We start from the raw sequence: 52,838 nt of genomic DNA, 5'->3' as shown, positions 1-52,838 counted from the left end.
CTGAAGGACTCTTGGGGAGTTCTTGCACAGCCAAGGTTGGCTGGTCCTTCCCAGAGGACACCACACATGGGTGACAGACATCGGTGCCTGTGGTCAGAGCGCTGATTCGGCTCAGCAGCTTCCTGACCCTCGGCCCCACGAGCCACACACAGGCAGCCCTGTGGCCACTTCCTCCACAGAACAGCTTCATCTCAGCCCTGCTGTGCTTTGGTCCTCCCCACCCAGATCCATCAGAGCTCGGGCTCTGCCTTGCTCATCATTCCAGCGAGGGCAAGAAGCGGAGCACTCGGGTGGTGGGGACAGCTTGGGATAAACTGTCTGAGCTACATGATGGTGCCACAGACATCTTTTATGAAAAATCTTTTCCTTAGGATTTTTCCTCCTGAGAAGCTGGGAGGCCTCAGGAAAAAATGTAAACAATGGTTATCTGCTGCTGTGGAATGCAACAGGTGCATCTGGGATTGGTCTCATGTTGGTTTGTTTGTAATTAATGGCCAATCACAGTCAGCTGGCTTGGGCAGAGAGTCTGAGACACAAGCCTTTGTTATAATTCTTTCTTTTTCTATTCTTAGCTAGCCTTCTGATGAAATCCTTTCTTCTATTCTTTTAGTATAGTTTTAATGTAATATATATCATAAAATAATAAATCAAGCCTTCTGAAACATGGAGTCAGATCCTCATCTCTTCCCTCATCCTCAGATCCATGTGAACGCCATCACACGATGGTGTGCCTCCCGTTGGCACACCTCAGACAGACAGACAGACAGACAGGCACATGGCAGGACTGAGGCCAAGCTCCTCATTCCTCTGGAGGAATGCGGAATGGCATTCTACAGTGCCTTGGGGAAAGGCAAGTGTGAAAAATGCATATTTTATGATTGGCTTTTCGCAAATATTCAAATGAATATTTTATGTGTTATGTTAGAAAGTTATGCTGTATTAATTTTCTTAAGTAGTGTGTTAAATATAGCTTTAGGTTGTAACAAAATGTTAAAATAGAAACTGTGCCATGTAGGATATTTCTTTTTTAAAGAAAGGACTCGCTGTGAGATAGCAGCCACAGGACACCTGAATCTTTCAGAGAAAGAGAATTTATTGCTCTCTTATCAGAAGAAATGAACTTTTTCCTGCCTTGCTCTGCCATGAAAACACCATCAGGATTCAGAGGAAGAAGCTGACACTGCCCAGACAGAATCCTGTGTTTGAATGGAATTTATGCATCATGTATGAGGTGTGTGAATATGCAACAGGCCATTGCTTTTAAGAGTTAATCCTCTGTTAGAGTGGGTCCTTTTTCAAGCTTGTGCTGCCCAGAAAAAGTACCTGGACTGTCTGTAACTCTTTGTTTTTATTGTCTCATATTGTCCTAATCCAAATTGTCCAAATTACTATTATTCTAATTATACTGCTATTTTATAACTATTTTATTATCATTAAACTTCTAAAACTTAAAAAACCAAGTGATTGGTGTTTTTCACAGCGAGCTTTGAGCCTGCTTTGCCTTTCTGCTGCTCCTGCCTCCCAGCATGAAATGAGTGCTCAGGTGATGAGCCCATACCGAACTCACTGCGCTCATTGAAAAATCTCAAATTAACCAACCCAAACTGCTACACTCCTGTGCCACAAGATGGAGCAACTCAGTTGCAAACAGCTCTGCAGAGCCACCAGATGAAGGCGATGGGACATTTCACCCCACCTCTGGCTCACCCAGAGGCTGCAGGCAGCTGTGCATCACAACAGTGGATGCTCTCTCTTCTCAAGCAGGGCAAATGCTTTTCTCACTGGTTAGGCTATGATTTAAATCGAGATAAAACCTCACCGTGTCTTCACTGTGCAGCCCTGTGTGGTTACTGACTTGTCATATAAGCTGGAAGGCTGACAGCAGCATCAGCCCCATGCTGCCACTTCCCAAGAGCCAGGACCGACAGCAGGAGAGCCAGGAGGAGCTTGGCTGGCACAGCCCAGCGCTGCAAGGAGAAGGCTGGCATTAAGGACAAGCACAGGGAAGCAACAGAACTTCTCTGGCTGCCACTGAGGGACGTGTGTGTGTCCTGAAGGTGAGGTCTGTGTGTCCTGAAGGTGAGGTATGTGTGTGTCCTGAAGGTGAGGTCTGTGTGTGTCCTGAAACGGAGATATGTGTGTGTCCTGAAGATGAAATATGTGAGGCCTGAAGATGAGGTCTGTGTGTCCTGAAGGTGAGGTATGTGTGTGTCCTAAAGATGAAATATGTGAGGCCTAAAGATGAGGTCTGTGTGTCCTGAAGGTGAGGTCTGTGTATCCTGAAACTGAGATATGTGTGTGTCCTGAAGATGAGATATGTGTGTGTCCTGAAGATGAGGTCTGTGTGTCCTGAAGGTGAGATATGTGTGTGTCCTAAAGATGAAATATGTGAGGCCTGAAGATGAGGTCTGTGTGTCCTGAAGATGAGGTCTGTGTGTCCTGAAGGTGAGGTATGTGTGTGTCCTGAAACTGAGATATATGTGTGCTCTGAAGGTGAGGTCTGTGTGTCCTGAAGGTGAGATATGTGTGGCCTGAAGATGAGGTCTGTGTGGCAGCAGTGATAGAGCAAAGTCCTCAATACCAACAAAAAAGTGCATGTGAAGCAGCTCCTTCATGAGGAAAAAGGCACAAGATGATGCGTTCAGCATCAGGAATCATGTGAAACAGGAGAACAGGAGGAGCTTCACACACTGGTGGCACTGATGACACACACAGATGTGTCAAGGACAGAGGAGAAGGTGCAGAGGTGGCCCTCTTCTCCCACATCTCCACGAAAAGAGACCCACACTTGGACTTGGGGACTTTGTGAAGAGAGGCATCCCCTTAGCACAGAGCAGAGCCTGAGCTGAGATCACAAAGGTTCCTTGCTGCCCACTGCTTTCCCCCTGCAGCCCAAGTAATGAACACTGTGGGAGTCCTTCAGGGCTGTCCCAGCCTTTCCACTGTCCTGCTCACTGGGATTCATGTTACCTCCCCAGCAACCCTCAGCATCACACCTTTTCATCCATTCCATTTGAAGGGAGAAGAGCCTTCACACCCTATCCCAGGTGCATTTGTACCCCTGCCTGTGCCTTCCTGGCCCTTTCTTCCCTGAAGAACTCACAAGGATATGTCACAGACACATTTTATGAAAAATCCTTTCCTTAGGATTTTTCCTCCTGAGAAGCTGGGAGGCCTCAGGAACAAAATGTAAACAATGGTTATCTGCTGCTGTGGAATGCAACAGGTGCATCTGGGATTGGTCTCATGTGGTTGTTCCTAATTAATGGCAAATCACAGTCAGCTGGCTCAGACTCTGTCCCAGACACAAGCCTTTGTTATCATTCATTCCTTTCTATTCTTAGCTAGCCTTCTGATGAAATCCTTTCTTCTACTCCTTTAGTATAGTTTTAATAGAATATATATCATAAAACAGTAAATCAAGCCTTCTGAAACATGGAGTCAGATCCTCCTCTCTTCCCTCACCCTCAAACCCCTGTGAACACCATCACAAGGATTCTGCTGGGACAAAAGCAGATCCCTCACTGGAGGTGGCTGAACCCCCCCTGCCGCTGCTGCTTCCTGATCCCGCCTTTCCCACAGCATCTGTCTCCAGATGTGGAGTCTCACAGAGCTCTGTGCAGCCAGGGCACACCTGGCTGGGGACACCTGGCTGGGGACAGCCTCCAGCAAGGTGGGCAATGCTCAGAGCACGAGGGTCACAGAGGAAATGAGACAGAGGGAAAAGCCCCGATTGCGTGTGAGGGAGGGGAAAACCTCGAGTGGGAGGAGAGAGCCCCCTGTGAACGTCAGTGGCACTTTCAGAAGTGGCATCTGCACAGCCCAGGGCAGCACCAGGCTAAAAATGAACACTTTGGTCTCGCTGATGATGAGGAACAAGAAGCAACACGTACTGAAGAAACTCCACCACAAAATTAATCAGAAAGGCTGAAAGATTCAAATTAGTTAGGTGATTAATTAGACCTCATCCAAACTACGCTAAAAAAACCCCCAAAATCTCCAAAACATCTACAATATATCAACATATCTACATACAATATATCAACACCTACAATATATCAATAACGTCATTGTGGGAAAAACCACAACAATGGAAGTATTTAAAAAAAAATCATCCAAATTCTCCTAGAAACCAATTTCACCATCAAAAAAATCCCCACCAAAATTAAAAAACCTACCCAACAAATCCAATTCCTAAAAATAAAATAACAAAAAAACAACATCAAATTCCCTCATCGTCAACAAAATTACAACCATATCTCCCGCAACCAACAAAAAAAACCCCACAAACGTTCCTAAACATCATAAATTTTTTAAAAATACACATTCCCAAATTTAACCAAATTATAAAACCTCTCTACCTAATCACCCACAAAAAAACCACTTTCCAATAAAACCCTAAATAACAACAAATAAAAAATTTAGCTAACACAATACACGTATCAAAACATAACACAAATATCCTCCCACAAACACAAAAAAAAACCCCAAAAACCTCCCACAAAACAAACAAAAAAAAAATCAACCAAAAGCTCACTTAATTTTCAATGCAGATACAAACCATAAAAAGAAAACCTCACAATCCTAAATTTTTTTTAATTTTAAACAAGAGATACCAAAAAAATTTCCACCAAAATAACTAACTTATAACAATATCACCTTTTAATCCTTCCATATCAACTCTTCCTATGATTATGGAACAGAATTCTCCAGGTGTTGGATTTTGGTGTTTGTGGTGCCAAATGAGCCCATCTGAGCTGAGGGTGCTGGCCCAGCCCCAGCCTTCCCTTCATGGTGCTGGGTTTTGTTCACACCCAGAATGCAGCCACGCTCACAAGGCCACCACAGGATACACAGAAGTGTAACCCAGCTGAGAAATGAGGTAAGGTTCTGTTCATTTGAACTTTTATGGGTTTTTTCCTTTGGTGGTGTTGCTTTTTTTATTTCCTTAAATAGAGTCATTTCAACTAAAATACCCTGGGGAAACCCCAAGGGACTGTTTCTTCTCTCATCTCCTATCCCTTATCTCTTTCACAGATTTAATTTAGCCAATATAATCTTCAGTTTTGAAATGTAAGGGGTATGCAGAAGACCAAGCAAAACTTCATCTGTGGCCTTTATTTTCCTTTTTGGAAAGAGCACTGCAAACATGCATACAACAGCCAAAAATGTTCACTTTTTTCCCCTTTCTACCTGAACAAAATCATCACCTGACACTCTCCATGGGTATATTCCCTGCTCCCTAGGAGTATAAACAGATGTAAGAGTAACCCTTGACTCTTTTGAAACACCAAGCTGAACACACGAGATCACCACTGAAAATCAGCGGTCTCTTTTTCCTTTCTGATATCGTGAAAAGTGAAGGGAACAATGATAGGATTTAGCTCAAAGCACATTTTGACAACTAACACTCTACCCATGGATGCTATGTACAATCAATAAAATCCTGTATAGGAGAAAAAATTTAAAAAAATACCAACAAAAAAACCAACTAACTAACCGAGAAAAAAATACCACCAAAAAAAAAATCAAAAAAAGCCACACAAAAGAGGAAAAAAACACAAACAAAGAAAAAAACAAAGAAAGGTCTGTAGAGCCAGATTTCTTTCCGCGTTTTAAAGGGTGACTCACAGAGGTGTGAGTCCCACAGATTTACATCCTCAAATGAGCTGTGTGACTGCCTGTGCACGATGCAGACGCGGCTGGGGAGCCCCACGCTGCCATGGAAATCTGTGATGGAACAAAAAGCAGCAGCACTTGGTGCTCCCTGACATTCTGAGCAGCAGCTGCTCTGCATGCAGCTCACTCTGCTGCCTTAAAAGAAAACACAAGGCTGCAGGATTCTACAAGCTGAGAAGGAGAAAAACGAGCAGAGCACGAGGCAACCCAAAGGTAAGATGACAAGAGATATTTCACTATAGCAAAAAGTGCCTTGCCTTAAAAGCTTTCCTCTTGTCACAAGAGCCAAAAACTAATTATATTTTACATAACTTGCATTGCTTACAGCATAGCTAACTTTTTTAATGACTGAACAAAACTTCCCTTTGGATTTATTCTTTATATAATATTTTTTTTCTGTTTATTTTTTAATAAATCTGCACAACAGGTCCTAGTCTGAAACATCTTTTAATCATATTGAGAATTTTCTTAGTTAAACGTCTTGGTGAGAAGCTGAAATTCTGTTTCCCTAGACCCAGAACTTCTTAGTCACACTATCAAACAAATTAGAAACAAGACTGAAGAAAGAGGAAGGTAGTAATGAAATCTCCTACAGAGGCATTGAAGTAAAGAACTTTGTTAGTATTTATTACTTTTCAGAAATTCCTTAATTAACTTTTCCTTCCCTTGGCTCTCAGTAATGGGCTCCCTCCCAGCATCAAGCCCACAGTGCTTCATGCTGCTTTTCTTACTCCTGTCTAAGCCAGGAATTTACAGAATCTCACTTACCTGCCATTACTGTGGCTCTAAGGAGCAAAGAACTAAATTTCCTTTTTTGCTGATCTGAATCTCACTCAAAGAGATCTTAATCTCTCAAACCACAGCAAGGGAGAGTTTACCTGTGAAATACTCACGGGGGTGACTTGATCTGCAGGACAGAAACTTTGACTGCTCAGCTGACAAATCTAAAATGGAACAGCACCAAAATCAGCAACTCATTTAGGAAAGACACTGGTTTGAAGTAAAAACTAGAGAATAGCAGGAGAAATTAATTTCTGGCTGCTGACAGAAAGATCTCTGGCATACTTTATTTACAGGTTCCATTTGCTGTCATGGAACTGGCTGGAGGAAAAGATCTGGTATTCCTGGCCATTTGCATTTTTAAGTGATTACAGCACTGCAGAAACCAATGAGCACCTTCCTGGTCCTTATCAGGAGAGTCTGAGGGCAGGATCAAGGCAGAACCCTTCCTCTAAAGAAGGCAATTACTTTGTGACCCCAGCTCAGCTCAGAGAGTGCCTGCCTGACTGCTTCAGTCCCTTCCTGCAGAGGTGAATCCAGCTGCATGTTTCCTGTAAGCCCTGTCTCTGCTCTGGTAAGTCTGGCTGATTTAGACAAAATCCCATCCTCCTACCAAAGATTAACCTCTGCCAGAAATATTCTGTTGGAAGATTCCTGCCTGCAGCTTTCAGACAGCCTTTAGAAGGGCCAGAGGTACTCGCAGTCCCTCTTTGCCCAGGGGAGGTGGGAGAGGGTGCAGGCTGGCAGTGATTGTATGGGATCTTCACATGAATAAATGTGGGGGACCCTTCTGTTCTTGGCTCCCCGAGATCTCACATGATAGCTTGATGCAGGAAACAGGATCCACAGAATTGTTCCACCCTCGTGATCCAAGAAACCCTAAAATCAGGGTCTGCTACCTGGGTTCAAGGGGATGGTTCAGCCATACTCTGCCCAGCCAGAATACAGGACAGCACAGTCCGGGGTTACAGCTAACAGTGCGAGTGGGGTGGGCACCACAAAGCCCCATCCTCCCCTTGAGGTACAGCCTTGCCCCAAAATCACCGGCACTGAGCAGCTCCATGTCCCAGGAGCTGCAATTCAGCACACAGCAGGGGAACAGTGTTTCCAAGGCTGTGGAGATATAGAGACCTCATCAGCCTTTGTTCTATGTTTTCTATGTGATCTTCATCCTTCCTTGTGATTTTCTTCTCTTCCAGCACACCTGGAGATATGAATGACACCCATGGCAAAGGGAATATCAGTGCTTCTGTGGAACTGTTCCAGCTCATCATATACACCCCCACTTTTATCCTGGGATTGCTGTTCAACATAATGGCTCTGTCATTCCTGTTTTTTAAGGTTAAAAAGCTGTCAGAATCTACAGTCTACATGATAGCCCTTATATTCCTGGATACTTTGCTGTTGTTTACCCTTCCTTTCAAAATCATTTCCTACCACCTTCAGGACCACTGGAACTTGGGGTCTGTGTTTTGCTCCACCTTGGAGAGTCTGTACTTTGTGAACATGTACGGCAGCATCCTCATCTCCCTGTGCATCTGCGTGGATCGCTACATCGCCATCTGCTACCCCTTCGTGGCCCTCACCCTCAGGTCCATCAGGAAAGCTGCCATGGTCTGTGCTCTCATCTGCCTGGGCACCTCTGCAGGGACACTCTCTACCTTCCAACTGCATGGAAAGGGCCACAACATCTCTTCCTGCTTCCACAACTTCTCCAAGAGCACGTGGGAGAACGCAGGGCTGCTCAGCACCCTGGAGATCATTTTCTTCGGCAGCATGGCCGCCATGACTTTCTGCACTGCCCAAACCGTCCGGTGCCTGAGGAGGCACAGAAAGCCAGACAACCCCCAGACACACAGCACCAGAGCAGAGAGGATCGTGGTGACAAACCTGGCTGCCTTTCTGGTGTGTTTCACACCTTACCACGTGGCGTACTTGATGTACTTTTTGGTGAAGAACAACGTCATCCACATCAGTTTTCAACAAGTGCTACGAGACCTTGTTCAGGTCACCCTTTGCTGGGCCAACCTGAACTGCTGTCTTGATGGGGTGTGTTATTATTTTGTTTTAAAGGAGTCCTTGGAAAACCCACTGCAAAACAGTGAAAAAAGAGCCATGCAGAAGCCTTGATTTATGCACTGAATGTTCATTACTTGGGATGATGTGTGGAGAGGTTTTGTGGAAAGTACAGGGTTCTGAACTTCTTGCCTAAGCAGTTTGCTTTAAATATTCACAGCTGAAAATATTTCCTAAAAACCAGAACTAAGTCAATTTCCAAGAGGCTCTTCCTAACTTTTTTATTTCTTTCCATAATGTTTCCTGTTATTATTTATGTGTAAAAATATATTTAATTATTCACATGAACAGTGATGCATATCTCTTTGGATATGACTCTTCTTCACTTTGAAAAGAAAGAAATGTTCACTTATATGTGGTAGCATATTTCAGCTTCCCTGTCCACAATGTACCTGCAAAACTTTAGTCACTACAGACTTGGTCTGGTGAGAAACAAAGCATTGAAGTTCATGGTAAAAAGCTTCTGTTGCCTCTCCTGTCCTGCTCACCTACGCTTGTCCTCACACACACATGCCTGTCAGGTTTAGACTTGCACATGCTATTTAAAAAAGAAATTAATGATTGTAACTCTAAATGCAAAGGCAGCTTTAGGTTCACATGGGTATAGCAAGATCTCCATATCATTCCTCCACTGCTGGACTTCAAGGTGCAGCCCATGTTTTAGTGACAGCTGTTGTGACAGCTCATCACACATCTAACTAATGCTGCCACTGGCTCCAATCCCCCACAGCACACAGTAATGGACTCCCCCAGTTCCAGGTTTCCTCATCAGCTCCTGTCCTACTTGCAGGATTTTCACGTCTGTTACTTCCTCCTTGGTTACAAACATAGTTTCATGAACAGAGCCAAACCAAACAAGAGCATGAAATAAATTCCCCGTGTCCAATGCAATGGCAAACACATGAACCTGAAAGAACCACCCCCACCTTATGGGGAAATAAGATAAGAGCAGCCCTGATCCCTGAAGCAGTAGCCAGAAGCACACAGATCCCTGGGGGAAAGCAACCTTTTGGACCTCAGAGCACTCCCATTCCCCAAGCAAACAAGGCAATAAAAAATAATCAAGCAGCAAGAGCCTAACATGCCAGTCAGTTCTTATCAGCACTCACAGGCACAGATAAGCCCAAAGACAAGGAGAATGCAGCCTGCAGAGGGGCACCCCACTGCTCTGGGCCAGCCCCACTGCTGCCTGCAGCCCTGTCCCAGCCATCAGCTGCCACCTTCCTGAGGGATGAGGCTGACTTAGCAATCAAAGCTAAGAGTTCTCATATTCATGCAGAGCTGGATCCTTGCAGCACCTCTCTGAGGCAGGGACACTAATCCCAGCCTTTGAACTGTCTCTTTTCCTCATACTTTTGACAAGACTAATGCACAAAGTGTGTATTGATTTCTCCCCTGAGTTGGAGATTTACATGTAGGGGCTATAATCTGTCACAGGGAATGTTTTTTAAGTGAATCTGTGTATGAGATTGTACCAAAGAAGCCCAGTTCCAGTTGAGAACACTGACCCAACACCGACCTAAGCATGTGCTGATGTTGACAGAGTCCTTTTGGTGCTCAGGTGATGAACTGTGCATCTGAGAAGACATGGACTGTGTATTTACCTTATGCCCTGGTTATGAAAAAATGCCTGAAAATAAAATTCACCAGGATATTCCAGCAAGAATTCCCTCCCCATAGCAATGGCCATTTCTATTGATTCCTTCAGTACCTTCAGAATATCTGACTCAATATCCCTGCCAGCAGACAAGGAATCCTCATCACATCCTTGCTCATAACTTACCTTTTAACTAACTACCCTTCAGTAGACACAAAGATTTTACCACTGTGACTTCAGGCTCCTTTTGGAAAAAGAGTTAACAAATCATAGAAGAAAATAGTACTGAAGCAAAAGAGTTATTTTCCATCTCAAAACAGTGGGCCATGCCAAGAGGGCCTCCAGCTCAACTGACAATGCCTGAGCAGAGGGAACAGAGATTGCATCAGTACCTGGGGAGGCAGAAAATGCCAAAGTGTATGAGAAAACTGATCTCAATTGCTCTTCTGTAGCCTGAGGCAGTTCCATTAGTTTCACTGACATGATTTTGGGCTTACACTTCAATAACTGGGAGTAACTAGAAGCTCACCTGTAGTTTTATGCTTCCTCTGTTGCTCAGCTTTTTTCTGAGCACGCCTGTTCTTTGGTTTTTTACCCTGCTATCCTTGATCCCACAGATCATAAAGTAACTTGCACTGTAATTTAATTTAGAGTGCTGGTAGACAGCAGGGAGATGAACATTAAATTTAGGAATTTTTGGCTTCTAGGCTACCTTCCTCAGCAATAACATACTGCTTAGAAAGGGCTGGGATGTTGACCAGATCAAGCATTGAACAAAGGAAAGTTAAAAATGCTTGAGGCATTTCTTCTTCACCTGAGCATCTCCTCTGTGTTTCTCCAGTGAACACAGCCACTGAATTTTCTAGAAACCAACAGGCTGAGTTGTGGAAAAGCAAGTAGCTGTCCATGACAGGACCCACAGTGCCTCTGCCTGCTATGAGAGCACCACTGATCAGGGCACAGCAATGACTCATTCTGCATTCCTGGGAGAAATTAGAATTTTGAAAAGGCAACACTTTCTACTAAAAAGTTCCCTGCTGGATTTTACTGTTTCTTGGCCTCTGAATATTGACTCTCCAGGTCAAATATGGTGTTGTCTGATCTGTTCTTTGCTCAGATGGGTGACTGCAGCAACTTGCTCATTGGCAGGCATTTGTATCTAAATCATGACACGGGGTGTCACCAAGAGAATATTAAAAGATGCAGAGTGCTAAGAAATAAAAGAAGAAAAAAATCTGAAAACCTGAAATTCATAAAAAAAAAAAAAAAAAAAAAAAAAAAAAAAAAAAGAATTTTGTTTGGAAACCATTTGCCCCCAAGAACCAAGGACTGATTCCTAACACATACAATTCTTACCTTAAAATCATCAGTTTATTCTAAAAAAAGGCAGTGAGGGCTAGAGAGCTGCCATAGAGCATGTTTTCTACTAGCACTTGGCTTTGCATTTGGATAGTGAAAGGCAAAGGATTTGAATCAGCACTGAAAGCACAGCAGGTCATGGGAGCTGATGAAGCTGCTCTGCTGGGGAACTTCACCCTTTGGGCCAAGCAAGGCATTTCAATTGAGAGGCCTTTCAAAAACGCGCCCTGAGGCTGCCAGATTTCCTGCCAAGTGTTGCAGAAGTTCAAGCCTGTATCCTGTTCACATAAGCAATTTTCTCACTCACTTCTTTGCAGGTTTCACTGAGAGACTGGGCATGTGCTTCAGCAGCAAGTGCTCTATTCCCTGCAGCTTCACTCACCTGGGAAAGCAGTGAGGCTCAGATTTAGATTAACTCCGCACATCTGTCCTTTGCTTTCCAAATTTCTTCTCTTCTAGAAAACTATTATCTTATGTGTCAGGCTCAGCAAGTATCTGTTTGGCTTGGGAAAGAATAAAAGGTTTAAAAGAAAAACATCACCAATGATATTTACAAATAATCACAGAAATCCCAAAGAAAGCATTCATCTCCCAAAATGGAAAGAATCAACACAGGTACCAGGCATGCAGAAAATTCTACAGAGTTTTCACTATTTTGGAAATAAAAAATGAAAAAGTAAAAAAAGAACTCACTTTATATATTTTTTCAAAGATGTTCACATACAATGAACGGAGAAAAGTATTTACCATGAACAATATCACATCTGTGATCAGCAGTAATGAGAAAAAGCTTCAGAAAATTAATTCTCAACAGAAATAAAAAGGGTTTCATAGAGATTTTCTTATGCTTCACTTCTCTAAAAATGTTTTAGCATTTTTACTGCTGCTTGCCCTTTGTTCTCTCTGCAGAAAGACAGCAACATGATCTGAAGATTAATTTTTAGAGCTAGGCAGAAGCCCTCTGAGAAGTGAAATAGTTAATTTTGCTGTGAAAGTGAAGTGCTGCAGATAGGCAGAGGCAGAAATCACACCCCAGCTCCCTTCACAGCTATTTCCCCACAGAGCAAAGCTGTTTGCATGCTCTTTCCATCTGCTGCATTTACTGGTGGAAGCCTCACAAAGAAGTAAAATGTCCTAAGTGGGACCACAAAGCAGTGGACAATTCCCACAGGTGACCCTGGAGTGCCAGGGACACTCCACATGTCTCCGGTTTTGGCGTGGGACACTGATCCCACACATGAGGAGAATTTGCTCCTCAATCTGCAGCTGGCCAGTGCAAAGCCACAATTCAATCAGAGGCTCCAGCTTGCCTTATTCATCCCTGTCCTCATCCTTCCTTCTCTTTCACAAGGCTCTGCCTTCAGCTTTTGGAGGCACTGAACCCTTTAGCAGAGCTGAGATTTCTCCCTCCACTGGGTTTCTTGCTACTGAGAAAGGTCTACCATAGCAACAAACTAAGGAATCAGTGTCTTTAGCTGCTGGGAAATGCAAAGGACGCCTACAGCCTCCTTCATTTTGTTTATTCTTATTATTCTGATTTTATGCACTGTCACTTTGTAAGAATGGCATTTATCACGTTTTCTAATGTTGCTGTGGGACAGTGTTAACATGAAAAATCTACAAGGAATCAGAAATGTGTCCCTGGAAGAAGAGCTGAATCAGTGCCATGTGCAGACATCAAACGATGTAAAACCTCACATCTGCTGTATGCTACAGATTCATATTAATCCTTCTCTCTATTCCAAGACAAATAGGGCATTACACTGGGACTATGTTTGAGAGCAAGCATGAGCAGTTTAGAGCTATAAACACTGCTGGGCAATTGTTAATCCAAAACTAAGCATTACAAACCCAGGAAAGCCAGTTTAGATTACACTTTGGAGTACCCCACAAGAATCCCAACTGTTCCTGGCTAAGTATTAACTTTGTGACTCCAAGCAAAGCCACCTCCCAGAGCCCAGCACTAAACCTGGGCCTACTTGGCCTGCCATCACTATTGAGAGTGAAGGACTGTCTGACACAGATTTTATCAGTTTAAAGAAGAGCTCAGGAAAGAAAACACAAGAAGTTGCAGACAGCAGAGACCTGACTGACTTCATTCATACTGATAGGAAGTGGTGTGGTTTGAAAAAGTTGCAGCTGGAAGGGGGCAGAAACAAAGGACTGTGACTTTTGCCAGACCCAGCTTGGCACAGCAGTAAAAGCCCTGCATGTGGGTTTGTTTCCTTCATGCAGAGCAAAATAACTTGGTGTTCATAATAAACATGTATTTAGACCTTTTTGTTAGGGCAGTGACTGAGGTATAAAACGCTCTGGTTTGCTCTGAGCTCAGCTCTGGCTTCTGCTCCTGCCTGTGACTGCACAGAGACCTTGGGGTGGGATTGTGTCACGAGGGGTGTTTGCTCCCTTCTGAGCTGCCCTGTGGTATCCCACCCAGCCCCCAGTGTGCAATCCAGCAGGGATGGGGTATTCCTGCTCCATCTCACTTCTGCCCATCTCTCACGGCAAAAAACACACAAAAGGAGCCAGATTACCCTTAACAAACCCACAGCCTGACACACATTGCCTGATGATTGCTCAGAAAAACCACATGTAGGCTATCAGGAAAGGGAGGAGGTAAAGCAATGCCATGGCCATATTTGTATTTGTAACCCACTGCATGAGTAAGAAAAAGCCCAACACACTCAGCAGCAACAGTGAGACCTTTAATGCCCCTCTCCTTTGGAACACAAAATACTGAGGCTGGAATAATATGTTACCTTGGTTTGGAGCAACAGGGCACAAGCCAAGCAGTACCAGTGACTCTTATCCCAGCTTTCATTTCTGCACATAATCACACCATTCAGATATTTTTTTATGCTCTACACTATTATGGGTTATTGCTCTCTCAAATTAGCCTGTGTCATTTGCCTTGGGGTGCCCACATACACCTGTCACAAAACGTCTTTAGAAGATGTCCCAAATCTCTCTCCCACATTTTGCCAATCAAAAATCCAATCCTGTGGGTAAATACACCCATTCTAACTCTCAGGCAATCAGATTGTTTAACTTGAACACCACAGCAGCCAGACTCCTGTACTGAAAACTATTTTGCTTGCATTAGATGAAGCATTTGTTTTTCTAGAACTCTCCTGCATGTACCCAAGAATTTTATTCCTACCATTCTCCCTAGTCACATTACAGGTTTACAATCCAGCTCCCACCTCACGTCCACAAAACACAGATGCAAAGAGAACCACATAGGGAACAATCTCTCTCATCAAAGTTTTGGCAAAATTGCTCAGGATACAAAATACTATTTTCTTGGTTGTATATAGAATGTCAAAACAGCAAAGCTTGAATGTCTTTCTGTCAGGGAGCCAAGAAGAAGGAAGGACTTTTCTTTCCAGCTCAAGGACAGCTGGAAGTCTGGTGATGTTTTGAGGGCGAATGAAGACAGCACAAAGAACCACCAGGCAAGTTTCTCCAATCAAACAAGATGAAGCAGCAGCACAAGCCAATTGCAAGTGACAAGGCAGCCATGGATTGCAGGTGGCCCAGTGGAACAAAGGGGCAGCAGATCAGGGCCTGCAGCTCCAGGATTGTCAGCCCCCAGGGAAAGAGTGGGGTTTCAAACACACCTGGAAACAACACATGAAAATTTCATTTCTTTACCGGCTACATTTGGCCCTTGAAGGACTCTGGGGAAATTCCTGCCAGAAGGGTGTAACTTCCACTGATGGAACTTGCACTTGTGGTATTGCTGCACCCCACTCTCCATTACAGCCACGTTCACTCAGCCTCTGCTGCATACTTAATCCACCTGAAGTGAAAAACCCTTTCTAGCACAGCCAGAGGCTGTGGAAGTGAGCCCAGTGTCCCAGAGGATTACAGTCTAGAGAATCTGAGTTAATTGCACTCTGGGCAGACTCAGGCTCTGATGGTCAGTGTCCAAATGAGGAATAAGTAGCAGGGATGGATCAGAAACAAAAGGTCCCGTTTTCATGCAAATAGCATTCACTAGGAAGAACAATGAAGGACAAGTAAAGAAAAATCAGACAAAGCAACAGAATCCTTAAGGTCTGAAGATCTTTAGGGGGTATCAGCTGCTCCCTAAACTATTAACAAGATTTCAGAGGGGTTTTGTATTTCCTTTTGCATCCCTGGGTGGGAGTTCATAGATGCAACCAAAAGCAAGTGTCCAATGTGCTTTAACTCTGTTTTTGTCACCTAGAGCCTATTCACACCCTCAGATGGGAACACATTTCAACATCTATTACCCAACTTCTGAAGGAGGAAGAAAGAATAAGGAAAAAAAAAGGAGGAAAGAAAAATGCCATAAAAAGCAGAAGGGTGTCAATGCCAACAGCTCTCCTTGGCAGGCTCTGGCTGTGAAAGGGGATCCTTTGGAAGATCTTGGCAGCAGCACCCTGGGCCCAAGGTGAGTGAGTGCCAGGAAAGGGGTGGTGGGAGACAAGGGAGGGCTGAGGGAGCCCCCAGGCACAGAGAGCTGGCAACAGTGGGACAGCAAGGGCTGACATCTGCAGCACTGCTTCATCCCTGGGGAAAACTCCTGTCCTCAACTGTCACAGAGGGAAAGTGTTAGGAAAATGTATATGCAGTGATAGTTCTTAGAATAAATCACAATAATTCATGTATTGCTTTGCAAATTTTTCCATGCTAATCCTTGGTGACAGAAGACTTCTTTTTGTTTGTTTGTTTGTTTGCATTTTGGTTTGGCTTGTTGTTGTTTTCTTGCTCCACTGACACCAGAGCACACCACATCACATCCAACACATGAAGAGCTCACTGCTGCCCAGCATTTGACTCCAACCATGCCAGTCACTTTTCACACATTTTTTGAAGTGACAAAGCAATTACAAGGCCACTCTTCATGGTGTCACACATCCCTGAGTGCAATCTGCAGCCTCAGCCCTTTCTCCTCCTGCTCTGACACCCCATCCTAAAAGTGCACCTTCCTTAAGGGTGGGTCATCACAAACAGCTGTTTGTTTGGTTTGAAAAACAAACCAAAACAACATTTTAAAAACGAAACAAAACCCAACCAAACAAAACAAACCACCCTCAAATACTTTCCTAAATGCACCACCACATGCAGGATTCTGCCTCCACAAGGTGTCCCAGGGTCTTGTTTTGCAATGAGCCAAGCACTGGGCACTCCCAGCTACTGGCAGACTGAGCCTCAATGCAGCAGCACCAGAGTCTATTTTAAACATGGACAGCAAAGGATATTTAACTTCTTTCTCCTCAAAGCCATGCGCCAAATTCAGGAACAGTTTTGGTCAGAAAAGCAGTGTTACTTTTAAACACCCTCTGTGCCCAGGGAGGATTTTGCACAGAAACACTCACAGCTCTGGAGACAAATTGCAGCCTCTGGTGCCTCATCTCTGTGAGGGAATACCATGGGTTTGGACATTAAAATATTAATTTAAGCTTTTGACATTTCCTGTGTGTTTGGGTGAGTGCCAGGACACGGCCACAAGTGAGGGCAAGGCCTGTGTGAGGGAGGGAGGACATGCAGGTCACCCTCAGCCACCACCCATGGGGCCACAAAACCTGCCATGAGGGGTCCCTTGAAGAGATAGCACCATGGTAATTCCAGCAGGACCACAAAACCTGCCATGAGGGGGTGCCTTGATGAGATTACACCATGGTAATGCCAGCAGGGCCACAAAGCCTGCCATGAGGGAGTCCCTTGAGGAGATAACACCATGGTAATTCCAACAGGGCCACAAATCCTGCCATGAGGGGGTGCCTTGATGAGACTTGATGAGATAACACCATGATAATTCCAGCAGGGCCACAAAACCCGCCATGAGGGGGTCCTTTGATGGGATAACACCATGGTAATTCCAGCAGGGCCACAAGACCCGCCATGAGGGGGTTCCTTGAGGAGATAACAACGTGATAATTCCAACAGGGCCACAAAACCTGCCATGAGGGGGTTTCCTGATGAGATAACACCATAGCAATTCCAGCAGCAGCCTCTCTGGCACAGGGGCTGAGCAGGCCTGGGCCCTGCTGGCTGAGGAGGCCTGGAGCCACCATGGCGGCATTCACCATGGCCTCAGGAGCAGGCAGCATGATTCCTTAAGATTTTAGCCTCTATATCTTTCAAATCCTGTGCTGCATTAGTGCATAACTCTAAACTTCATATAAAGTGTTAACTACTCTCTTCACATTTTGGTCACACCAAACAATCCCTCTGGGCCTGGAACCCAAGGACACCCTACAGTCTCAGGCCCTGAAAAGTACAAACAAAAGTGAATTGGAGGAGCAAACTGGGGATAATGATTTCATTCTCTGAAGCTGCAATTGGAGGATTGACCTCTGATATGTAAATGGACCAAACATAATTGTCTGAAAAACTGGTGCCCATTGTCCAGCTTGGGTGTAGCCTCTGGGAGGCTTTTGCACTGCCCAGGGTATCTATTGAAGGCCTTCAACAAATCCCCACTTTATTCTCTGAATCTCGTCTAGCCTCTGTTCTAGGCAGCCACCCCAAGGCATCAAGCAGACACAGAACCCTCTCCTCACCTGGAAAACCACTCTTTTTGGCCATGCAGGGGGATTTAAGCAGTGCCAGGATACCCCACAGCTGCATGGGGCTAGGATTACCCAGCCCAGAAGTGTCACAGCACACAGCTGAACAGGCTGAACCACACAAATATTAGAAGGCCTTAATCAGTTTTACAGCTCCTGCACACAGCCCTGCATGGTGCTGCCCTTCCAGCAGAGTGTAAGAACAGTGGCTGTTAATGAAAAATACAGGGAAAGAGGCAAACTGAAGGTGTAAAACCCCACCAGCTCCCTGTATGGACGAGCACAACACCCTGCTCTGGCAGAGGTGGCGCTTCAGGAACAGCTACAGCAGATGAACTCAAATTGTCAAGGAGATTAATATCAAATGTTTACCTTTTAGGGCACTTAAGCAACTTCATCAAAAGTACTGAATGGAAGCAAAGTGCATTTCCTTTGCAAACCTTTTTAGAGAATTGACATGCTTTCCTCTTCCCACTTAACATTTCAGCCAGCCATTTGGTAGCTGCTGTTATGAAGGCAGCTGGGTTTGAGTTTGCTTATTGCTGGCTCATGCATTTCATGGGCTAACACTAAAATACTGGGTCAGGGAGAAAGAGCGAGCATTTCTATCCATGACATCTTAATTTAAACTTTTTTTAAAGCTGTTATAAAGCACAGAAAGAAAAGGTCCAAAAGGATTAATGCAAACCTGCTTCATGCTTCTGAGGGGCTCGAGCTACATTGCAACTGTCTGTACTTCTGCAGCACTCATTTGTCTTGGAGAGGGGGATGAGTGTCAGTTCTAAGCACCTCCTTTCCAAATACAGCAAAATGCTTCTCAAAGCACTTTGATCAGGCAATTCTTTTTCCCAGCCTGCTGCTGCCAAGACAGGAGCCCCTCCTTACAGTGCTGGGGATCTGGATGTCTTCAACTGAATGGGGAACTGAGACCAAAATAGGGCAGCCGACAGAATATGCTTAAATGGCCCTCATTTCCTTCCCAAGTCCTGGGCTCAAGCCGAGGCAAGACTGACACCTGTGACCCTTCAAACAGGCAGCTGTCCCCAAAATACAACTGAGAGCTTGATAAGGACCTACTTAGGGCAGTGTCTGTGACTGGCAGGCCAGGGAGGGAGCACAGAGACAGCCAAGGCCTGGGGCTTGGGATGGAGCTCAGCGCTCATTCCCAACAATCACCATCCCACACGGCAAAGGCAAATGTACTCAAGAAAGGCTGCCATTCCCCTGGCCATCCAAATAGACTCCATTCCCCTGGTAATCCAAACAGCTCCCAATCTCCTGGCCATCCAAGCAGCTCCCATTGCCCTGTCCATCCCAACAGCCTGGCCATCCAAACACCTCCCATTCCCCTGGCCATCCAAGCAGCTCCCAATCTCCTGGCCATCCAAGCAGCTCCCATTATCTTGGCCATCCAAACAGTTCCCATTCCCCTGGCCATCCAAGCAGCCTGGACATCCAAGAAGCTCCCATTCCCCTGGCCATCCAAACAGCTTCTGTTCCCCTGGCCATCCAAGCAGCTCCCATTCCCCTGGACATCCAAGCAGCTCCCTGCTGCGGCTAACCTCATTTCCCCTGACCCAGACCCTGACCTGAGGCACAGTTTCACAACCACCCTGCCCACAAAGGGAAACACAGCACGTGTAAGCAGTTCCTGCCAGCAGTGGGGTGGGAAATCACCTGTTTGCTGTTCCCAGCCCCATTCACAGCCTGCCGTGCATTGCCTGCCACGTTCACACCGCAGGGGCTGCACGTGGTGTCACGGGATCTTTCCAGCATTGCTCAATAACTGGGCGTGCTGTTGGTTTTTAAGGAGGATGTTGTGTTTTCCTCTCGTGCCTCAGCGAGCAGCCTCAGAGGCAGGGGCTGCTGCAGCCCTTCTGGCTGTGTGCCCCATGGCAAGTGTGTGCAGACTGTGCCACAGCCAAAGGGCCATCTGGGATATGTGTAAAGCTCCTTATAACCCAGGGACTCCTCAGGAGCACTGGAGAAGGCCACGGATGGGGAGTGCTTTCAGAAATTTGGAGTCAGCATCCAGCCCACACACTGAGCCCTCCCCTCCTGCTCCCTGTCCCCACAGCTGGTCTTGAAATAAACATGGGCAGGAGACCTTTCTCCTTTTTAAGGCCCCTGTTAAAAGTGATCAGCTTGGGTGGGAAGAACGGAAGAACCAATGGGTCCAGAGTGACCTGAAGGAGGAGGAAAAGTGCAGCTTTGTCTACTGGTCTATGGGCAGAACTGGGGCTTCCATCCTCATGAGAGCACTGGAAAATTACTTTGATTTTTGCTTTAACATTCAAGGTCCTCTATCTAGCCGACATATTTTTAAAGGTTAGGGTGAGGGGTAAAAAGGATCTTGGTGGATACTGGATTCTGTTCCTCATGTCTAGACATTGCTTTGATTCGTCAATTTTGTGTTGGCTCATTGATTTTAGGGGTTTTTGGCTAGGTTTGGTGAGGGGTCCCTCCCATTGCATGCTGGATCCGATGTCATTTGCATGCCAACTCTGAGGTCTCCTCCTCTTCACCATCTGGTTGTCATGTTCTAGGAAGCAGCAGGGTGCCACTGACAAAAGGGGAAATCTTAACCATCAACAGTTAGAGCTCCACCCTGGCAGCAACTGGCCCAACCTGTGAATCTGCAACCTTTAAAAATAATGGGCAGCTTTTCTATTCATAACAGTCTGACAGCCCTATCTCGCACCAGGTCTTGCTGAAGCCTTTACAAACCCAAAAGCAATCAGCAGCACAACCTGGAAAGTGGGGCTGCCAGCCCACACAGCCTCCCCTGCTCCCCTCCCCAGGAGCTGGGGCTGCAGATGGCCGTGCACACCCAGCCTGTAGATGTGGGTGTATGTGCATGGTTTGTTCCATCCTGGGCTTTTATTTTTTTCCTGGATGTTTATGCAGTGACCTCCTGTGTTTATTCTTAGCTTGTATAACAACAATGCAGCAGTTTGCTAGACTGCTCCCAAATATTTGACCTACAAAATGATCAGTCTAATTTGGAGACCAAGCTGAACTCAGCGAAGTCATAAAATGCTGCCTCACATTACTACTTGCAGTCCTTAAAACCTAAACCCCCAGCTGTGTCAGATTCAAGCCTTTCTCCAAAGGATAACTGCATTGGCCTGTATTTTCCTGCACACCCCCCAGAGGCCACTAACACGGTGCTGCTGGTTTAACTGCCACAGAGGCTCCTGTACATTCACAACCACTGAGCTTTAAATCCTCCATTTCTCAAATCCAGCTTGCAAAATTTCTTAGTGCATTGCAAAGCACGAAGTGCCACTGCCCACTTGCCCACAGGGGCTTGCCAGGCCTCCTCAGTGCCACCAGACCCGGGCACACTGCAGGAGAAGGCACCCAAGGGACAGCTGCAGCCCCCAAAGCCTCTGCAGAAGGTATTGCTCTGATGGCACTGCTGACACTGGGACAATTTCAGATGGCAGCTCTGGGTATCACAGTACCAGAGCAAGTCAGCTTACAGATGCTTCTCTGAGTTTTACTTGCAACAATTTCAGAGAAGGGAGAATGACATAGGGGATCCAGTGTCCTTCTGGCAGTGGCAAGCACGTAATGACCATCTGAAAAGGGGCAAAAATGAGATGGGCCCTGATACAAAGCCTTTCCTCTTACTTCAGAGAGAACAAGTTACTGCATGAATAACAACTGGGGGAACAGAGTGACATTCCAGAAAATCTCTTGAAAAGAAAACAAATTTTAATTTCAGAGGTTTTCTTCAACATAAAGCTGCCTTCTTTTTGGAAACTTCTTCCCCAGTCAGACATGGGGAATATTCAATCATTGCATAATGTGATTTCAATTCAAATACAGATCTAAAAGTTCAAGTACGAAATTACATACTTGGCCTTTTCACATTAATTAATCCAAATCAGTAGAGTAACACACTGGCTTTCACTGGAGAACATCTTTGTGCTAGTGAGAACAGTTAATTAGAGCTGGCACAAACACCTTCCATATCCAGCATGGATAATAATATTCCCAGAGCAAATTTTCTCAGCAAACTTGAGGAGACAGTTGATTCTTGATTCTTCAGCCCACCCACTTCTTCAAAGATTTTAATAAGAGAGAAGGAATTAATTGATGAGCAGCCCCTGTGCTCTTCCTGCAGCAGCTCCAGCCCCTGCTCTGATGTGAGCTTGCCAGCACCAGAGGTGCCCCAGCCTGTAGATATGCAGGAACTCCTCAACTGAGCACAGGCATCCTCTAGGAGATGTCCTTACTCTCCAGAAACAAAGACTCCTAAATTAAATATGACAAGCTGGATGGTCCAAACGTTTCTTCAAGCTCCAGTTCTCTTCCCACTCTCATAGGGCCCTGCTGGCAAGTTGACCAAAATGTTTACTGTTTTGTAGATATTTTGGTTAACTTAAATGTTTCTTTTAACACAAAATGAACAGTGTTTTATTTATTCACATGCTACTTTACCATTTTGATTCAGCATTTTTGGATAAAATTTGTTTTGAAACAAGAAATAATAATTTAATTCTTAAAATGTCAAAATAAATGCTTCAGCTTAACATCAGGAAGTTTAGCTGCTTCCACCCCTTTTTATACTATTGGTTTTTTTAAGCTGGAAATATTCACTAAAGCTCAACCCATATTAGAGGCTCTGTTCCTTCACACTCTGCTTTTTGTTCATTTAACCCAGAAAACACTCCCTGAATGGAGCTGCAGCACCTCAATGATTTCAGTGGGACATCAGGAATTGTACTTGCCAAAAGAGCCAGAAGCAGGCATTCACCTGTGACCTGGGAAGCTATTTTTGTCTATCACATACCTGTCCAAACATGCCTTTTTCTCTCTGGGAAGCTGTGACAGCACCCACAGCACTTGTTCTTGTAACATTCCAGGTGGGATTCAGAAGGAGAGCAGCAAAATGCTTTGGGAACAACCTGCACATCCTAAGGCACATGGATGAGCATGAACAGGAGAGAGAAGAGGCTTTCCTTAGCTTGGCATCCTAACACACAGAGAGCTGGTCAGATCCTGGTGGGACACATGAGCAGGATGCACCCACCAAAACGGGCTCTCCATGGTGCTGGTGCAAAGCCAGGTCCTTCATTCTCCACCAGGGCCTGGACACTCCTTGTCCCAAGGCTGCAGAGATTCCAAAGGGCTGCACAGCACAGGCTGGGACTGGACTGTAAATGCAACTTGTAATAAATGAAAATAAATAAATAATATAAATAAATAATATATGAAATAAATAAATAAATAGAAAAATATAATAATAAATAAATAGAAAAAGAAATAATAAAACATCCATTTAAGTTTTATAAGTGACACTGAGGTAGCTCCCCTCAACTGCTAAGTTAACAATTTTATAGCGCTTCTTTCTTCTTTAAAAAAAAAAAAAAAAAAAAAAAAAGACAAAATAACCCCCAAAAAATCCAACAAAACAGAACTTGGAGGTGGATGGTCCTAGAGCTAGACCAACTTTGACTTTCTGTGCACTGTCTGGCAGAGGTAAACTGCATATTGCTGCAATACGCAAGTATTAGAAAGCAAATTATATTAGATGCCAGCCATTATCACAGTGACCCATATTTTAGGGTTTCAGCTGCATCTCTGCCAGTCTTCCTAAAGCAGGTTTCATTGCCAAGCTTGTATATGTGCCACTGTCCAATCAAATAAAGCAGCCTTCTGCCAGAGTGTGAGCAAGATTAGGGAGTAGAACTGATTTAAATTCTCTTAAGAGCAAGGGGCAACAAATGCAACCTCAGAAAATGAAAATTTGAACCCTGAGGGAAATTTGGAAAACACAGTTTCACAAAACAAGCTGTTTTGTTTTTTTTTTTTTTTTTTTTTTGTAGTGGACAAGTCTCAGTTGCTGACTCACTGCTATCTGGATTTATTGGAATGCATCAATCACATTTCTCAGTATCAGCACTTCAGCCTTCCAGAGGCATGTCTGAAAGGTTCAGGTTTCCTACAGAGTGGTGCAGAGTTGTTTCCTCAGCCCAGAGCTGTGGAAAAAGAGGCCAGCCTGGGAGAAGAGGCTTTGGCAAACACAGTCACTGTAAGGTGCAGCTCCCCTCAGAACCCCAGGAAGGAAAAAGCACCCATGCAGTGAAGAGTTAAATGTAAAATGCAGTAAAAATGACTGTAAGGAGCGAAACATGAACTTCCTCCCTGACTGACCAGAGACTAACTGTGGAAAGAGGAACAGTCAAGGTCAGGAAAATATTCTGACACTTTCCAACCAGCAGGATGAAACAGGGGGAGAAAGCCTGGGAGGGCACCAAGGGATCCCCATTGCTGTGTGTAGTGAGGAAATGAAAAACCCCAAAGGCTGGCCCCACAGAGCCAGCCAGGAGGCAAATGCAGGCTTAGGTCACGTTGGACACATTTTCTGCAGAAATGAAACAGCTGGAGAAGCAGGGCTGAGCACAAACATCCAGTGCCCACGAGGCACCCGAGCAGCAGAGCTGTCTGTCTGCTGCAGAGACCTGAGCTGGGCACCTTCCCCACACAGGCTGCCCTGGGTGTCCCAGGGATGGCAGAGGGAAGGACCCTTGTTGTGGTGTGCTGTAATGTCCCATTTTGGCCTTCCAGGTCATTCCCCCAGGTGTGCCTGTGCCTCTCTCCCTTCCCCCTCGCCCCCATGCTGAGTGAGTCCTGTCAATCAGGCTGAACATTCCAGCAAGGCGTTGTGTGGTTGGTCAAGTTCAAAGGATGCCCCTATGCCCAGGGGTCATTGGCCTTTCTGGGTGTCACCTTCCCCTGAGACCCTGCCCCTCTCACCTGGTTGGTGGCTCACCTGTACCTCCCCTCCCCCTGTCCCTGAGCTTAAAAAGGTGATCAGACCATGCGGCCGAGTTCTGTTGGAGCAGTTGCTCATGTTCAGACCTCTGTAACCATGGAATAAACCTCTGGACATTAAACCCTCCAGCAGAATCCTCTCCCTTTTCTCTTCACCATCGCCTGAAGCCATTCCTCCTGAGGTAAACGGGGTTCCTAACAAGCCTGGACTTGTTCAGTGCCCAGCTGCAACCAGCAGCAAGCCAAGGTATCTCTGGGGTGATACACCGCAGCTGCTGCCTTTGGCCCGGCAGCAAGGGTCAGACCGGCCCAGGCACAATCTAACTGGGAATATTGGGAGCCTTTTTCCAATAGGCCCTCAGAGCCTGCAGGGCTGGGCAGCTCCCCAGCAGGGCAGCCACATCCCCACAGCTCTCCCATCTCCTTGGGAGGGCCTCCCCACTGCAGCATCCATCTCACTGGGCTGGACCCCCCAGCTGCTGCCTCCCATCAGCCACAGCTTTGTGCTTCCCATTGCAGACCAACACACACTTCACACATCAGAGGTAAAAGACTTTATTATCCCATGGGTTTTTCCTAAGAAGTAAGATTCCCACCAGACAAAATATACAAAGCATCTCATGTTTTCTTTCTACAACTGCATTCTCACCCTATGGAACAGTGAGCACATGAGCTGACCCCAAAGAACCAAGGTTTGCCCTTACAGCTGCGGGACTGCACAGTTAGCACATTCAATGACATCATGCAGAACCAGAGGGGAGGGCAAGAGGCCTGTGTGCACCTGAGTGCAGCCTCAGGCTTCTAGAAATGAAGAGAAATAAGGGCTTAAATTTACCAGTTACTTCCATGAAGTGAGCCAATTCTCTGACCCACTTCTTGTCATCCTCTTGGCAATTAAAGGCTGGGGCTAGCAGCAAGTTATTGCTGGGAAAACACAATGCTAGAAAAGTAAATACCCATCTGGCAGTGGGAAACTTTCCACACCAACCTGCAAGAAGTGCACCTAATTCTTCATTTTACATCAAGCTTAAAGCAGAATGAAACCAAAGTGTCCTCCTCTACTTGACAGAAATTAATATTTATAGCTATATTTATATGAAATAATAAATACTCAGCCTCTAACGATATACTAATTCCTATTGCATTACACGACCATCCTGAGATCCTGTTTTGTTTTCACATAATTAACTCATAAAATTAACACTCAGAAGTTTCAAATATATTAGCTTTGCATTTTGGTTCTGCTGAGTTAATGATTGTACTTGCATTTACTTTATCCTTCCTCTTCCAAAACAACAGGCTCATTTCAACAGATGGTGAACAGGTCCAGATTTGCTGGAAACCAATTAACAAGAATGTGCCAAGTTGAAACTCACCCCATTCTTTCAAGCCAAAAAGCTGCCTGCATTTCAAGAACCTAATTAGTTTTAACTACATTTATGGAACGGAGGGAAGAATATTTAATTACTCTGCAATTCTTCTGTCTGATGATCAATAGAAATGCAGTTTTGTTCAAACAATTTCTCTGCAGTATATTGATCAGCTGAATCTTGCCTTCCATCAGTATCTGTACTCCACTGCTGCCTGCAGATAATGTGATACACAGCTGGATTACAGTGATTGCTATCAAAACAGCTTTCACTGGAGGAGTTACACAAGAATACACACTGTCAAAAGATTTGAAAAACCTTCTTCTTGACTTGCCAGTAACCACCAGTTCTGCTGCTGGCACTTCCTTCCCTCTGCTGAGCTCTCAAACTGCCCTGTCTGTAGCCTCACAGCTATTCCTTTCCTAAGTGCACCTGGTTTAGGTCATTGTATCAGCCCCAAAATGGAAATCCTCCTCTTGTGCATACCCGCTCTGTCCCAGAGCAATATCCCAGCCTGAAATTGCTCAGCCAGGAAAAGAGCACCTATTTCCAGCATTTCTATTCCTCTACCCAAACCTGCTCCCAAAGGGGATTTCCATTCTGTTATGTGGAAGAAGCTGCATCTACCCCCAGTGATCTTTGAGCACTGTGTAAATTTAAGCCCAGCTAATGTCTTGGGTAGGTAGCAGGGAAGAAAGGGCCACAAAGGACCCCAGAGGTTAGAGCTGCACAAGCTGGGGGGAGTATAAAAAGTAGCCAGATTACCATGTCTAAAGAGAGGGCTGAGAGCATGTGTGTGCAAGCAAAGCCAAGGGAGGTTACATCTGGAGAGTGCTTCATGACTTTTGGCAGATAACAGTTTCGACCACAAAAGTGTTTTCAAAGTGACGAATGCGATGACAGTTTCCAGCCTCACGTCGACTGATACCTAGAGGTGATTTAAACAGAGGAGAGAGGTGAATCAACAAATGAGAATCTGCAAGAACCAAAGCAGGGAGGGGAAGGAAAGCAGATGAGATGCAATTTCTGAACAATGAAATGGGGGAACAGCATAGCCCATATGGAAAACAGCCTTATCTGGTCTTTGGGAGAACTAACAACCTTCTCTAGGATATAGTCCTGCAGTAAGAGCTGCCGTGGGCTGAAGGAGTCACCTGGCAACAGCTGGTTTCAGCTGACAGCATCTCAGCGTTATCTCAGGGACCAGAGAGCCTCCAGAAACCAGCAGAAGTCACAGCCAAGAAGTGTTTAAAGCACCTGTTTGTATCCCTGTGTGCCTGATCCTGCTGTGGCCCCAGCCTGGGGCAATGCTTCCCCCTGGGTAACACTTCCCCATGCCCTCCAAATGCAAGTCCCCAGCTCTGAGCAGCTCTGCTGGCAGCTCCTCCCCCCTTACAGCAAACCTGGGGTGCCCCAATGACTGCCAGGGCTCCATGGGAGTCAGTGCAGCTCCCACTAGGAAAGCACCATCAGCTACAGCCATGGGGACTGCACCCTGCAGCTTCCCCAGAGACCCCAACCCCACCGACTGTAGGTACATGTTCCAGGTGAGCCTTTAAGTATAACAAATTAATACAAATACTGGTATTAAAGAGTATTTTGCAGCAATGTTACCACTGCAATATAAGATACATATTGCTAATTTCCATGAAATCATTTTTACACAGTCCAATGTTCCCTCTTCACAACATTTTCCGTACTATTATGAACTTAATTAATTAAAGGCAATTTGCAGATCTAATCTGCTCTGAATAGCTGCCACTGAATCGGGTGCCTTCATTAGGGAAATTTTCCAAGCAATTCCCAACAGCTCTGCCATTAGTTCAGCCCCAGGAGCCCACGTGGAAATGAATTGCTGGCTCCTGCAATCATTTCTGCAGGATTTGTATCAGGCTGATGGATGACACAAACACAGCACTCAGCACCCGTTTGCAGCATCCTGAAGTTGGGCTTGGATTAACTGCATGGGAAAAGGCAAAGCCCCAGAGGGAAACCCAGCTCTGGTCATAAAGAGCCCAGCACGGCTGCACCAGACAGAAAGGGGCTGTGATGTGGGGTGAGGAGGATGGGACAGGGCTGTGATGTGGGGTGAGGAACAGGGAGCAGGGCTGTGATGTGGGGTGAGGAGGATGAGACAGGGCTGTAATGTGGGGTGAGGAACAACGACCAGGGCGGTGATGTGGGGTGATGAACAAGGGGCAGGGCTCTTATGTGGGGTGAGCAACAGGGACAGGGCTGTAACATGGGGTGAGGAGCAGGTGCAGGGCTGTGATGTGGGGTGAGGAACAACGACCAGGGCTGTGATGTGGGGTGAGGAGGATAAGACTGGGCTATGATGTGGGGTGAGCAACAGGGGCAGTGCTGTGATGTGGGGTGAGGAGCAGGCAGGCTGTGATGAGGATGAGGGGCAGGGGCTGTGATGAGGATGAGGGGCAGGGGCTGTGATGAGGATGAGGAGCAGGCAGGCTGTGATGAGGATGAGGAGCAGGCAGGCTGTGATGAGGATGAGGGGCAGGGGCTGTGATGAGGATGAGGAGCAGGCAGGCTGTGATGAGGATGAGGAGCAGGGGCTGTGATGAGGATGAGGGGCAGGGGCTGTGATGAGGATGAGGAGCAGGGGCTGTGATGAGGATGAGGAGCAGGGGCAGGCAGGCTGTGATGGGGATGAGGGGCAGGGGCTGTGATGAGGATGAGGGGTAGGGGCTGTGATGAGGATGAGGATGAGGAGCAGGCAGGCTGTGATGAGGATGAGGAGCAGGCAGGCTGTGATGGGGATGAGGAGCAGGCAGGCTGTGATGAGGATGAGGGGCAGGGGCTGTGATGAGGATGAGGGGTAGGGGCTGTGATGAGGATGAGGATGAGGAGCAGGCAGGCTGTGATGAGGATGAGGAGCAGGCAGGCTGTGATGGGGATGAGGAGCAGGCAGGCTGTGATGAGGATGAGGAGCAGGCAGGCTGTGATGAGGATGAGGATGAGGAGCAGGCAGGCTGTGAGGGGGATGAGGAGCAGGCAGGCTGTGATGAGGATGAGGAGCAGGCAGGCTGTGATGAGGATGAGGGGCAGGCAGGCTGTGATGAGGATGAGGATGAGGATGAGGAGCAGGCAGGCTGTGATGGGGATGAGGAGCAGGCAGGCTGTGATGAGGATGAGGATGAGGATGAGTAGCAGGCAGGCTGTGATGGGGATGAGGGGCAGGCAGGCTGTGATGGGAATGAGGAGCAGGCAGGCTGTGATGAGGATGAGGGGCAGGCAGACTGTGATGGGAATGAGGAGCAGGCAGGCTGTGATGAGGATGAGGATGAGGAGCAGGCAGGCTGTGAGGGGGATGAGGAGCAGGCAGGCTGTGATGAGGATGAGGATGAGGAGCAGGCAGGCTGTGAGGGGGATGAGGAGCAGGCAGGCTGTGATGAGGATGAGGAGCAGGCAGGCAGTGATGAGGATGAGGGGCAGGGGCTGTGATGAGGATGAGGGGCAGGGGCTGTGATGGGGATGAGGAGCAGGGGCTGTGAGGGGGATGAGGGGCAGGGGCTGTGATGGGGATGAGGGGCAGGGGCTGTGATGAGGATGAGGATGAGGAGCAGGGAGGCTGTGATGAGGATGAGGAGCAGGGGCTGTGATGAGGATGAGGAGCAGGGGCAGGCAGGCTGTGATGGGGATGAGGGGCAGGGGCTGTGATGGGGATGAGGAGCAGGCAGGCTGTGAGGGGGATGAGGGGCAGGGGCTGTGATGGGGATGAGGAGCAGGCAGGCTGTGAGGGGGATGAGGGGCAGGGGCTGTGATGAGGACGAGGGGCAGGGGCTGTGATGAGGATGAGGAGCAGGGGCTGTGATGAGGATGAGGAGCAGGCAGGCTGTGATGAGGATGAGGATGAGGAGCAGGCAGGCTGTGATGAGGATGAGGAGCAGGGGCTGTGAGGGGGATGAGGGGCAGGCAGGCTGTGATGAGGATGAGGATGAGGATCAGGGGCTGTGAGGGGATGAGGAGCAGGCAGGCTGTGATGAGGATGAGGATGAGGAGCAGGGGCTGTGATGAGGATGAGGATCAGGGGCTGTGAGGGGGATGAGGGGCAGGCAGGCTGTGATGAGGATGAGGATGAGGAGCAGGCAGGCTGTGATGAAGATGAGGGGCAGGCAGGCTCTCACGCCGGCGGGCGCCGCGCCGCCGCAGCCGGTACGTGTCCTTGCCGCTGCACAGGCGGTAGATGAAGGAGCCCAGCTGCTCCATGTCGCTGACGTGCTCCGTGGCGATCATCTCCTCCTGGATGATGTACGTCTGAGGCAGGTATGTCCCCTTCTGCAAGAACAGAGCTCCCACTGAAATAAGGCACAAACACTCCCTGAACGCAACTGTTTCACGCAGAGCACCGTGAACAACCAAAGTGGGGAAAACTCATTCGCTGCTGAGGCTCAAGCTCCACTTGCTGAGGGCAGTTATGTGTGACCTTGTCCTTGCAAGAAACTGTCCCTTGCTACTAGCACAGTGCACACAAAATAGATGAGATCCAAAAATGGAATGTTCACATAAGGGGTGAAGTCAGTGTAGGATCAACCCTGTTATAAACTGACCCAAATTTTAGAGCGGGATGCCCAAACTGTAACTATGAGAGTACAACAAAGCCATCTGGAGAGAAAAAGCTTAACCAAAATTCCAGGAACTCCACTGAAATGTGCGCTCTACATTTACTTCAAAAGGAAAAAATCAAAACCACCAGCCCAGTTCAGATTTCAACATTCTCCTCTCCTCTCTGGTCCACTGAGCAGAGCCACAGTGATGTCCTGCCCTTAGTGCCCACAGGAATGGGGACTAGAGATGGGCCATGGGCAGCACATTCAGAGAAGAACTGAGCTCCTGACACACCTTCATTGCCCCAGGAATGCCTGGGGCAGTGACATCCCTGCTGTTGGGTAGAGGCCACTGTGAAGGCCAGGGTGATGAGTGAGGTGTCATGGCAGAAAGCTACCAGGAGATGGAAAAAACAGGGTTTCAGTGTGTCCCCAGAGATGGAGGTCTCATCTTCCACAACAGGAAAGAGTTCAGCTCAGCACTGGAGACTCTCTGCAAGCTCATTCCCAGGTGCTCAGGGCGTCTTTCATGTTTGGACATCACTGTAGCAACAAACAGCTGTGTAACAAGGGCAGCCTGGGCCAGGGATACTTGTGAGCAGATGCTAACTAGATCATGAAGCAAAGAATCAGCTCTGGTCCCTTTTCCTTAAGAAGAGTCAAAGAAATAAAAGAACTGTCAGACCCTGGGGCCAAGGTAAGCATAATGATCTCAAGTTGAAAGGTGTAGGTGGTTGTGTATTCTATTCCCATGTTAGAGCTGGGGCAGTTCTCTGCTGTCCCTGGGGCAGTTTTTCCTTTCTCTCTCCCCCAGCCAACCCTCCCTGCAGGAGATCTCTGCTGTCCATGGCCACTGAGTGTCCCTGCAGGGCTGATCCAATCCCAGCATCCCATGGGGAGATGCTCCGCCCAGGGGAGGAGCCAAGCATTCCTGCCTGGATCCAATCTGAGCCTGGCACAGCACAGCAGCCTTTGCCCCCTGCACTGCCAGAGGAGCAGCTTTCTGCTGCCCTGCATGGCCAGAGGGAGCCCAGGCCCATCTGCAGCAGCCCTGGAGCTGCAGAGGAAAACTCCCCCCTTGTGCAGGATCCCTGCTGCAGCAGAGCCACAGCTGGGGCTGCAGGAGGGCTGAGCCCCCGTGGGATGGGGCTGGGACACCGCCCTGGCACACAGGGGGCAGGGACTGCTCTGACTCTGGGACTGTTGGGTTTTTTGTACTACTGTATTTGTATTTTTAATTTTCCTAGTAAAGAACTGTTATTCCTGTTCCCACATCTTTGCCTGAAAGCCCCTTAATTTCAAAATTATAATAATTCAGAGGCAGGGGGTTTACATTTTCCATTTCATTTTCCATTTAGCAGACACCTGTCTTTTCAAACCAAGGCAATAACCAAGCAATAGCAGCATCATTTCAGGATTCACCTCTTCTGTTTCCCAGGACTGGTTATCTCCACAGAGACACACCTGGAAACACACTACCTTAACTCAGTGCTGTGCTGCTGAGCTGGCACAGCCAGGTAGATCAATAAGGCTGTCCTCTAACACTGCAGGATTAGAGAATTAGTGCCAGTTTGTACTGCACTAACACTTCAGTTCTGTAAGAAATTCCATTATTGATTCTCAATAACAGAGAAGGCAGGGGGGCTGTGAGATACTTGCAGCTCCTGGCAGGGGCTGTCACAGTGACAGCCAGGGCTGGGGTTCAGGATGTGCCACACCCTTGGCCTGGAGAGAGGCTCAGTGACACAGACATGAGCACACAAGCCAGTTTCTTCACTGTCTCAGACTGAAATAGCTGTGGCAGATGAAGGGGGAATCACCACTCCTCCATGGCAGGACTGTGCAATAAGGACAGTACCTTCAGCAAGCTACAGCTCTGACCATCTCGTGTTCTGCAAGAGATGTGGATGGTCCATCTCTTGTAACTTGGTCACCTCCAGGCTCCTGCTGCTGCAGGGGGAGCATCCCTCCATTCTTTTATGTCAGACACTGATGCAACCCTGGTCACTGAACTGTCACACCTGTGCAAAACAAAGCCTGAAAGAAGCAGGCACAGGGCATGTGGCAGCCACTCTGCAAAGGGGCATTCTGGCACCAGGCTGGCCAGGAGGAAAGAGCAAAGGAGGTTCTCCAACTCCCTGAGCTGCCCCAGTCTGCTGGAGCAAACCACTGGTGTTAACTGCTGGGCTGTGATTTGATTCTAGAAACAGGGATGCAGTCACTGAACAGATCCAAAACTAAACTTTCTGCTGGGAATAATTCTCATTCATTAGGGACTTGACTGCATTCAGAGATGCAGAGAAGAAAAAAGTCTCCAAGTCCAAGGACCTACAAAGCTCACCCAGCATCCAAAAGGCACAAGTTTTGAGCAGCAGGGGAAGTCATAGGGTCATAAAGATCCTCCCTGCAGCAGGAATAAACTTGAGCTTTCTGCCTGATCAGCAAGGCCACCCCTCCCACATGTGGCCACGAAGATGACAGGCCCATAGGATCACAGCTAATTCAGCTGGGGAGGGACCTCAGGACTTTACCCTACCTGGTCTTGAAATCTTCAAGTATTTCAAGGAGGCAGCACAACCTTCCTGGGTACCCTGTTCCACTGCTTCACTGTCCTCGTGGTGGAAAACTTTTTCTGAGCCCAAAACCAAACTAATAATTTTAAAACAATGTCTCTAAGGTACAGGTTAAAGCCTCCAGAGACAGACTGGACACTACTGAACCATCTCAATAATCAGCAGGTCATTTAAATTCACACCTGCTTTGGGCTCTTCACATATGACCACATATGTGCTTACGTAAGCTTAAGCACACCCCCTTTTTAAATCCCCTTTTTAAATTCAAAGACAATGCATCATTTTCACTGACTGTGAGTTTATATCTGTTATTTTAGGACGTGACCAGCACTCCCAATCTCTCAGTTGTTTTCTCTCAGCTTGTGCAATCCTGCCTTTTCCATTTCCCTCTGCCCAGGGACTGGTCACCTGCCAGGGTCAGGAGCTGTGACAGGTCTGGATGAGTTGTAAGGAAATGTGTGTTGTACCCCAGTGGGTTCCCAGCACATTTGCCAGACAGTCACAGTGCATGAAATTGTGAGGACTGCAAGGAAACAAACTGGGAGTCTGACAGGGACTGGAGATCAGGCTCTCTCCAGGCATTACTGCTTGTCTCTGAGCTCACACTGCAAAGTTCACCATACTGCACATAGCAGGAAGCGAGCAAAGAGAATTTAAGAAAGAGTAAGAATTAGATTGTCTTTTTTCCACCTTCTTTTTGAATAGACCCTCACAGGAGTGATAAAAGACCCAGGCTCAGTGCCTTGATTTACCTGCAGAAGACTGAGACAGATATGTACCTTTTTCAGTCTGAAAAATCCTGTGCTTTTTCCCTGCTGTGAAGATTAAATAGTATTCTATTTTAAGATGACTGCTTTCAGCAGCACAGGCTTCTGAACTGAACAAAATCGCTGGTACCAAACCAAATTAATGCTGGCTGTGAGCATAACTGCATGAGCCCAAGCCTGGTGCTGCAGCCCAGAAGGGAGGGCAGCACAGATTCCCCCAGAAAGGTGAGTGTTCCTCCCCAAGGGACACTGAGAGCTCTGCAAACCACAGTGCAAAACTCAGAAGGGGAAAGGAAGGAATTTTTTCTTTTTTCCCTTGATTCCTAGTGAAAACCAGAGGGAGGGAACCTGCTGCTTCTGTGTGTCTCCCTGGTCAGGCTGCTCATCGTGCCCAGCATTACTGTGCTGTCTGCACTATCAGTACTTCAGCCAAACCTGCTGAAGCCTGTGGAGACTCAGGGCCAAGGCTCACTGCCCCAGACACAGCAGTTCTGATTTGCCAGGAGCTTTCCAGCTCAAGGAAAGCATGCAGAAAAGCAGCAGGGCTGCAGCTGTACCTTCACGTTGACCAGCAGCTCCCACAGGTTGCGAGGAGGCATCACGATGGTGGTGTTCAGCTCGATGACGTAGCACTTGTCCAGGGTGATGTCATGATATGCTGTCAGACCCTGCATGCCAAGCACAGGAATGACACAAATGAACCCTCTGCAATGAGCCCTGACTGGGAAAATGGGTGAGGAGAGGGAATTCAGGGAAGACAGGACACTGTGTTAAACAAACCTCCCTACCCTGCAAGCAGAGCAGGTTGGAAAAGCCCAGAGAGGGCAGCTCAGGAATAGATCCTGTGACAACAGAGACAGTGCTAGGCCATGAGCATGGAGCTGTGCACCCAGCCCAGCCCTATGGCTGCCCCCACAGGCCCCAGGAGCTCCTTACCCGCTGGAAATCGTGGATGATGTCCGCAGGGTCACTCCCTCCAAACTGGGGCACTGGCACGTTGATTTGCTCGTAGTTCTCCTCAATGTAGATCTTGACATCCTCGTGCAGCTCCAGCTGCCCCTTGAAGGGCGAGTACAGCGAGTCTTCGTACAGGACCCCGCAGTGGAACACGCTCTCACGGGGCAGCTGTGGGGTACAGCACAATCCAGGCAGGGCTCAACAACACCCCCCAACAGCTACAGCAAACAGGAGTGTACCCCTGCTGGGTAAAACACTCATCAGATGCTTGAGGGTATTGTAAGATCAAGGTTTTTAGCAGAAAACATTCTTGGTGAACTTAGTGCAAGCTACCCTTGTGAAATGATCACATCTCACTCCATGCTAGCCGGGTGTGGCCATGATATTTTCTGAAAAATCCTTTCCTGAGGATTTTTCCTCCTGAGAAGCTGGGAGGCCTCAGGAACAAAATGTAAACATTGATTATCTGCTGCTGTGGAATGCAACAGGTGCATCTGGGATTGGTCTCATGTGGTTGTTTCTAATTAATGGCCAATCACAGTCAGCTGGCTCAGACTCTCTGTCTGAGACACAAGCCTTTGTTATTCATTCCTTTTTCTATTCTTAGCTAGTCTTCTGATGAAATCCTTTCTTCTATTCTTTTAGTATAGTTTTAATGTAATATATATCATAAAACAATAAATCAGCCTTCTGAAACATGGAGTCAGATCCTCCTCTCTTCCCTCACCCTCAAACCCCTGTGAACACTGTCACAAGCCAGGTCCAAAAGGAATAAAGAATTTCCTGCTGGCTTTTATGAGGAGTAATTCAGAAAGGCAAACTGACTGCCTGCAAGCTCTTGTATTTCCTCACCAGGCTGTTCACATCCCTCCATGGCTCCCAGTAACTGCATTTTTCTACAGGAGGCATTGAAAAAATGGTGTATTTTTAGGAGGCATAGAAGCTTGGGCTGAGCAGAGAATCATTTCTAGAGGCCCTTGTAGCTCAGAGTGGCAAATGCAACAAAACAAAGTGGATTCACCTCCCAGCAAAACAGGAGCTGCTGTTCTCTGAGCAGATGGGAGGTGTCCCTGCCAGGACCTCCCTGGGGGCCAGGGCTGCTTCTCCTAGGGAAGTGCCACCACCAAAAGCCCAGGGACAGGTGCCCTCACCTGGGACAGGGCTGTGTGTGAGGGGGGAGCAGCCCTGGGGCTGTCACAGCGTTTCCAGATCAGGTGTGAATGACAACGGGGAATAAAGCACTGATGATTTCTTGAAACAAAACTGCAAATTAATTTGACAGCAAGGAAATGTATGGAGAAAAGGAGTATATAAAAAGACTCTTCTGCTGAGTGGATAAGTGCTGGCTGCAGAGTCCTGGGAGAACTCATTCACTAATAGCCACTCCACAGCACAACGAGGGCTCCAGTGCAAATCAGTGCTCAGGGTTTCTTGGCTAAACACTCAGCAAGCCAGAGCTCAGCAGTTTCCTCCTCAAAAAGCAGCTCTGCCCTGTCTCATTCCCTGTGTTCTGACCCTCCACAGTGCTGCCAGCCCAGTGCCTTGGCCAGGCTGGGCCAGGCTTTGCAAAGACAATGTGGAAGAAAAGGTGCTGAATTTAATGGAGGTTGAGGGCTCACTTTCTACATCATCTCCCACTTTGTTCTTACTTCTCTGCTTGCTTTATTAATAGCAGCACCTATTTTTGTCCCACCTACAGAGTTTTTCTGAGCTAGAGCCTACAAAACCTACTGCAAAAAGCTGTTCCCTTGCCTGTACCCCCCTGCTCCCTCCAGGCTTGCTCTCCCCTCACAAGCCATGCTTTCAGACTGCTGTACCCCAGGCAATGGGGTTTAGAAGGTACAACTGGCAGGATATTTTTATGCAGTTAATGAGAAAGCAAAACAAAGCCATAAGGGTTTTGGGAGGGTTTCTGGAAGGCCCTTCCTGGCATTGGGAATGGAGGTCAGCCTGAGCCTAGCACTTAAGAAATGCCTCATCTGCAGTGCCCAGCAACAAAAACCAACAGCACCTCCCTCAAAGGCTGCTAGGGTTGATGGAGCCAGAAGTGCTTCCCAAGTGTCTCCTACCTGGGTGATGAAGAAGTATCTGTAGACGTACATCGATGCAAAGACCAGCCCCAGCAGCAGCACGAGCAGCCCCATGGTCAGGTAGCACACCCCACTGAGCGACGAGCGGCGGCCCTGCGCCGCGGGGCCCGGCTCCTCCTGGGGACAGACACGGAGCTCAGAGACTGCTCTGGGCCACCAGCCACCTGTGAGCCCATCCAAGGGTGCTCTGGGCCACCAGCCACCTGTGAGCCCATCCAAGGGTGCTCCGGGCCACCAGCAACCTGCTGAACCCATCCAAGGGTGCTCCGGGCCACCAGCCACCTGTGAGCCCATCCAAGGGTGCTCTGGGCCACCAGCCACCTGTGAGCCCATCCAAGGGTGCTCTGGGCCACCTGTGAGCCCATCCAAGGGTGCTCTGGGCCACCAGCAACCTGTGAACCCATCCAAGGGGTGTTCTGGGCCACCAGCCACCTGTGAGCCCATCCAAGGGTGCTCTGGGCCACCAGCCACCTGTGAGCCCATCCAAGGGTGCTCTGGGCCACCAGCAACCTGCTGTCCCATCCAAAGAAGTTGTGTTGTGCAACGAACAGGGCAAGCACTGCCCTGCAAAGCTACTTCACACCTGGCAACAGTAAAACACTTATGCATTTTTCCTCCCTTACCCCAGATACATAAACTATATACATTAAATACCTATATATTTATATGTACTGAAAAAAAAGTGTCTGTGTGTGTGTTTGTGTGAACATACACAGACACGTGTATCATCAGCTTCCCACCAATTGTTCAGAACCAAGACAAGCTTTGTTTCAGTGGGAGGTAAAGACTGACCAAAAATAAAAAATAAGATCAGGAACTCTTAGTTCTTGGTTACTGAATATAACAGCATTTATGTATTTATAGTCAGAATTTTTTAGTGGAAGTGCTGCCACTCATGGCAGAATTCCTCATTGGGAATTTTTGTGATGGGAATTACTGGTAGTCAAATTTTTTTAGTTGAAATGCTGCCACTCATGGCAGAATTTCTCATTGGAAATTTTTGTGATGGGAATTACTGGTACCTCCTGACCCTGCTGGGGTGAGCTGACACAAACAGATGTGATGATCTCAACTTCATTTTCAAGCACATTGCAGCACAGCTCCAAAGGAAAATGGACAGGGCATCAGAAGAAAACAGACCTGTCCTCTTCAGAGTGCTGCCCCATCTTTACAGACAGTGGCCAGCTCACCATGTCACAGCCCTGACAACAGAGGGCAGTGCAAAGGCAGGGTTACCTCCCACAGACAGCTCATCCCAACCTGTGATGCTCTTGTTTTTCTACCAAAATAACCCTTCAAATGTTAAGCAGAATGATGTAAGGCCTTTCAGAAGCAGATGAAAGGAGCTGGTTCAGAGATGCCCCAGTTTCCACACAGAAGAGCTGAAAGCTGCCCTCAGCTGAGCAGGCAGGCTGGGGAGAGAGGCACCAGGGAGGGTTCTTGCAGATTAACCCCCTCTGTGCCATTTGAGATCGGATGTGAGAGGCACCAGGGAGGGTTCCTGCAGATTAACCCCCTCTGTGCCATTTGAGATCTGATGTGAGAGCCACCAGGGAGGGTTCCTGCAGATTAACCCCCTCTGTGCCCTTTGAGATCTGATGTGAGAGGCACCAGGGAGGGTTCCTGCACATTAACCCCCTCTGTGCCATTTGAGATCTGATGTGTTTGACTACAGACACTCTCCACAGCTACTTGGAGACTGCCACGGATGGGAGGATGACTGAAAAGCAAACATCAGCCTCTCATTCCTAAGGTTCCTCACTTCTCAAAGGAAGAGATGTTTCTCCAGAATAACCCTGTGGCCAACACCCACAGGGTGCTGCCAGTGCTAAAGCCCCAACAGGACAGACCCATGTGTCCCCACCACCCTCAGGTGGCATCAGACCAGCTCTGCCCAGCCCAGCTGGCAGCAAACACCTCTTTTCCCTTTCCCTACCTCGGAGCAGCCCTTGCAAGAGCAGCAGTTCAGTGCCAGGCTTGGAGGCATCATTCCTGTCCCAGACTGGGACACCCATGGGGACCCTGCCAGGTGGGGATTCCCTGCTCCAGGAGCTCCACTGAGATGCAGGAACAGGGGCAGAGCCAGGAGCCTGCAGCCCCTCTCCTACCTGCTCTACTCCCAGCCAACAGGGACTCCTCCAGATACTTTTTTATTCCTACCACATTCAACCTGATAACTGCCAAGACCAAATTGCTTTGGGGAGCTACAATTCCAGCACATCTCCAGGAGAAATTAATCTACATTTATTTCTGCTTCATCCCAGCTGCTGAAAGACCCACAGCACCTCGATTCACCTCCAGCTTCCTGCACTGAAGGATCACTGCAATCAGTTTGCTGCTGCTGCTCCTCCAGCAAATAAAGGGATGAGCAAGCTGAAAAATATTACACTTTTCCTCTCCTTCTGCAGACAATGAGCAGCAACTCTGACAAGCCACAAAGAACAGAAAATAAGAAATCACATTACTAGAGGAAGTTTCAAGGCTCTCTGACATGAACCACTAGGACAAGAAAGTCATGCTGGATGTCAAGTGTTTCACAAAAGCAGCTTTCCCCAGACACTTGTCATCACAGAGAGAGTGCAGACAGTGAGGGTGAAGAGAAAGAAGAGGATCTCCTGACACTGAAGCAAGGCTGAGAAAATGTTTAATGCTCTGCAAGTGAACCATATCCAAAGGGTGCCAGGTTGCTGTGCTGGTTAATTGTTCAAAATTGCAAGGCAAGATGTTTTCCATTCCCATCTGTATGGCAGATTACCTTTGTCAAGTGGGCAGTTTGCATTTGAGTGACCACATTCACACCTCCCTCAGGAGGGGACATCTGCTGATAACAGCTATTGAATGTCACTGCATGGCTGATAAGAACTACAGCATCCCATTGGGAGATGTGAGCCCAGAGGGAGGAGCCAAGCATTGCTACCCAGATATAATCCAGAGGTTTTGAGACACCAGCACGGCTTCTCCACTGGATTCCCCAGAGGAACAGCAGCTGTCTCTCCTTCCACTGGATCTTCAGAGGCAGAATACATCCTTCTCTACAGGATCCCAGCTCCAGCAGAACCACCCCTGACACTGCAGGAGGGCTGAGCCACAATTCCAATGGGACTGCCACCAACACCCTGACCCACAGGGTGTCAGGTTGGGTTCTGACTCTGTCAGTGTTCTTCTAGTGTTCTGCATTGTTTATTTTATCCTTTTATTTTTTTTTCTTCCCTTTTAAAGAGCTGTTATTTCCTGCTCCCATATTTTTGCCTGAGAGCCCCTTAATTTAAAATTTATAGCGATTGGGAGGGGTGGGGAGGGTTTACATTCTCCATTTCGGGGAGGCTCCTGCCTTCCTTAGCAGGCACCTGTCTTTCCAAACCAAGACATTAATGCAGCACTGCTCCTGCTGGGGGCTGCCAGCACTGGCTCCAGGGACGGCCTGGAGAGGCTTCATGAGGACACAGCAACTCAAAGGGCAAAAAAATACTCCCACTAAGAGAAAAGCTGTGTTTGAGGAATGGTAGAGAGGGGAAACCAGCCCACAATGGTTTGCTACTTGCTAGGACAGCTCTGTCTTCTTTGCATGGCCAAAGACACCGTAAAACATCCGGCCTCTCATTGCCAAAGATGGGTTCTGCTCCCTACAAAACATTCCTGGCTTCAGGAAAATTGCCAGAGCTTTGCCCTGTGGGAGAAGCAAAGCAGAGCTTTTATCTGGAAGAAGTTATTAAACAAACCCCCAAATTCTGAGGGAGGAAAGAAAAAAATCAACAGCAACCATTCTGAGAGAGCAGCAATTTAGGCAGTGAGGTTAAAAATGCAGCCAGCCAGGCCAAGGGGAACAGTTAATACAGTCCTGCAAAATACTGCATAAAAATCACCTGGAAAACCTGACTGAAAAAGTGTGTCTCCATCCCCCAGCCCAGCAGATGGAAAGGCCACCAGCCTTTATCACTGTGAATAAATGACAATTTAAAAGCAGCTACCTCAGTCTGCAGCTCAGCTTGGGGCTGGAGGCATCCCCAGCAGGACACCCCATCTGCACCAGCCTGCAAAAATCCAAGAAGTTTATTGCACAGGCTGCTGCCCTGCTTGTACCACTACACACCTCCCTTCTCACAGGACCCCCACTCCTTGCAGTAGAATTGTTTACAAACAGGGTGCTCTAAAAACCAGAAAATCCATCACAGCTGATTTCCATCTCTTCTTGCCTAGGAATGCCTGGCTCCTCAGCAAGGGGAGAATCAGACTTGGCAGCAGGGTTTTCCTGAAGAGTTCTTCATGTCCTCAAGGTGTGCATTTCCAAAGGACAAAAATCAAAATATGCAACACAAAAATGCTGTACATTCACTAGATATTTAACAATGTTCCAGAGAATTCATTAACCAGACACACTGCTTGCAACAAGCTATACTATCAATTTTCTGCCTTGATCAAGCTTGGGTTTTTTTGGCCAAGAGGAATGGGAAAGGTTGGGGTTAAAACCATCCCTGGGAAGAGGTAGGGACAGCTGAGTAAATGGGCTTTCCTCTTTTTGTTGTTTTAAACACAATATTGCAAGAGCTGGAGGTATTTTACACAAAAATGAACATAAGGCCCTTCCTCCCCTCCCTGGGCTGAGCAGAGGACAAACATTTATTTGTTAGAGAATGAAAAGCAACAGCAGTGGCAGAAGGGCAGCATGTCCATGGTCCAGGCACTAGAGCTGTGCATGTGGGGAGGATGCACAGACACATCCCAGCTCTGCAGAGCACCTGCTGCCTCTCCACACACTGATCCCTTCTTTGCTCCATTTTCCTGGGCAGTACCACTTTGCTGACCCTACAGAAAGGGCTGGGCCAGCTCCCTTCCCAGGGAATCATTTCAGAAGAGGCAGTGGGTAGAGCTCCTTATGCTCTGCAAGCCAAGGGGAAGCCACAGCTTGCTCTTCCCCTGCATGGACAATGGGGGAAAAGCACCCACCTGTCACAAAAAGCACCTGCACATCTTGGCATTGTCCTGCTAATCCTTCATTCCACTGGGACACTCCAGCTCCACACAGAAGCCTGAGCTCCCAGACATGCTGACTCTGACTGCTGTCAGGCATTCAGCCCAGCACCAGCAGCAGACAGGATATTGGAATATAAAAAGGAATTCCTTTCCTCAGATAAAACAGACTCTTCACTATGACTCAGTGCCCTGCCAGCTCACAGGGCCAGCACAGCAACAGAGTGCAGGCAGCAAATACCCAGATGGGAAAGGATGGAGGCATGATACAGACCATGGGGGAGAAGAGGCTGGAAAGTAGCCTGGAGGGTGGGGAAAAGCCCTGATTCAGTCTTCGTGGATTTTCTTTGGAATTTCAGGTCTTGCTGAGGACATGATGAAAATGGCTGGTGTCCTGTTATCCCTGGTTTGCACTGAATGGTTAAGGAACAGTTCTCCTACAAGGGGGTTGGGGGACAGAAACCTGGCTGGGCACAATGTCTGGTTCAAGATTTAGAAATCAAGTATCAAGTTCAAAGGCCACAGTGAGGCAGAGCAGGGAAACCTCCCAGACACCTGTGGCTGAGCAAACCCCTCCAACTTCACAGCACTGAGCCTTAGGACACAGCACTGCAGGAGCTGTTCACAAGAACCATACCTGGTGAGATGCTGCCTTTGGAATTTCTCATTAATACAGGAGAAGGTTGTAAAAATAGAAATGTGACATTATTGCTCCTTCATCACCCATGCCTTGCTGAAGACGACAGAAGTGAGAAGATGAAAAGTGTCATGTCATGCCTTGATCCCTTCCCAAGTCACACATTGCCTCGGCAGAGATGGACTCAGCTCTGGGCCTTTTTCTGCTCCTGCAGCTTCAGAAACACAGGAGCCCTCCACAAACCCTGCTCCCCGCATTTCTGAATCACATGGGTTTGAAATCTTTCATTTTAGGTGTAGCAAGGCCTGACAAACTGGGGACAGAGATTGGCAAGTGTCTAAATATACACCCCCGACAGGAAAAGAAGCGTGGGGTGACTAAAAATAGTAGATGTGATTTTGATGACTGACAAGTGAGGAGAGAAATGCAATGCAAAGGGATGCAGTTTGGAGAGCAGGGCCATCTAAAATATGCCATCACTCTGTGGGACACTGTTCAAGGGAGCAGCAGCCTGAGCTCTCAAGGTTTGATGCACTGACATAACTGCAGACACTGCCATGGCTTCCTCAAAGGATGCAGGCTCCAAAGTTAAGAAACCCTCATCAGAACAATCTAATTTGCACTCAGGAATTCCAGCACAGTGGAACTCTGTGGTGGAGAGCCCCAGGGATGGCCAGAGCCAGCTGGGTGGGCAGGCAGGGCCCAGACTGGAGCAGCTGCCAAGCTCTGCAGCAGGGAGGTGAGAGACTACACACAGGGAAAAGGCAAAGGCAGACAAGAAGAGGGAGAGGAACAGAGATAAAATATCACAGCAAAGGCATCCTGGCATCCATCAAAGTAGCCTCGACACTCTAAAGAAGGTTCCTGTGCCAGATGAATGAAAAATGAGTCCTGCCCTCAAGAGCAGTAATGCTTGGAGAGAGGAGAGAGAGCAAGATGAGGAGAATACTGGGTGAGCCCGTGGGGGAACACTGCCTGAGGATCTGCCCTGGCTGAGAGGGCTCAGAGCTCTGCACTGACAATGAGAGGCCTCTCAAGGAACCCACACTTGGAAGGGGAGTCCTTCCAGGCTGAAGGGCATTTCTGATGCTCTAGGTCTGCATGCACAGACAGAAAGGAAAACACACACACACACACACACACACACACACACACACACACATATATATATGGCACACAGTTTCCAAGGCAACCAAAGTCCCTGCTCACAGTCCTTGAGCAGTGCTTGCACTGGCCACAGCATTTCCACAGAGAACACAACTGATGACTTTCAGACTCAAAGATGCCTGGAAGCAAAAAAAAACCCAAAAGCAAGCCAGTAATTAAGGGACTATCACAGCTGAAGGCAAAAAAAGTTGCAATAAATGAATCTACTCACACCTTTGAGTGACACCACAGCATGTGACTAGCAACAAAGCCACCTGCCTCAGGAGTCACTTCACAGTGCTGGAAATTAGAATATCAAAAACAACCACTGGCTAATTAAAACCCCCAGCATTGTTGCTATATGACAAAGACAGCAGGATGTTAAAAATGCAGCCTAGCATGTGGGAGCTCCTGAGCACTCAGTGATCATATTTTCCTTCTCCCTCATTGGCAAGAGAGATATAAACCCCCCTCTTTTCTCCTTTTTTCATCCCTTTATGGAACTAAAGGGCTGTTTCTCCTCCCTCTTTGCACAGGGGTGAGGAATTAATTTCCATATTTTTGTTTTGTTTTGTTTTTTTGGCAGAGGCACAACAACTTCCAGCTGGAATGATTCCAGCCTCCCTCTCCTTCTCCCAGGAGTAAAACCATTCAGAGCATTAGCAGAGCCAACAAAGCCCCTGGTAAAAACAAGACTGTTCTTACCACGCTCACAGCTGAAGCCCTGAGCATCCTGTTGAACAGAGAGGCAGGCAGAGAGAAAATAAACAGCTGTGACAAAGTGGCAAAAAAAAAATAAAATATCCCAACCTGAGCATTTAACAGCCTGACTGCCAAAATACTGATACTGATAAACACAGCCTGATTTCCAGGCCACTCTGCAATGATGGGGAAAATCAGTCCCTCCATGGAGCAACACCACAGCTAAAAGGCTCTGGAGCACCTGGGGAGGGAAGGAGCCAGCACAGCCCTGTGAATGAAGGCCATGGGTTGTTTAGGGTTTTTTACCAAAAAAAAAAAAAACAAAACCCTGAAGTGGGAAGTGGCATGAAAAGAATGGGATTCTTCCCCAGGAGAAGAATGGAGGTTAAGCTTTGGCACTGGGTCTCAAACCTCTCCAGAGCAATGATAGGCAAAAGCAGCTCAAGCAAGAGTGAAGCAGAGCAGCTGCTCTGGGAATAGGGGAAGCTCTTAAACTGAGAGGTTGGCAAATTCAAAGAGAGCCTTGACTCAAAATAAAGACATATGCAGGTGGGCAGACACCTGACTCCTTAAAAGACCTCTCACAAATGCCAAAAATATCCAAGAACACTGTGAAACTGAGGTAAGGAAATGCCAACAGCTTTCAGCTTGCTCTTGGTGTAGCTGAGCCTTCCTTCTCCTCCTGGGTGGAGGGAAGAGAAGCTGCTACCAAAGCCAGTCTGTTTGCTTCTACCATCATGCAGGGCTTGGAAGAAGCAAGCCATGAGCCTGGATCCCCACCAAAGTGCTGAGCTGTCCCATGAGACTCACTCCCCTTTTCCCAGCCAGCAATTGTACAACTGCTGCCATGTAAAACAAACCCACCAGCAACCCATGCAAGTGGCCCTGGGCACAAGCCAAGGGAGACACAGGCTGATTTTGCAAGAAGTGTGAAGGATTGGGTGCTGTGGCAACACATCTGAAAGCAGAAAATGTGATGGGAAAAGACACATCCAAAGGTTTCACATGATTTCACCTGAAGCTTTTCACCTCTGGTGATGCCTTGGGAGGCTGAGGAAGCACAGGACTAACCTGGACACTGCCACTGGGCTCTCCCTGCTTCCCCCAGCCAGCTCCATGTCTGGAGAGCTTTTGGGTGTGTGCAATTTAAAACCACAGCACCCACCTTGGAGCTGGCAGAGATGGTCAGAGCAGGCATTCTGGATCTCACCAAAAGCAAGCCAAGCACTGCTGATCTGGCCATGGCCAATGAAGCCAGCACTGTCCCTCCTCACTCTTCCTCTAGACGTGACTGGAAGAAGGAACACAGCCATGCCCAAGATGCCCAAGAACATCCTGCCTTCTGCTGGTTCTGCAGGCAAGAGGGACAGTCCCAGCCAGAACCCTGCACTGATCACTCTGAGCAGAGGGGCAGAGTCCAGCATCTCCTGTCATCTTCAAGGAACCAAACTTGGTTAGAGCATTTGCTTCTTCCCTGAAAATCAGGATTTGCACAGTGTCACACCATAAAATGAAGTCACTGCTCCCTTCTGGAACACTGACAGCTATTATCTTTTCTCCCAGCAACAGTATAAGAAAACTGTGACAGTCAATCCTACACTTGAAAATTCACCACAAAGAAAAGGTGTCTAGTTTAACAACAGCATGAGAGAGGAGGCAAATTTACCCTTCTCTTTGTTGTTCAAACTGACTTCAAAGGTAGGGCATGGCACCAAGGAAGACAACTCTGAAAAGCAAGTGCAGAGAGATGAGTGCAAAAACCCAGCACCCTCACACTGTCCTCCTTCAAATGGTAACACTGGCATTAAAAAAATACCCAAACATTCCTAGATTCTCACATATCACTTGGGAAGACAATAGGCACCTACAAGTCAAGATGGCGTTTCCATCTCCTGTAAACCTGGTAATGAGCAAACATTGGTGGCACAAAATCAGGAACTGCAGAGCAGTGCACAAGGACACCTCATCCTCCATCTCTCCAGACCCGGCTGCAGTGCTCTGCTGGATGCAGCTCCCTTCTTCTGGGCTTCTGTCTCATACTTACTTTTGGTTCATTTGTACCCTTTGAAACTCTTCTGTTGAAAGATATTTCTTGGTTTTCTGTGTTTAGCCAAAAAAAAAAAAACCTCACCAAAACTGCTGTGCCCAGAGCAGGTAAACTCAACAGGTTCTTCCCAAGTGAAGAGCTCCTCCATGCAAAGCTGGGCTGGCTCCAGCTCTGCCCCAGCTCTGGGAGAACACAAACCTCTGCACAGCTGTTTCCAGCTCCTCTGGCTCCAGCTCTTCAGTCTACATCTCTTTGGTGAAAGACAGCTACATGTTTCAAAATTGAGTTGCATTTATAATGTTTCTGCTTGGAACAGATACTCTCTGTCCTAATCCCTCTGCCAGTTTTAGTCAGATCCTTTGTCATGCTCAGCTGGAATATCAAATATTCATGTCTGGAGTCCTGTAAGACACTGAAGTCCAGTATTTCACTAGAGCAGATCCTGCAAGGGGTCCAGAGCATCTTTTTTATTCCAATTCAAACCTTTTCCTCTGCTTCCAGGGCATCCCCAAACCACAGAGAACCAAAACCAAATGACAGTGCTTCTCTTTAAACTGACAACTCCATATAGGCCACAAAAAGAAATCACCATGGTGGTTATAGGAGGGTTGGACAAAGACCAGGAATAACCTTCTGTTACAGGAGGCTGCTTCTTAAAATGAGGATATTCATATTCAACTCCCTAAGCCTGAGCAGGGTGAGAACCCCCACAGCTCAAGAGCCTCAAGGCTGGACTCAAGCCTGCAAACATGTCAATGAGCACAATCAATCCACACTGCTGCCAGCAAGCTTTTCCTTCCTCTCTCTGAATTTCCAGCCTGCTTTGTGAAAAAGCCTCTTTTTCAAAGACTCTTCCTCACATCCCCTTCCCTCGCCATCTGTCTCCCACTGTGGGATCTCAGCACCTCAGGACTGATGTGCAGAGTGACCGAGACCACCCTTGGGGGGCTCGGGAGTCCTGGAATGTTGCCAGAAGTGTCTGGTGGCTGGACTTTGATCCTACACGGGAGATGACACCTGTATGAGGACTGGGAGGATTTCACTGGGGTGAATGGTGAAGGGATAAGTTAATTAGAGTGTGAGACACAGGGTTTAGGATTTCTGTACAGGGGGGTCTAAAGAAGTAAGATGGAGGAATTGGGGCATGTCCTGTCCTTCTTCTTCTTCTTCTTAGCCTCCATCTTCTGTGGTGATGTTGGCACTTTGAGATTGGTTATTACTAAAAGTGCACTGGTCAATAAGGGTAAAAGGTATTGGGGGAAATAGGTAAATATTGTATACGTAGTTTTGAGTAAAAAGATAGGTGACCACCCCGGGGGCTCTCAGTGTGCTCATGGCTGGCTGCTGTGCAGACCTCTGTCGGGCCAAGAGAAAATCTTTTAGATAAATAACTAATAAACACTGAAGACCGAGAAAAAACCTGAAGCCTCTTCTCGTCCTTTGGAGCGTGGGCTGCCCAAGGCCACCCCGGGCCTTCCCGGGTCATTAAAACAGCTGAGAAACCAACATCCCACCTCACAATGCGCAAAGGAGTCGCTCACCAAACCCAGCACTGCCCTGGCACAGCAGCACCCACAGGTTGGTGTCACCCTGAGAGCCTCTGCTCCTGCACCTGTCCCTGAGCTGGAGCCCAGCTCTGCAGCATCACTGCTCATGCAGCAAATCCCTGGGACAGCCAGAAGTGGCACTGCTGTCCTGCTGTCACCACAAAGCGCTGAGCCTCTTGGGCTTGCTCGGGCAAATGCAAAGCATTCCCAGCTGAGCATCAGCAAAGGCAGGGGAGTATGGACAGGGCAGCAGCCCCAGCACCGAGGCACTGTCTGCCTGCTTTGGAGCTCCACACCCACAGCAGAGCTGCTCCTCCCTGGGGAGATGCTCCTCACAGGGAACAGAGGGGTCCTCAGGAATGTGCTCCCCACGGGTTTCCAGGCTTTGCCCTGCTCTTTCTGCCAAGCAGGGCAACCACGCTGGGTGTGGGAGCTGTGGCAACAAGGAGGGGGCTGGGACAGCTCAGCTGCCAGCCAGGAGCTGGGGCACCCAGCAGGGAGAGGGGCAGCTACAGAGAGACCACCCAGACACAGAGGGTTGGATGGATCCAGCGCCAGGCAGCAAGCAGCTCCTTGTGGAAAACTCCATTCAAGCAGGAAGGGTGTGATCCAAAGGCCACTGAGTCTTGTCAAGGCTTTGGGAATGCAGATGGGATGAAAGACATCAAATCAAAGCCTGGTATTACTGAAGCCAACCAAGAGCAAAACATCAGTCACAGCCTGCAGGCAGCATTGCGTGCACCCTGGAAAGCCCCTTGCAGCCCCTGGGGCTGTGAGGCACTGCCAAGGTGTTTCCAGCAGGCTCACCAGGCTGTGGGTATGGAGAGAGCTCTCCCAGTCCTGCCTGGCCTGTGAAACCCTTCTGTCCCACCAGCCCGACCTGAGCAAACGCTGCCCTGCCCTCGACACTCATCCTTCCAGAGACAAACAGCACTGCAGGAGCAGTCCTTTCCCAGAGGCAGGACAGGAGGCTCCTGTGAAAGCAGCCCCTGGGTCACCCATATGTGTTTCCTGCAGACCCCCTGTCCCCAGCCAGCAGCCTGTGTTGGCTGTCAGGCACCAACTGCCCCAGGCACTCTGCACAGAGAGAGGGCTGACAGGTGCCCTCCTCTGCCCACTTCCACCTACACTAGGTCAGGCTGCAGCTGCTCATGAAACCCCTTCTCCTCTGGCTCTTGCACTGTCTCTGCCAAATAATCAGCAGGTATTAGAGGGATGTACAAGGGATCAAAAAAACCCCAAAAAACCCAACCCACGTTTTGACCAGAGAGCTCCAGCCATCAGTGTTATTTGGTTCCTGTTATTTGGTTATTTTGGTTATTTGGATTTCAACATCCACCACAATCACAAGGAGCACACTTCCCAGCCCAGTTACGGACACAGCCTATGTGTCTATTTATTTCCATTTTAGACTGCAAATATGGGGTTCAATTAAAACTTTCTGAATACTATTTTGCATCTGAACAAATATTTCCCAATGAACACAAAGGCTGCATAACCTCAAGCTGCCTTCTGCTCAAGGCTGCTACATCCCTACAGTTCCTACTAAATGACAGGATTGTTTCTTCTATAATCCCTTAAAGTCTTGCAACAGTCTCAAAATTACATGGATTTTTCTGACAGGAGTTTAAATATTCTGCATATTCTTCCTGATTCAAGCCAAGCTGTGCAGGGAGAAACAAGGTTCAGGCACATGCAAGCTTGCTGTAAGGACTGCTCACCTACTACTTTTCAGGACACATTAGCATTACAGACATCTTCCTGCCTGCTGCATCTTTGCATTCACCAAGCACCTGCCAAAATCCCCAGGCTGCAGAAGCTGCCGCTGAATCATCTCCCAGCTCTGGCTCCTATCACTGGGATTGAAGTTATGAGATCAAAGAGGAGAGGAATGCAGAGCATCTTGTTTGCATGTCACCAATGCCATTTTGCTGGGAGGCAGCTCGAGAAAGACATACACAGACAGAAATTATTGGCAGCAGGAGAGGGAGTGTGGCAAAAAAAAAGCCTGGATATGGAAAGACCAACGCCACAAGCTGGGTGTCTGGAAAAGGTAAAGGTCCAGCTAAGCCCAAGCACAACAAAGAATCCACTGTCATAGTCTGAAATCCATTTTCATAGTCTGAAAAACACCATCAGGAAGAGGCCACCTGATGTCAGGGGATGTGCTGCTCCCTGGACATCCTCACAGGCACAGACTCACTGTAACCCACTCCTGCCCTTATTGCATGGAACTCATGTTGATGTTCTTACATGTCTGTCTGCTGGAATCAGGAGATTGTTGAGGAGTCTTTGTTATAAATTCATGTTTTTAGGTTCCTTTGTAGCTCACAGAGGTGGGCTTAAAAAAACACCCCCCTGCCTCCCAGGAGTCAGAGGAAGGCCCCAGGCAACATAAAAACCCCACAATTTATTATTTGCTACCTAAGCCAATTTCATACATCTGGCAGGACCTGAATCAGAGTAATTTTGATTGCTGGGATCTGGCAGCACTAATGATAGAAACAAGCTTCTGTCATCTGTTATTACTTTTTAAACTGCTTTTCTCACAGTGCTCCTGAGAAATGGACAGATCCTGCCTGAACCCAGTCAGGATCAACAGAAGAACTGAGTTTCTGGCTGTGGAAGGCTGGTTTAATTGGCAGGGTGAGCTGAAGTCCAGTGTGACAGTCAGCTTCCAGGGCTGGACATCAGAGGCAGGAAGCAAGCAAGCACCTGAGTTTGTAATTAGGAAATACAGTCAGGAAATCACTGAGAGGTCACTGTCAACCACGTTTCCCCAGGTCTCTGCAGAGCTCCCTGGTGAGATTAACAGATGCAATCATGACAGACTGAGCACAGTCAGACCCTGCCAGCACAGCTGAGAGCTGAGCGTGTCATGTGTGATGGGAGAGATCATCACGGTCTGACTGCCTGAACTCTGCAGAACAGGGCAGTCTCCTGAAGCCTCTGCTGCAAAGCACTTCTCCAGAGCCATTCCCACTTGTTTGCTGAGGCACATGAGGAGGAACACTCTGCACTGCTGCAGGAACAGAGCAAAACCACAGCTCCCACATCGTTCTTTGAGTCAGAGAGAGACTAGGGTTCAATAAATGATCAGACCACATGCACAGCCTAGGCATTTATGAGGAATACAGAAATGCCATTTAGGACTCCTCCTGTGACACGGGAGTGCTGTAACAGGGCAGAGTGGGTGCCGTGGGTCAGGCCCAGCTCAGGATGACACCCTCACAGCACACAGAGTGGAATCCACCCAGCAGGTCCACCCTCACAGCAGGGCTGGCAAGTGGGGCTCTCCAGCATCAGAGACTTCACAAACATCCAACTCCTGCCAAACACAGCAGTGCCTCGTTCAGTGTCCGTGCTGGAGAGGGGCACTGCCCGTGTCAGCCCCGCACTGCCCGGCATCCAAACACAACAGTGCCACCCTCGCACTGCCCAGCACTGCCTGGCCACGGCTCTCACAGCCCGGGAGTGACCCACACGGCTGTGCCCGGCCCCAGCGCACCTTCTTCATCTTCTGCTATGGATGTTCCAGTGCCTTCGCTCCCCTTGTGCCCGAAGGGATGCCTGCAGGCATGAGCACTGGCTCCCCTCTCCTACCCATCACCCGGAGCCAGCAGGGCAGCTCCACATCACCGTGTCAAGTCCCATCTGCAAAGCATGTAGAGCTCTGTGCCCTTAGCCCCTGGCTTCCCATCTTGCTCCAGCACCATCTGCTTTCCTCCTCTTGCCTCTTCCCCGTGCCAACCCAAAGCCTTCAGAGATGGCCGGGTCTGACATCCACCCGTGCATGACCAACCCGAAATTACATTCCCGCAGGCTAACCCGCCCGAAGGGATGAGTTCTGCTGCTCCTGTGTGCGCTGGACATTCACTCCCGTGCCCAGGGACGGCTGCTGGCGCCACGGCATCGCTACCCTGCCCCATCCCCTTCCCGCTCCTCTGAACTCTGGGCGCCCACCAAGCCCCGAAGCCGCCGGTAAAGCCGGACACCTCTGCCGGTGCCTGTCCGAAGCAGCACCACAGCACCCGCACCCCTCGACCCCCGCCGCCCCTCGCCCCCGCCCCACTCACGGCGCCCGGGGGCAGCAGCACGGCGCCCGCCACCCCATCGCCCCCCGCCGCCTTCTCCTTCTCCTTGTCCGGCTTGAGCGCCGCGGGCGGCTGCTGGACGCCGATCTTCACCATGGCCCCGCTCCGCCGCCACCGCCGGCCCCGGCACCGCCCCGGGGAGGGGCCGCGCCGCGCCCGCCCTCAGCGCCGAGCTCGCCACGGGCACCGGGCGGGCACCGGGCGGGCACCGGGCGGGCACCGGGCGGGCACCGGGCGGGCACCGGGCGGGCACCGGGCGGGCACCGAGCCCTGAGCTCCGTCCGCAGGCACCGGGCGGGCACCGAGCCCTCAGCACTGAGCTCGCCGTGGGTACCGGGAGGGCACCGCGCCCTCAGCGCCCAGCCCGCCACGGGCACCGAGCCCTCAGAGCCGAGCCCCGCACGGGCACCGGGCGGGCACCGAGCCCTCAGAGCCGCCCGCGGCACCGGGCGGGCACCGAGCCCTCAGAGCCGAGCCCCGCACGGGCACCGGGCGGGCACCGAGCCCTCAGAGCCCAGCCCGCCACGGGCACCGGGCGGGCACCGAGCCCTCAGAGCCG

The 52,838-nt window shown here is 48.3% G+C and overlaps 2 protein-coding genes across 2 annotated transcripts; one reads left to right on the top strand and one right to left on the bottom strand.

Moving 5' to 3' along the window:
* Positions 1–5,820: 5,820 nt before the first annotated feature.
* On the top strand, positions 5,821–8,823 carry LOC131087558 (G-protein coupled receptor 55-like). The gene is made up of 3 exons (XM_058031310.1): positions 5,821–5,892; positions 6,756–7,033; positions 7,659–8,823. The coding sequence occupies exon 3, from the start codon at positions 7,672–7,674 to the stop codon at positions 8,587–8,589; it is 918 nt and encodes a 305-aa protein (XP_057887293.1). The 5' UTR covers positions 5,821–5,892; positions 6,756–7,033; positions 7,659–7,671; the 3' UTR covers positions 8,590–8,823.
* Positions 8,824–25,358: 16,535 nt separating this feature from the next.
* ITM2C (integral membrane protein 2C) lies at positions 25,359–52,409 on the bottom strand. Its single transcript, XM_058030881.1, has 6 exons — positions 52,262–52,409; positions 37,118–37,255; positions 35,028–35,216; positions 34,649–34,759; positions 30,332–30,482; positions 25,359–27,117 (listed from the first exon to the last, which is right to left on the bottom strand). Exons 1-6 carry the CDS (start codon positions 52,373–52,375, stop codon positions 27,026–27,028), a joined length of 795 nt encoding a protein of 264 aa, XP_057886864.1. The 5' UTR covers positions 52,376–52,409; the 3' UTR covers positions 25,359–27,025.
* Positions 52,410–52,838: the final 429 nt, after the last annotated feature.

This window comes from Melospiza georgiana, chromosome 10 (genome assembly GCF_028018845.1).
Source record: "Melospiza georgiana isolate bMelGeo1 chromosome 10, bMelGeo1.pri, whole genome shotgun sequence".
Classification (NCBI taxonomy): Eukaryota; Metazoa; Chordata; class Aves; order Passeriformes; family Passerellidae; genus Melospiza; species Melospiza georgiana.
This window is presented reverse-complemented; position numbering and strand designations above follow the sequence as displayed.

Coding starts and splice junctions, on each gene's coding strand:
- LOC131087558 (XM_058031310.1), top strand. CDS start 7,672: ATGAATGACACCCATGGCAAAGGGAATATCAGTGCTTCTGTGGAACTG.
- ITM2C (XM_058030881.1), bottom strand. CDS start 52,375: ATGGTGAAGATCGGCGTCCAGCAGCCGCCCGCGGCGCTCAAGCCGGAC. Junction 35,217..37,117: donor GATACTTCTTCATCACCCAG/GTAGGAGACACT, acceptor TGTACCCCACAG/CTGCCCCGTGAGAGCGTGTT. Junction 30,483..34,648: donor AGCTGCTGGTCAACGTGAAG/GTACAGCTGCAG, acceptor CTGTTCTTGCAG/AAGGGGACATACCTGCCTCA.